The following is a 70,132-nucleotide window of genomic DNA, read 5'->3' as shown; positions in this document are numbered from 1 at the left end:
AAGTTAATCATCAATCTAAGCTATATTTAACTTGACCTAGTAATCTACTCAAAATTTACAGTTAATGAATTAAAAAAAGGAAGTTCCTTTTTTTCCCTCAATCAGAAAAAAGAAAGTTTCCTTTCATATCTTGTAAGCTAATCGATCATACCAAATCTCAAAGATCACGGGCCTACGAAATACTCGATAGAATTGGGTATGAACATTAGATTAATCAAATAAGTGAATAACTTTAAATATCACAAAAACAAGAACGAATTCAACACTAATTACCAATACATTCAAAGACAAATTCATTATCCCTAGGAATCAAAACATTACTTACCATAGAGAGAGAAAGAGGAGAAGCAGTAGTTTGCAAGTTTACCAGGTCTGGCTGCGAAAAGAAGAGAAGAAGTTTAAATTTGATGTTTCTTTCGCCTCGTTACTTGCTGAATCTTTTATACTACTGAAAATGGAGGGAAAGAATCTAACGGGGAGAATAACTTTGGCCAGCGCTTTGGGGAATGCTAAATAGTTTCCCGGTGTGAAATTTTTTTATTTTTTTAGAGAGAGAGGAGAGAGAAATAAATTTTTTTTTTTTTAACGTTTGAAGGTCGCCAGGAGGAAAATTGACCGGCCGGCGGCCTTCGCCGGTGAAGATGATGAGGTGAGGTGGAGATTTTTTATTTTTTCCCCTAACAATTTACAAAATAAAATTGTCAAACAAAATTGACCAATTTTTGACCAAGTCTTCACACACCGGAAACTATTTAGCTTTCCGCAAAGCGTTGCCCATAACTTTTTCCCTCCACTTATCCACTCAATTTTAAATGCTCAAAATTTGATGGTTCGGAATTTCCCCCAACCACACCTTTCGTTTGTGCTCTCTTTTCTTGCAGAATTTCCATGTCTCACCATTTCATCTTCACCCTCAATGTAGAAAGGTTCTCTTTTTTTCTTATTGCAAAGAAGGTTGTCTTTTTTACTTTTAGTTTTATCATTTTCGATTTCGTAATTTATTTTATGTAGTTAACCTTTGAGTCGAAAATGAAAAACAAAAGGTCTCGGTTTCTCATTTCTAAACCATAAATTGTGTTTGTTACCCAATGAGTTAGAGGGAAAAGCATGTCTACCGGCAGTGACTCGGCTTTGGAATCCTAAATCGAAACACTAACTTGTTCTTTAACATTTTTCTAGAAAAAAAAACATTTGCTACAAAATTAGTAGTGAGAGAAAAGCAGAAAAGTAGAAGAAGATATAGTCCTACAAAGCTATTCGAGAGAGGGCGAGGGAGGTTGGGGGAGAATTAGCATGAAGATGAAATGATGAGACGAGGAAGTCGGTAAGAGAGGCACAACCAGAAGTGTGTTTGAGAGAAATGAGAAGAGCAGAAAGGAGATAAGAGAAGATGGGGGCTTTGGGGAATAAAGAAAAATCTCTAGGGCATAAAGACTTAGTCAATCAAGATTGACTTAGGGGGCATATTTATTTTTCGGTCCAAAAATTTACTTAGTTGTCTCTTATCCCCTAATCTTCATCTTCCCCTACTTCAACCCTACAAATTCCGGCCATCGTCACCACAACCACTTTCATCTTCCTCCTCTCTCTTCCTTCTCCTTTTTGTTACTCTTTTCCCTCTCTTTCTTTCTCTAAAACTATTCCTTGAAGAAACCCCTTTATCATCTTCCATTGTGCAGAAGTTAATAGAAAAAAAGAATTTCAAGAGGAAATTCTTCCAGCACAGGAAGAAGAGAATCCAATTTATTCCTCTTGTTATTGGACAGTTTGTGGTGATCAAAACAATGAAATGGTTGGATCCATGCAACTGGTCTGTATTACTATGTGACGATTCTAATCACCATTACATGGAGCTTTTGAAACCATGTGATTGGGTTACTTAGCATCTGTCATTCAAATGATTTTGTTGATGTCTTGCCTCCTGAAACTAAGTCTCTTTGTTAACTCAGTAAGAGAAGCCCAACATTACCTATAATGTAACTTTAGTATCTTGGTTGTCCTGAACTTAGGGTTAGTGTTTGCCCTAATCTTTTCATTTTCTAGGTTGGGGTAATTAGGGTTTTGAAGGGTAGGGTACAAGTTTGTTATTCAGTATTAGGGCTTATAGTAGGTTGAAGAACTAGGGTACTGTTGAGGTCTCAAAACATGGGTTGAGGTGAGATGAAGACAAAGATTAAGATTAGGGGACAAGAGACGATAAATTTTTTTATTAGACATACCCAAAGTTTGAGAAGCGAAAAAAAAATTGAAGTTAAATTTGTGACAAAAGCGTAAAAATCAAAGACGTCAACTATTTTGTCTGCCAAGTAGTTGAAATGAAATATGGTAGACATACCACGATAATTTCGCTAAGTAGGGGAGAGGCTTATGGTGGACGTTGAAGTGATAATAGAAAAAAAATGCAAAAAGAAGAAAGAAAAAAGAAAAGGTAAAGAGAAAAGAGGAAGGACAAAAATAGCAGGGGCCGAAAAGAATGTCTAGACATAATTGAGTGCCGAAATGACAATTGGTTAAGTGTTAAGGGTAAAATAAGGACTTTGTTATAAGTTGGGGACCAAAGAAGGATTGTTTTTTTTTTATCAAGACCATCGTGAAAAAGGTACAAATAGTCATGTTGGGAGGTGGTTTCAAACCATTGCTTCACATGTGCTAGGAAGCAGTTCCATCCAGCCAGGCTACCTTCAATAAGTGTCAATAAATTGGTGCGGAGCTTACAAGACTTAACCAGGCTATAGCCTGGGTTAGTCTACACATAGCTCCGCCCCTGAACAAACCCAATAGACCTAGAGTGCTTACTTAAGCCCATGCTCCTAGCATGCTTATTCTAGTCTGTCACAATGTCAACCTGCTCAGACTCCTCCTAGCGACGTGCCCATCTGGTCAGATAGCTTGAGATTGGGTCAACCCAAAGCCCTAGTTTTTCGCCACACAATCGGCTCATGGAGGAAGATCAAGTCTCTAAGAGATAATAGACAACTTCCTACGGGACAGCATACTAAGGGCAATGTGCACTGTAGGGGTGAGATGCTCTCCCTCGGAGTCCTAAGAGATCAATGGCTACCAGCAACCCCTAGTAGAATCCTACTATTTAGGACCTGTGAAGCCCTACGCCCTAAGGAAGACTACTATCTTCCTACCTTATAAATAGGGAAGACGTCCAAAACCTTCACTCGAAAATCCTAGTACCTAATCTCCGACCATCATACCAAAACTCTTCTTCTCTTTTGTAGATGATACTAATGAGATCATTTATTCAAAAATGCTTGGCATTGGAACACTGTAAAACTACTTGCATGTTTTTCTACATGAGTATTTTTCTTTAATACTGAGTCGATAAATGAGGGTCTTTAAGTGAAACTTTTAAATAATTAATTTGTTAAGAAATCGAATTAGAATTTTCAAATTGAGTCATGGATAGTTAAATAAAAAAAATTGAGTCATGGATTAGAAATGTTAAGAAAAAACATTAAAATACAAAGTTCCCTAGAAGTCAATCAAAACATATGATTAGACGTTTGAGATTCTTTCTTTTCTACGGGGTCGTTCTATCCCATCTCATCGAATTCCAGCAGTATTCCATTCTGAGTTCTGACCCCGGCCAGCCGGCCCTCCTAAAAAAACAAGCTAAAACAGACATCCCTGAAACCCTAATGCATTGCCATCTCTCAATGTTGCAATTCTTTATGCATACATATTTCTGATATAGAGTCTAGACAGATACCTCAAGGTAGACTTGTTATAGTCCCACTCTGTCATTCGACAAATATATCCAGCCGCTTACTTTTCTTCAGAAAATGCAGTCCCACCCGCAAATCCAGGTACGGTAGTGTTCTGAGAGAGACCTAATCTAGGGTTTCTCTCTCTAGATTTTTCTCTTATCTCTCTAATCGTTTACTTTTGTTTAATAAAATAATAGTATAATATATGGTGTTAGGAACACAGAAGAAAGAAAAGGAAAGATCGTCTCTCTGTCTTTCTTTATGAATAGTACCAGACCTGAAATGACTGTTGAAGAGGGACCCTTGAAAATTTAAATCACCCAATAAAAGTAGGGTTTTAGAACATGAAAGAAAACATGATTTGACGTTTCAGATTCTGTCATTTTCTCATCTTATCCCATATCCAATTCATTAGTTCTTTTGTCTTCATTCAAACAGGCCACAAACCCTAAAAAGAAAAAGAAAAAGTAAAAACAAACAAACACCCTGAAAACCCTAAACACTTGTCATCTGGTCTTAATATCGTGGTACTGGTGCTTTAGGGTAGTATCGTTGTCGTGCCAGTCTAGCTATCACTGAACAAGAATACAATTACTTGTGGAATTCCTCACCCACCAATCTAGGTATGTTGGTGTTTAAGAGAGAGAGAAACCCTAGTATTTATCTCTCTAGGTTCTCTCTTTCAAATTTTGTTTTGTGGTTAAATCATGACAGCTAAATACAAAACCATGTTAGCTACTAAACTATGTGGCTACAAATAGGTACTTTATATGTATAGCTATTGTATAAAGTTACTCCCCTTTAATAGCATAAACAATATAATGAAAACAAAAGTTAGATCAATCAATTTATCTTTCTCAGTTTACATGAGTAATATTAAGGAACAAGAAAATTAAGCAAATTATATGCAGAAATCCTATATCGTTTGATGTGATTCTTGGTCTAGTAAATTAGAATCAACAGAAACACAAATCACATCAAGCGATATAAGATTTTTTCCAGAGTCTGACTAGTTTTTCTCATTCCCTAGCATTATGCGAGAAATTTTGATCTGGAACATAACAGGTCTTGAGTTAAATATTGGAAGTGTTTAGCTTGTGTTATCGACATAGAACCATCTTAATGAAAGGTACCAAGATCCATTCAGGGTTAACTGCATTCGAGATTCATTAGGTCTGAATAATGTTAACTTTATGTGATTTTCATAGGAAGTGTTATATATCTAGGTTTTTTTTTTCACTACTAGCTAGCTATTGCATGAGAATGGAAGTAAGGGAAAATGATATTTGTTTTTCCATTAACTTAACATAAGTTTGATCTCTACATCTCAACCCAAATTAATGGTTGAATGTTATGTCTTTCACTCAAAGCCTATATCATCAAGAAACCGACAGAACGTAATGGAAAAAAACTAGGGATACAACTCAATATAGATATAGTTGTTTCATGAACTTACATAATTAAGCCAAACAAATGTAAATAAGAAGGTAGATAATAAGATGAAAACAATGATGCAATATTGTTTACCCAAGTTCATTAGTACTTCTACCTCTTAAGGTCAGTAGGGGGCCTAATGATCCTTGATTTTCCTTGAGAAATTAAGACTGCCATATAAAAATATATACGGGCTTCATACTTCTAATAAAATTGTTGAGTTTTTTGTGTTCCTTCACCAGCAAAAACTTCGTCCACTTTTGCTTGCTTGTTGGAATCAAGATTACTTAGTCCAAAGTGAATGTGAGGGAAATGTGCCCACTGCAAAGTATTGAACTCTTGACTTTAGTAGGCATTGTTAGAATATGAATTCAAAAACATAAATTAGTAAATGTCAACCATATAGAGCGAGAAATATCCAATTATTGAACTCTTGACTCATAGTCGAGTTATGATCCAACCAACAATGTTTCACTACCTCCGATGCTAATTCAGCCAATCACCGACACAACTAACACTAGACTTCACCCTAATACTACGGTACTACCACAAAATGAAGGTTCATATATATATATATATATATTGAATTGCCTATGTTTTTAAGAAATTTGTTATCATTTTATGGTTTAGATTGACTTAAGTTATGTGTTCTTATACATTTTGTTTATCGTACAATCTTATAATTCGCCATTTCTTTTAAGCTTTTTTCAAAAAAGAGGATCATAGAAGGATAAATATGATTTGTTAAGCATTTGTGAGGTTCTTAGATTGTACTTCATCATGTTATAGTCTCTTTTGATATTCAAAAGACCAAATTCGCGTGGTGCTAAATATTGGCTAGCTACCTTAGCCTTGAGGTCCATTGTTATCTAATATAGCTACTGAAAACATAACGCCATTTTCTGATTGCACTGAGGCGCTCCACGAGATTGAATTTTACTAGTATCTTTAACTTTAATTCCTTGAAATGTTGAACTTACATTTTTTGCTGCAGAGCTAAAAGCTTCCCTATGACTAATATCTGGATTACTAGCCTTTATTCTTTGAATCTCTTCCCTGCCAAAAAAAGAAAAAAAAAACACTTAATTTTCTAACCAAGAACAGTTGTAAGTTGAACGAGTCGTTTAATGATCTCCTAGTATTACATTATTATTTTCTAGACAATGAAGAAATGGTAGATTTGATGAAACTCACTTGATAAATCGGTTATAAGCAGACGGAACGCGTTGCCTTTTCTCTGGGGCAGCTGAATTCATGAGAAAAACAATTCATTGATACCGTACTTCAAATTTGATGAACATAAACACTATTAGTTTTACACATAGATAGAGTTACAGGGCCTTACCGCGTACAGGAAGAAGCCTTGGAGGTTCATCGTGTTTGGGAAAGGCCATCATGGAGCTTTTGTTACATTTTGAAGAAGAAGACTCATAATTCTTGTTTATATCATCAAGGGTTCTTAGGTTGTCATTCTGCAACATAAATGAGTCCCTTATTTCTTCTTACTCAACTCTTTATCAAAACAAATTACAAATTATTGATGTATTAATAGTATTTTATGTTTAAGACAGATAAAGGAGAAGTCATCAAAACCCTAATTCCTCCTTAACATAAACCCTAGATTGTTCCATATAGACATAAATATTACTCCAACAGTTAGAGTTGTAATATAACCGTAGAATTAAAAAAAATACTCGTGCATTTCAATTTGTTCACAAAACACAAAGGAAACCCTATGGACTGATGATAACTAAGACATCTATCTCTCTCTTTCTCACTAAACCCTAAATACATGTATGTTTATGTACCTGATGATGGTAATGATGTGGATCTTGATGATGATGATGAGGATGGAGAGGGTTTAGGGTTTGCATCAAAGAACCCATGTTGACAGAGAGTAAATTAGCACAATGTCCACATCTAACTGTTACAACATTGAACAAACTGGTTCCTGGTACACTTACCTGATCAAAGCCCAAAAACCACACCAAACACAAAAAGATTAGGTTAAATTAATTAACAAGAAATATGCAAAAAATGATTTCAGATGAATAATTAAAATCTATTTGTAAATATCTCTCTCTCTAACTATTCTTTCTCTCTCTAAATTAAAACAGTCTGAGACTCTTTCGGTGCTCTATTGACTTCTCCACTGAAGCGTAAAAAACAGTGGAGAGAGAGAGAGAGAGAGGAGAAACGAAAACGACATGACTTCAACACGCAGCAGGCAGCACACCCTCTGAGTGCGCGCTACTTGAGAGATCAGATAGAGAGAGAGAGAGAGAGATTTATTGGGAGTCGTTATGATTGTTGATCACAAAAAAAAGAAAAAGAGACTCCGTCAAAGAAACTCCGTTGAATTTAGGTCACTGTTGCTCATCAGACTTTATAGGTTAGCTAGCTATCTAGGGTTATGAAATAGACTCTGGGCAATTTCATAACAATAAAAGTTGACTTCTTTATAGCTATAGCCTATACTGCCAGACACCTAATTAATTAGCTTCAAACCCTAAAGAATACACCAACTCAGTCTCCTCTATCCGTACAAGAAGATCTTGGATTACAATGAAATTAGAAAGACAAGTTTATGATGTTATTAGCATTTTTTTATGAGTTGGTAAATATGGGCATGCCCTAAAAAAATAAACATAATTTAAGATTTTATGAAGGATGTGATTATGGTACTTAATTGTTAGATCTGAAAAGTACTACAGTAGTTGACATCTAAAAGAGGTTTATAGGTTGGTGTTGCAGATGTTGAAAGTGAACCCTAATTTAGTAGTGATATTTCCATAGCTATATCTACACCAAAAATAAAAAAAAAATTGTAAACAAAAGTTGGAAATGACTAGACATAGAATTATAAGATCTGATATGACTGAGTTAGTTAACAGATAATTTGGGTAATGAATCCATAAAATGCAAAAGAGAGAGATATAGAAAGTGGGTATAATACAGCTAAAATAGTGTTGCAGAAGTTGCAGTGGACATAGCAAACGTGTTCTGAAGAAGCAACATCGATTGGAGATGATTGTGACATTTTTATTTTCTTTTTTGAAGAAGAATTTGCAGTCTCAAGATCCAAAAAGATTGTTCAAAATATGAAGAGATGGATCAATACATTTACAGAAAAGAAACAGAACTAAAACTGCACTGATTGATATGAAAGAGAGAGAGAGAGAGATGGAATTATATGGGGGGAAGGGGGACCGATTGAGAGAAAGAAAGAAGGTGAAAGAGAGATGATGATGAAGAGTGGTATTATTCAAGTGGGAAGTGGTTTCTAGATTGTGGGGATAGATAGATAGATATATATGAGATCAGATATCCTGGGAGGGGGTAAAATAGAAGATGGTAGGGCTGGGGAAAGAGGGAGAGAGTGGGTGCAGTTTATGATTAAATGAGTGGGTGGGAGGTGTCTATTCCTCTCAAGGTTTTTATGCAGCGGAACAAGGGGGCGATTTGTTTTTATGGCTTAGAATGTTTTCAAATTGTTTGAGAGAGTGAAAAATAATGAAGAAGAATGTGTTGGGAAATTATTTAATATATAAATAATTAATTGTGAAGAAACACAAATTAGGGGGAGTTGTCCTTTTGAATGGAGAGACATCTTGTGGATTTTGTAGAGTCTCGACTACCTCATAAATATCTAATTTGGATTTTTTATAAGTACTCACTGTCCCATTTTGTTTGTTTTATTTTTCTTGGAAGTTGACTACGATCTACATTAGTCGTTACATTTGGCATTGAAACATCATAGATTTGATAAGCTCGATTACTGCCCACTCAAACAAGACCGGACATATAGCCCAAGTAGACAATGACCTAAAGCTCAACTACATTATTTATACCCTAATAATCCCAATTCAAACAACCAAAGGTTCTACCTTCTCTAGTATTCGAACCTGGGACCTCCAAGACTTTTTGGAGTTTATGTCAACACCTTGGAATCACTTGGGCTACCAACTGTTGATCACTGTCACATGATCTCTTTCTCTCTCACTATTTCTCTCTCATGATCTCTTTCTCTCTCTTTCTCTTACTGCCTTGCTCCATTTGGATCATTGATCAAATGCTTCCATCGTCTTGGAACTTGTTTTCCTGTTACAGAAACCTTTATTCAATGGTTTTTAGACAACAAAAGATTCCAAATTTTTTTCGGAGGAACATAGGTTTATATATGTTTCAATTTACTCTGCTTAAATATATTAAGGTTTGATATGAATTTGTTATTACAGTCGTTCAGTTCGACTCTATGAGATTAATACAGGTTAACTGGATCTCCACCTCACACGCGGGATTTATTTATATGGGTTAATATTTTCTTAGCATTAGGTAGATTAGGGTTTTCATGATCTAGCCATGGAAAAAGAAGATTTGGGATATAGTGAGAGAGATCGAGAGCTATAGAGACAAAGAGATCTACAAAGAGAGAGAGAGAGAGAGGGAGAGAGAGAGAGAGAGAGAGAGAGAGAGAGAGACAACGTGATCTAGAAAGAGAGAGAGAAAGATAGTATGTGTGTGCGAGAGAAAGAGAGAGAGAGAGAGAAAGAGAGAGAGAGAGAGAGAGAGAGAGAGAGAGAGAGAGAGAGAAAGAGAGAGAGGGAGAGAGTAGGTGAGGTAGTAATTGGTCGAAATTGTTGGTGGCGGATTGATGGAGATGAAAATTAGGGAGCTAAAACAATCAAGTGAGTTTTTGGCTAAAAAATAAATATGCTCCCTAAATCAGTTTTGATAGACTAAGTCTTTATTCCCTTGTACGAATATAACTTTTTTGCTTAATTTTCGAATTTTGAATTACATTTCAAATTTAATTTTGTAAGAAAATACCACCCCCACCCCACTAGTCTTGTATATGGTTGTTGGAGGGTATTTTCGTCAATTACTGATTACCATCGGTAGTTTCACAAGGTGTGATGTGTAAGCACGCTTCGTATCCTTTCACATACGTGACGGGTCGATTCTTTTTTGAGATTGGACTCCAAGAGTCATTACATATCAATGACATTGATACATCATTTATATAATATGCAATACATCATGAATATAATATGCAACATCATGAATAAGCATTATAACCGCCAATTAAGACATCGTGGGGGGTTATTCGTTAAGAATTTTTGTGGGATCTTCAATGTTCTTAAGATCTTTAAAGTTTAGCGTTATTGGTTTAGACTTTTTTTTTTTTAAGGACTTTGAAATTTCGTGTTATTGGTTCAGTCTTTATTTGAGAATTTTAAACTTTGGCGTTGTTGGTTCAGATTTTTGTAAGAACTTCAAAATTTAGTGTTATTGATTCAGACCTATTTAAAAACTTTAAAAGAGTTAATTCATTTTTTTTTATGAAAAATCAAGAACTTTTAGTCCAATGTTCGATCCAAGATCTTTTGGAGACAAATTTACTCACAATTTGTCAAACTTAAAGTTTCACCTATTTAGGTGGACCTTTGGAGTTCTTACTGCCATGGATGGATATAAAAATATTGGGTTAAATAAATAAATAAATAAACCTTTTCTCTATTATATATAAAAAACGACCAAGACCAAGGAAAACCCTGTCTTTCGTTTTTCCTTCTCCATAACTCTCGGTTGGTAGCTGTTGTTCGTTTCTTCTCCTTCTCGTTTTGTAGTTGTTTGAAGTAATCATCTTTAACTTTTGTAGAAGATTGTAGACGATAATGATTACCCACTATTCCTTGATATACCATCTTTCTTGTTTGTTATTCCTTGCTTGTAATAATTATCTTCTCGTTTATTACCACGTGACTAGTTAAAACTCAGAAGTAGCATGTTGTTTATTACTGACAAAGACAAAAGATTTTTTATTCTCTCTCTCACTCCTTTGTAAAAAATTAGATGACATAGAAAAAATGACTTATTTTCGGAGTTTTTTGTCCGTAAAACATAATAATAACTACTAAAATTCGACGATAGAACAAAAAAAATCAAATGTTTGACATAACTATATGACTATGTCGTTGCACATCCTTTCAGCAATACAATCTCTCCAATCACCGACTTGTTATCTTTGTTGTTCTTGAGTTTGAATCTCTTCATCATAATCTTCATCCTGCGTACGCTCATCGGTTTCTTCTTCATCTGGAGCAAATTCGTCTGAACTGCATTCTCTTCAAATAAAGTTGTGCAATCCTGCACATGCTAAAATTAATTGCGCTTGTGATTTAAATGGAAAGGACAGAGCAGTTTTGAAAATTTTGAGTCTCGATTTAAATATACCGAATATTCTTTTATCGCGGTTCTAAAGAAGAATGACGTTGATCAAATAATTCTTCTTTAGTTTCTAGACGCCGAGTACTCCCAAACTCTCTTAAATGGTATCGAACTCCTCGATATGGTGTCAAAAGTTGAGGACGATTAGGATATCCAGCATCTGCCAAATAAAATTTACCTACAATAAAAAATATTTAGATGTAAAATATACCTTCATATATCATCAAAATATATTAAAATGAATTTTGATAAGACAATTACCTTACAACGCTGCACTTTAAATCCATTGTTTCTGTCTAAATTATCTTTTAGTACTCTTGCATCATTTATTGATCCTTCCCATCCACAACAAACATAAATAAATTTCAATCAAAGGTGCATGCCGACAAAACATTTTGTGATATAATTCCTTTTCTATTACGATATGGAATTGAATTTTTTATTGGTACCATAGCCGGAATATATGTGTCATCAATCGCTCCCGCACAGTCTTATGTTGCAAACATAACATGAGTTATAAAGTTGAATTAAGAGTAAAATATAAAATTTAATTAACATTAGTCAAAAATATTTTTTTCATTACCAGAAAGTAGGGATTGAAGCGGTTATCTGTTAGGATCTTCATTGAAGTGGTTGTGGGAATTTTTGCCATTAATTTCGGAGCTAATAACATCAACGCCTTCAATACTTTGTTGAAATTTATGCTTGTACAAAATTTAGAACTATCAAATCTTTCTCAAGTTACTGAATAACTATTATTTTGACCAATTGTTAAAAGAAACATCCCAATCATCTCCTCCACAGTAACATAACGAGTATCCATTAACAAAAACTTTCCTTATAAAATTCGACATAACTTGAGGAATGGATCTGGATACATCCTATAAGTCAAACGAAACTCAGAAGGAGAATCACTTAATTTTTGTTAGATATAAAGGAATGTTTTACTAATGACTGACTTTCTTTGAACATTAGGTATACGTACATGTAGATAGTAATTGCAAGAGAATGCAATTGTACAGAAAATAATGTCATCACTGTTATTATTTTTTTCCACGTGTTCCTCCTCTTCAACATCATCTTCGTAATCCATTTGATAAATCCTAATAAATAAGGATATAAATAAAATACGTTAAAAATATATGACATAACACTTTTAAGATTGATTAATATATAAAAACAAAACAAAAAAACATAAAGTAGGTAGTCTCAATAAATTGGTAGTGTTGTTGCAGTAACAGAAAATAAACAGAATATAAAGTTTTTGAAGCATAAAAAAACAAACGAAATTAATCCTAAATCCTAAACTCTAAAGTCTCATTTATCAAGTTCAGATAGTATCTAATTTTTATGCTCTTCTTGATCCATCATGACAGACATCATTTTCTACTCCGATGATTTTAAAAGTTTTGCTCCTTTCATTTTCATTGAGTAGTCCAAATCAGGAATCTCATAAAATGCTTTACACTAATCGTTTGCACTCTTTGTAGTTTGAACAAGTTCTTCAATGCTCGAAACCATACTTTCACCAATATCATCATATTGTGTCCTTGATCGTTTCCGTTGGACATGTAATTTGTTCCTACCAGGTTGGTTTGATCTACAAGTATCCTCCTCTGCAGTTGGAGGCTCGTAAGGTTGGTCATAGTTAGTCCTGTCGGGAGACAGGTCCAAGTCGACATCAATCTCATGTAACCCGTCGACTGATGTTTCACAAGCATTACCTCCAACAACTAAAGACTCTTGAAATATAGTGCACCAATCGTAATATTCTAGATATTTTTCATTCCGGTGATCTTTAGTATTAGGGTGTTTCTGCAATAAACTACGTGGATAAATATTTGATTAAGAAATTTATTACAACTAGCTAAACTAAATTTGATGTTTAATTACCTTGAAGTATTCTTCCCAAACTTCTTGTGGGGCGGTGATCTTACCAGTAATTGTATCCCAACCCAACCCAGAACAAAAAGCCATTAAGTCTCTAACTTATTTATACTTAGCTCTCCATTTCTTAATTTTATTACAGTTACATTGTTGATTTAGAGCCAGAATAACAACTTGGTCATAGTACGTCTATGAAAGTGCATCGTCTTTACCGTTATTCATGGCTTCAACAATAAGTTCAAGTAGCACCTCATTTTCAGTTTGAGACCATTTTATGTATTTTTTTTGTCGTCTGTGAACTCATCTAACAACAACACATTGAATATAAAAAAGTTTACCTCCAAATTTATCATAGAATTATACATATAAGCCTGTACAAAACATTAAATATGTATGTCAAAAATTTATTACAAATGGTAGCTATGATTCCATCGCATTATAAATTTCGGCTCTATCATAAAATTACAATTGAGCGACTATTAATATAGAACTGAAGGTAAAACTCTAGTAGTAATCCGATAGTGATTTGTTAAAGTTACGTGAAACACCCTTATAAATTATACAATGATTGCCAAGTAGTGTAGTAATAAAATAAATAGATGATTCCCTCTATTGATCTCTGTGTAACAAAAAGGATCCTTTTACATATAAGATAAAATAAGGCACAACAACGAACTTCATAATCATATAAAGACCCTTAAGGTCATTTTAAGGGCCTCGAAAGCCCACCTACTCCTACTTCTACTTTGTTTATTACCTAAATTACATGGGATAAATCTTGATAACAAACTGCTTCCATTGAGATTCGATCTCAAGACGTATATGGACTTAAGAGGCAGTGTCCAACCACCAGTAAAGGGTGGTGGACGCCTAATGGGTAGATTTTACGTGCATTGGAACTTAAAATCTCACACATGTAACGACATGACTGGCACAATGCCCCGTATCATGTGGGCTAGACACAATTTATTTAACATTGTCGTTATGAGTCGTATTTAGTACGACACGCCAGATGGTCACTTTATTTGTGACTATTTACTTGTCATGTTATGCTCTAGATAAACATAGGAAGGTGACATAACATGTTCTCATGGATTATGGTTTACTTAAAATCTCACACATGTCGTTACGATTCGTATTTAGTACGACACCGCCAAATGGCCACTTTATCTGTGTCTAATAAATTATTTTGTTATATAAACATACGAAGGTGACATAACATGTGCTCTTGAATTATGGTTTTTGTGCATTATTCATGTGAATTGATAGGTTAATATTTGTGGAATATAATTTATGAGGCAAGGATGTGCTTCGAATTTTACCAACTACTTTGGGTAGCCTCTCGAACTTCAAGAGGTTATTTGGAGTAGTGGTTGGACACCTACTCAGCAAGTTAGAGGTCTCAAGTTCAATTCTCATGGAAGCTGAAATCTGAAATTTGTTGAACTTGAATATAAATAAGTTAGATGTAGGAATAAAGAGACTCATGCCCCATAGGAAAATCTTAAGGGTCTTTATATGGCCTTTAAGACCCAAAATATCTTTAAGATGGTAGTCATTGAGCTTATTCAATTCATGATTCATGACGCATCCACACCATATAATGATGTAATGATTTTTAATTAGTTCCATATAGAAAATGTTATTTGGTAGAAATGGCTTTTTTCATTCCATAATAATTTATACTGTGTAAACGTTACCATTTACTATAGATTATTTTCTCTACATAGTTTACATGACTACTATAGAGTAGTTTACATGACTACTATAGACAATCATATATCATACATTAATTAATTTAGATACATCACAAGGATAGATGCTATCCTCAAAAACTATTATTTGTCCTGAAGACAATCGTACTCTAAAAGGTCATATAAACTACTCTAATGACCATTATTTATCCTTTTAACACAGAAACAATAAATGATAAAATTTCACCACAATTGAGTATCCATCATGAGTTTCAGAATGAATGCACTACTACTGAGACAAGATCCAAAGTGCATTTGATGTATCTATATATGCCATATGATGTTACTGGTGATTTTTTTTTCTCATTTTGCTATGCGTATGCAGATGTACTATCTAGAATGAAGAAAATACATGATTACATCCCTAACTTAATGCATGAATAATATATGCCTCTAGCTGAATGATTTTTTTTTTATCCCTTTAAAAGTTAGAAGATTTGGATTCGAGTATGGGTAATCGTAGTTTACATTCACGGTTGATTCCACATCATTTATATGAATCATGATTTGTTTAGGTTTTTAAGGTTTTTTTCTCTGAAAATCAACGATAGGATTATGCATAACATTTGGGGCCTTAGGCGAAATATTAACTATTTGAAATAAGAATTTGTTCAAGCTTGAATCATCTTCAATTAACAAATTTTCCTTCTAAATAAGGGGAAGGATATTTAGATTAGGGTTCACAAAATTCCTATTAATGTATATGGGCCAACATTACAACAAGAAGAAGCTTCTATCAGTTGAAATGCACTCTTTGAACCCCTCTACTGTTCTCCCTTGTTTACTAGAGGGGATTTGAATGAAATAATATTTTCCCCAGATAAATCACCCATTTCATCTTCTACTTCTAGAATGCAACGGTTCACTCGCTTCATTAATACATACTCTTTGTTGGTCTATGGCCTTGAAGGTAATTAACTCACTTGGATCTAATGGTCAAAATGCTCCAAGTCTCTCAAGACATGATAGTGTCAGGATCTCCTACTTGGGATGACTCTTTTATTCGAACTCTTTGCCCGTGCACGCTGTTCATCTGATTGAGTCAGACCATTTTCTCTTATATGGAAGTTTAATGATTTGCTCCAAAGCTCTTTAGGCTTGAAAACTTTTGGTTACAATATAAATCATCTGTATATTGAGTTGATTGACAACTGTTGGATATCATACAAATTCAGGCAGATCTTCCAGCTTCGTTTTTACCAATAAACTTTAGATGCTTAAACAAGTTTTATGCCAGTAAAACTGTTCCAATTTCAAGGAGATTCCCTGAAAGATATCAGTGACAGAGTAAAAGAGACAAAGACACTCGATTTAAGAGAAGAAAATAAACCATTAACTTTGGAAGAGATAATCCACGTAGTGGAGTATATTCAAGCTATTTATCAACTAAACAGGGACCTCGAAATCAAGCGGCAACAAGGGTCAAAAGCAGTAGCTATATACATTTCATACGTGATAGTCCCACCTCGCTTAGGAGAAGCCAAAGCCTAGGTGATAAGTGTCAGGTCAAGATTAGTAGTTTTGAGACCCTTTAGGTGGACTTAGGGATCCTTTGCAATGAAGAAAACCTTGCAATATTCAACCGGTTTGTTCATGTGTGGCAAAAACGAGGGACTATATTAGTAACTAATGGCTTTTATAATGGTATTAGAGTCGTTGATGGCTTGTCTCTGTGACGCAGTGGAAAACTCAGAAAAGCTTAAAACTTATGTCTAAAACTTCGAAAACTCACAAAGAGTAAAGAATTTACTGAAATTTTATTTAATAAAACCGAATCAGATAACTAATGGATCCCCTTTATATAGCTTTAGGGTTTGCTAAACCTAAAAAAAATCTAAGAATATATTTTCTAAAATTGGTAAAGAAGAACGACTAAAAGTCCATCTTGAAGGCCTAAAAGATAGAACTTGACCCCCAATCTAGGTCGAGGTGGCGTTAGTTACAACGAAGGTGTGGAACGTTATTTTGTACCACGCTCAAAGTTTCTTCTTATTCTGACACATATAGCTTCGATGTTGACCGTTTTAGTTGCTCGCGTTTATTTTTTTCTACATCATTAATGTCTTCCATATATTTTTGTTGGAAAAATAGGTTTAGACAAATGACAATATTATAGCTCAAAAAATCAAGAAGGGGATTTGCGTGTCGTGGTATGGAGGTCATATCCTCGAATGTGATTTCAGAACAACCTTGGACAGATTGTATAATTCCAGTCATTCCCAAAGGATTTACCACAACTACCATCTTCAATTGAACTGAAGAAGACAATATTGGAGACGAAGAAATTCGGCTCAAAACTTAGTAAAAGATGAATCCCTCTTAGTCTTTCGACTCTGGTTTTGATATTATTTATAGACCAAGCAAACCCTAGTAGGGTTTCTCGGAAAAGTTGAGGTTAATAAGAGAGTTGTCACGTTTGAGGGAATCTTTTACTTTTTCACCAAGAAAACAATTACCCGAGTTTTATAAAAATTAAATATCAAAATAAGTTCTTAATCTATTCTAAATTCCCCCAAACTCCAAAACCCAACGTGATCTGTTTTGGTCAGACCGACCTCTCTCTAAAGTAGGACCATGGGACTTGAAGGCTTCTTCGAAAGCCATTTACCCTACAATTTTTGGTTAATTCCTCCTCTACATCACTCTAAGGGTGAGAGGGTGTGCCAGATTCATATCATTCATAATAGCATAAAGAGCCTACACAAGATTTTTCACATTGTAATATTGGGGATAATAATGGTAGTAACCATCATGGCAGTTTTCTTTTCTCTGGGATTCATTGCATTATATATCATGATTTTTCACATTGTAAAGATTCATTACATCGTTACACAAGATATAGTGATTTTCAGTCAAATGATGGTATAGATACATCAAATCAAAGAACTAGGCATTTGAAACAAATCCAAAAATGCCACAACAAGTACTTACTGTATTCATGCCTATTGATCACACAATCTCTTAGTATTTCAAAGGCAAGGACTATTAAGTACGTCCCAACTACACTACAAACCCATGTGCTATTTCATGTAAGTTAAACATCTTTGTGTGGGTTGTGATTATTATGTTGTATAACTTATGTTTTTCGTTTCTTAATCCTTGAGGTATATGGAAAACTTGATGGTCTTCAGACTTTCGTTGGGGTTTTGTATTTAGTGATTGAATACATCCTCTACTTGCACAATAATGGACCCACACCTTATTATATAAAAGAAGACAAAAATTCCATTGATGAAGGAGAAAGCTCATGTCCCATTCAGCAAAAATAGTGGATCACTAGCTAATAACTTTAGAGATATGGTATTTGCCTTGTCCTTTCTCTATTTGTCCATCTATCTTGATTTCTTTTTCTAGGGAAAGGGCAATATTGGGTTGCTGCCCTTTGGGGAAAATAAGAAAAGTTTCGGGTATGTGTGTAAGACTTAGACTCTCCCTCTATCCTAACTATTCCGAAAAAAGAAGAGGTTTCTTTCGCCGGAACACCCTTCATCTTAGACGAAAGAGTAGGGTTTCAGACAAAACTCTTATGGAAGGATTCAAACCTTTGGTCCATGAACTAAAATTCTTGAGGAGGATTTAACTGTATTAGACTATTAGGATCGAGATCCGATGATATCAAATATCAACCGTCCAAGAGATATGAAGATTCAAAAGATATTATTTAGTTATCTTGTATTTATCTTAGATAGAGTTCTAGGAAACTGATACCTAACTCACTCTATAAATACAAGTGACCTCTATGTATTTTAGATCATTGAGTTACACTGAGTCATCGAGTCTATCGAGTTGTAACCAATCAGTCCCACGATTGTGGAGATAATATAATACAACCATTAATGACTTTCTCCGTGAATGTAGGTCGTGATCCTCTGACCGAACCACGTAAAGTATTGTGTTCTTTATTTTAGTTCATATCTTATAATTTATCAACACACATGAACTTTCAAAATCTGAGATTAATCCTCCTCGAGTGTTTTAAGGTTTAAGGTTTAGGGGGATGAGGATTTCACTTGAACCCTACTCCTTCGCTGGAATAGTCAAAGTATCGTAGGGATTAGGGAGATATTTAAAGAGAGAAAGATCTGGAAATGAAAACTGAAAAATGCCACTTGTACTTAAATTGCTAACTTAGACTTTGACGGGATGATGGCGCAGTTTTCCTCACCACTAAATCAACTATATTTACGTTCATGAGAAAAATAGATGTAGCACCTATGGTAAAAAAAAGTACCACATCGTCCAGTCAAAGTTTACAACAGTGGTGGTGGTGAAGTACGGTGGTGGTGGTTGTAGTGATAGTGATGGTGAAGTTACAATGACGGTGGTGGTGGAAGTGCGGTAGAACTTTTGTTGTGGTATGTGGTGGAAGTTTTGGTTGAGATTTTGTGGTAGTGGAGGGAAAGTAGACAAGAAAAAAATATCTTTTGGGGGTAAACTTCTTGTATATATTGAACAAAATGAACTTAACTTGAAATTGTAAATAATGGAGTAATATTGAAAGTGCCTATAGCATATGACCAAATGAAGATGGAAGGAAGAATATTTGGTTCCAAATTAATTACCTTTTATTTGTAAATAGTAACAGAGGGAATTGGACCCACAACCTAATTTGAAACTTTTTTTTTAGTTAAGAAGACATGTTATACATTTTTTCCGTTAAAACACACAAATTTTGATTTTTTTTGTGAAAAATCCAATTTCTGAAATTTTGTTTGCCAATATTTTTGCAAGGTGTTCTAAGGCGTAGCAAACCTGTCGCAAGGCGGTTGCAAAATTATTACAAAACGTTGCAAAGTTGTTACAAAGTGATGCAAAGTTGTTGCAAGACGTTGCAATTAAATATTTACAAATTAAAAGAAACACTCGAGGAGCTGAAGACTAAATAAAATTGGCTAATCTTTTTTCACTAAATCAAAAAATTTGTAGGGAGTTTTGAGCGAATTTCTCATAGTAATATTACATTATGTTAGGATTTCTATTTTTTTTTTTTGTTTCTTCCGTTATGTTAATTTCTTCATTTGTAAAGATTTATACTTAGTACATGTCCAATGATAAACAAAAATCACCTTTCAAATTCAATTATTTATTCATACTACTAATTTTATGAAAGAAAATTAGATTTTAGAAATGGGAGATGTTAGAGTTACAAAGGATTTTGACAAAAGAAAGTTCTCAGCTGATGTGGTGGTTGTTCTAATTTTTTTATTTATTTTTGTGTGTAAACAATCAAAAAAGTTCTTTATTTTTGTATTGTCAGTCGACACCTTTAATCTCTTTAACTCCAGCTACTATGTGGATAGATCATAGATGGTTTCCTTTTTTTTTCTTCCGTTCCTTCTAACTTTCTAATATTCCATGATATGATTTTGACGACCATTAATCACTTAATACAACCTCTAAACTAGAATTAGGTTTATTGTAAAAATACTACCTCTAAACTAGAATTAAGTTTGTTGTCGAAATAACTTGTGCCATGCTCTGTTGATGACCGTGGTGTGCAAATCTATCTTTAGGACTCCTTTAACTGCAAATGAAAAGAATTGATATCTTTTGTTCTGAGTTAGTATCACTTCTAGGGCTTTCCTTTGATGGTGTTATATTGTCATCCAACTTAAACTAATTGAGAATGAGCGGAGAGGACCTATGCATCATATATGGAGTTTTTTTGGCCTAACACGTTTCTTTTTTTCGAGTAACGTAGAGCACGGGTGATGTTTAAACCTATGACTGTGGGCCTAGCTCTGATACTATGTTAAGTTTGTGGTCATCCAACTCGAAATCAATTGACAATGAGTGAAGAGGACCTAGACATTATATTCTTGATCGCTAAAAGGATATTGTTAGATCATCCCTATCTTAATTTCTTCTCGAAAGCGGTTTGATATTTTCAAAACTTGAGGATAGGATTTAGGAGGGGATCTGGCTGGGCGTGAGGTTGAGTTGGGTCATGCCGGATATTAAAAATGAACGTACATTAGGTTTTCTGGTCTAGCATTTTTTATTTCAAATCCTTCTTCATCGTCTCCAAAGAAGTTCTGACACCATTCGAATCCAAGCATGCATAATCTCCATTTTTTTTTTTTTTTTTTATCTTGCAGGAACAAGGGTTTATGGTCCCAACAAGCCAACAAGAGCTGGGTCTACACGATCATGAACGACCAACTTCATATACGGGATTATAAGATTATTTCTCTGAAAAATCTTACTCGAGCATTGAACTCTGCTAGAAATAATGTAAGGTGTTGTACGCTTTTTCTTTAAATCCGAATATGAAGTCATTTGTGTAATTTACTCATGTAGTTTTAATACTTGCACACGCTTATTTCCTTAATAAATTCGGAGTTTAAAATAAGTCTTCTTCTAAAACACAGACTTATCTTTTAAGTTGAAAGTATATGCATTTTGATACAAAGATTAGTTTCAAGATCTCAAGATGAAAGCACAAAGCATGTAAAACAACTAAAATTACACTGAGAACGTGTTCAATTTTTTTTACACTTATAAGAGCTACCACTTACTAAGTGATAATCACTTATTCAACAAAAAAAAAGTGATAATCACTTAGACTTAGTAATTGTTATCACGCGTAAGTACAATAAAGTTTATTTTCATCAGTTCTAAGTGCACGATGTTTTTACATCACTTCTAAGTGTTGTAAATGAATAATTATCTATTTCCCCCTTAGGTAAAGTATTTAAATGTTGTCAAGGTACTTGTGCATTGAACTTATGATCCTAATTAAAGAATAGAATTTAATGAATATTTTGTGTCAAAATCATATGTTAGGGAAAAATTCGGATTCTATGGGTCAAGTGGCATCATGGAGTAATTTCAACAAAAAAAAAAGTGCCATCATGGAGTAGTGATAGTCCCACGTCGCTCAAGAAAGTATCCGGAGTCTGAGCTACGCTCAAGAAAGTATCCGGAGTCTGAGCTATAAGTGTATGCACACCTAACAAATACGAAGGCCTTTTGAGTGGGTCGTGGAATCTTCACCGCGAACAAAATCCCGTCCCTATGGGATTGGGTATGGGTCGGACAATATGGATGATTGCTATGGCTTGGGGTGCCTAGAGTGGAGTAATGTAATAATCCTTGATTTTACTAAAGTTTTAATTTTAATTCAAGCTTATATTGGTCATTATTAAATTAGAAATGACTATTAGGTCTTTTTTATCACTTGAGAAGTGCAAAAATCCAACAAGCTCTTAAAAGTGTTTCAAATTCAGATTGTTAGCTGAACATATAATTCTTACCCTTCAGGCGTTCTGATGTGCCTAACATTTGCATTGCTTACAGAATGTTTGAGGTTTTGAGCCTTCATGTGTGCACAGCTCTTAAAACATATTCCAATATTCATTACCTTTCTATGCCCAACTAGACTCGAAAAAATTAGCATCGGTAGATCGGCAAGAAAAACCCTGAAAGATATGGAGAACTAAACGTCTGAAACCTAAATTAAGAATAATCAGTACCCAATTTTATAGGTATTACATGTAAAGGAAATTTGGTAAAGCCAAAACTAACACACTTTACAAGTAAAGAACCTGCCTCTATAATTATGACTATGTTGTCAAAGTCATCCTCACCACTATCATAGACCTTGAATCCTTCTTTCATGGTTCTCAACCCTCTGTTTCTTTCTTCTTGAACTCAAACCAGATAATGTAGATGACAAAAGAATGCTAATTTTGGAGCTCAAGATGTTGTTTTCAAGTACCATGTCTAAAAATTAAGAAAAGGGGAATCACCCACAATTTAACTTTATCTTTGTTTTTAATTGTAAAATTAATCTAATCTTATGTTGTTGTTTTTTGATGAAAAAGGAGGAGATCTACTTCTATGGGATTATTCATCAAGGACTCTTCGGTAGAATAAGACATAAGCTGCTGATGTCTTTATTTTGTCCTCGTTAATCGGAGATACACGACTGTCATCAAAGTCAAACCATTGGTTGCCGCCATGCTGCAAAGGATAAAAAGATAAGGATCTTAGTTTGTTGTTTTCCAATAAATAAAATTAGAAATTTCAAATGAGCATTCACACATTGAAGCAATTCAATTCTGCGTGAAAGTAAAGGTTTAGTAGTTGTCTAATAGAATTAAACATAATCGAAGCACCTGCTACAACTAAATGTTTTGTTCCACTACACCAATATAATAGAGCAGGATATCTTGTTGCTACCAATATAAGATTAGTAGTTGTCTAATCTTATAGCCTTATATGAACCTTAGAAAAATCTAGTCTTGTCAAAATCCTAAACTGGATGGTGACTCTGCAAATTTTGCACAACCTCAAGACAAGTTTAACCTATAGGAAGCTAGAGAATCACGTCCTACTAAGTCACTAACAAGCTAAAATGTTTTGTTACTACTTATGTGAAAAAGGAGATTGTTGTAAGCTGTAACCTCCCCAGAATTCAGAGCTCTATAAATAAGAGAATGATGGTGGCATGGGAAAGAAGCACTAGTATGATCCTATTACACTTCACACTAGATAGGAAAATAAACATAGTGAACATTGTGATAATATAAGGTTATAAACAATGGCAGAAGATAAGAAATTAGCTAGTTTAATTGCATAAAAAGAGAAAGTAACAAACAAGAAAAGAAAATATATATAATCACTCACATAGACAAATGCTGTATAATGACCGCCTCCCATGCTTCCATAGTGATTGCTTACAGCATACAGTACATATCTGTACGAGGACTGATCACTATTGTAGGCAATGTAAGTCGACAAGTCAAGATCATGAATGGGGAAGTTCACAAATGTCTCCAGCTTGTTCTTGACGTATCTGCTGTATGAAAATCTCTTTAAGTGAATAATGAGAATCTCCGGCAGTCTCCAAAGATCTAATTTCTTGCTTGCTTGACGATGTTTCAAACAGCCAGGACAGTACCTAACATTCCAAAGACATCAGTGTCTGAGGTTAAAAGGAGTGAAATTCTGAGGCTTTCCTAGAACTGGAAGTAAAAGAAAATCTGTCAATAGAAATAGGACCAGTACGACTATAGGGTTAGTAACTGCAAATTGTACTAATTGTACTAAGGACCAATACGACTATAGGGTTAGAATTTGGGCTTAAGAATAATTCATCATGTGACTTCAGTGGATCATAGTTTCATAGTAACCTAGAAATATCAGGAAAAACTTGGAGTTGGGTGCCCTAATTGTACTAAGGACCAGTATGACTATAGGGTTAGTAACTGCAAATTTTTCTTGAGCCCAAATTTTATGTTTCCTTAACTGCATAGTAGCACGAGAAAATGATAAAAGAAAGATTTGGTTACTGACCACATGTCTTCTGGCCCTAGAGGCTCATCTCTTAGGAAGGCTTCGAGACATGAATAAAGAGAAACAGATTCATCAGCGTCTTGAGGTCTCTTTGCGAGAAAGCCAGATTTGGGAATCTCCGGTAATGAACAAAGAAGGCGAGTATCATAACGTTCGACCATTTTATCTCCCCAACAAACAAGCACATAAATCCTCCTTGTCGACCCAGTTACTAAAATTGGTTCATTCATTTCCATCTTAGAATCCTTGATCTTTGTCCCCTTCTCGTCTGTCAGAAAAAATTCTAATCCAGAATCGTTTTGTTGGTTATCACTCAATACCTCACCATCAAGAGCCGGAGGGCTAATGGCTTCCTCCATCTCGGAAACCTCATCATTGGCATTGCTTGTGCCACTATAGGCAGGTCTAATAAATTTTAAATACAGCTCACTCAACTCTAATCCATTAGTAATATTATGCAACTTTGCTACAAGAGGTACTCCAAATGTTTTCCAAGATGATGTCACCTTCCCAAAGATGTATTGCCTGAAAACAAATATCTGTTTAATCAGACCTTTCAACTGAAGTAAAGAAATATGATAAAAACAATTACAAATTATGTTGTAGATATGAGACTAAAACAAGTGAATTAAATCCCTAAACTGATCCTGGATAGGTTGGCAGAGAAGAACAAAAACTTATAAATGACTCAGTCATGTCGATAATCATATAAAACACGGACAGTCAATGCCTTGAGATTCGAATGTAATGTCAACAAAGTAAAAGAAAACCTCTTTCATTAGCATTTATCCTTTTTAAACAAAGAAATAGTCTATATGGAATGTAGACTCTTTGAAAGTTTGGATCCTCTGTTATCTTTTGGAACAGCAATGTGGATAAATTTCCAAGTGTAAATGTGTAATATCACCCAAACATAAGAATGTGCAACCTAATTACCTAAACACCTGTCCAACTTATGTGTTACCTTCAAGCTGATTATAAGATGAAATAATCCCTTTGAAACAACGATTCTCTTCACTTGAGGGAAATATAATTTACTTGGTACTTGGTAGAGATTAAACAATAAAAATATTCTTACTCTTCCATTCGTTCTTGTGTGAACACCACCATAGGGAGCTCCTCCTGGTCTTTCTGTAATCGGTAAGCAGCAAGCCTGTCCTCATCTCTAATTAAGGGTAAGGAATCAAATGGATCCTCTAGGAAACGAATAATACGATTGTTGTATATCTGCACAAATTTTCCAGGTAAACCACTCAAAATGAAATGAACCACATGACAAAATAAAATACAGTCACTACTTGCAGACACAAGCGTAGACATTACATAGACGAAAATATGACATATGCCTTACCTCCGCAACCAATAATGTCTCATCGGGCCTTAAAGAACATGAAATACTCAATGCCTGTGTGAGATCCTTGCATCTCCCGTTTTTGGGAACATTTATGGTAAAAGGAGATGGTTCACTACCGCCGTTAGTGCTCAATATTGTCACAGTCATTGTCCTCATCATTGTTGAAGGTAGCGGAAGCGAAAGATACATGAACGGATCGAATGTAATAGAGACCTTACTGCAAACAGGGCAAACTAGTGTTGATTTATACTGGCCCTGCAATTAAAAGAACAAATAAACTTTAGCTGAGAGTGACAAGAATTACAAATTGCAGCGCGTAGCTAATGACTGAAAAGTACGACTTGGCACATTAACTGATAAACTATATATCAGTAATTTAGTCAAAATATCAAGCTTTTAACATTCTTAAGGAATAGCACTAGAGTTAGATAAGGCATCTTGCAAACTCGATTTGACAGAAGCTATTTTTACTAAACTAATGTATTTGTTGGAGACGATATACTGAAATAGGTTAGTCGTATTGAAAACCCAAGTAAAATTAGAAGAACATGGCAGATGCGCCAGAAAACTCAACCCGACAAAGACAAGAGAATCTTGACATGAAAAGGTAAACTATTCTCGGTCAAATCATACTTTCAAGGTTTAGAAGGATCCGAATTCAGAAGTGAAATTTTTTTAGGACTGTGGATAGGTAAGGTATCTAAAAAGGTACTTCTTCGGATGGGAGGCCACATGAGGGGCTTCATATCAGTGAGGTTCCCAGTACCTAAATAAGCAAAGGCAATAATAGGTCATATGCTACATGAGGGTGGACATTCTTTACAGAATTGGGACCACAAACTTAAAAAATGAAAAACAGACAAAAATTTTTGCAAATGCTTTTATCAAAAGGAAACAGCTTCTGTGCAATTTACGATAGTAATTTTGAAAGCTAACAATTTACTTCCAGGGCCAAAGGAAATTGGAAGTTGTACTCACTTGGCATATATCAACTATGATAGAGTCATTGCGTGCCAAATGATTCTGCCAGTATTCATCAGCAACTTCTTCATCCTTACGGTCTGAGTCCTTCACTTCTACATACGGTTTGCACTTCACACGATTGAGATCTTCGTGGAGACCGTCCAACAAAAAAGCAAGAAGCTCCTGTCGGACAATCACTGACAAAAGTTTAGCAAATAATGTCCTCCAGGTTCCACAAAATTAGGAAAATATGTGACCAACAGTGTCTAAAGAAGTGAGATAACGTCTTTGACCTGGGAGTCATGCTGGTTAAAGCCACTGAACTGAGGAGCGAAATGAGCGAGTTTTGATTTGAAAATCCGCGGTGCCACCGGGCTTGCACCAGGAGCCCATAATTTCCTTAACAAGTCCCCAAATGCTAAAGCAACTTCACCCTGACCAAGAAGTGGGAGACTTAAGAGACTGAAAAAGTGATCCAACCAACAATATACTTCTCCGACGATGATGAGCAACTACCTAATTAAAGAAGGCAAGCTACTATCATCGTTAAACTATAAGCCCCTTCAAGCACAGGGATAAGGGGGGAAATCAAAATGACATAATAACATACATCCATGCCCAAAGGGTTGTCTGGGTTGATTTCGTGACTATAGTCATCAAGAAAATAGTCAACAAGCTTTGGTGTATGTGCCAGGCACTGAATAGCACTGTTCATAAAGCATGTATTCCCAAGATTTTGTAAGCCTGTCAAGCCCAAAGAACCAGCTACTCCACGAGTCCCACTCAATGAAGAATTTGTGAGAGGAAAGGCCGGATCCATGTTTCCAGTGCTGCCATTGCTCATAACTGAACCACGAAAAGAAGAAAATGACGTCTTAGACTGTTCATCTTTCTTTCCTTCTCTGGCCTTAATGGAATCTGACAATCCATACACTTGCAACTCCAGGAGAATCTGAGCAGATATACAATTAAAAGTGATACAGGAATCAAATCCACGAGAAACAATAACCAATAGACATAGTCATGCAGTTAGCTAGACATAAAGAAATGTAGTCAATGTGCAAGAGTGGAAATCAAACTGATCGAAACCTTGACATAGGAAGTAAACCATAGGGGAGAACGTTCATTAAAAGTTAATTCAGACTTTAATAATGGTGGCAGTGATGACAGTGGTGATAGATCTGATAATGAACTAAAATAGTGATAGTTTTGTTTGTGGCAACAATTGCGGTGGCTGTGACTGTTTCAAGGTGGTGGTGGAGCAGTGTCGGTGATTGTGGTGGCAATGGTGCTAATTGTGGTGGTGGTGCTCGGTGATAGTTGAAGTCATGACTCGATGAGAGTCTAACAATGTGGACCCCGAGATTGGGGTTGAAATGGAGGTAGTCATGATTGGATGGTATTAAGGTGAGTACTTAGGACTCACTATTCCAAGTTTCAAAATGATGTAGAGGCTTTGGCTGCATAAATTTCTTCCATATATTTATCAGCCAAGGCCTCTACATCATAAAATGCCCTTGAAGAGCACTAAAAAATTTTTATAGAAACATAAAAAATTTCATAAACTTTGCCTGTTCTTACCAAGTCAAAGCATAAGTGTATTAACATAACATATTTCTGCTCAAGTATTATATGTTTGATACACCAAAGCTGGAAGTTCAAATGCTTGAAGCAAAGAACACTTGTTTCCATTCTAACTATTTATATTAGAAGAACTAGATGTCAATTGTGCATTACTTATAAAAGATAGATACTAATCGTACTTTATGCAATAGAAAAATAAAATATGAATAATTACACCTTAGTTATTCTTATCATCACAGATTCTACCATTAAATGAGAACGACCAGCATTTAAGATTAGCATACACGTTATAACACTAATTATATCCGATATCAGTGGCGAAAGGAGACTTAGAACATTAAATTGCTTTCATTTTCTGTTTGGTAAGCATTAGATGGTTTTCTTATTCTAGATTTTCACATATAAATGGTAACTTACAAAAAAATCATCAATAAGTTACCTCCATATCTGACTGCCGCTGATTGGAGAACTTGTTTCCGTCCCTCATAAAAAATAGGGCTGTCTGCCCAGAAAAGTCCCACATGTGAAACTGTACAGTGGAGGCCAGAAAACCATCCCAATGTCAAGATCTTAATTCATTGTTAAGCAAAAAAAAAAGGGGGAGAACAAGCATAAGCCAAAAATCAAGGGTCTTACCAGCTCATACTCAACATTAAAAATCTTGCAAGCTCTTCTGTAAAGTTCAACTGCATTATCCTGAAAACAACTTTATGGTAAGTACAAGGGAATATGGTTCTCTGAAAGCATGAGACATTACAAACCGTAGGAGAATGGAAGCTAAAAGCAAGGTTTCCCAATCAAATACTCAGTAAGTCAGTAGTAGACAAAGTATCAATATAACAAGGATACATATGCTTCAAACAAGCAAAAAACTATCCAATTCTTGAATGAAATATTATACTTTAATCAGTTTTCTCAAAAAGGTATTAGTGGTTACCAGTTCATCAGTAAAACATGCCTACCCAAGTGTCTAAAAACACCATCAAGTGTTGAAGTATCTCAGCAGAAAAATCTATAACACAGAGTATGATGTTCTCTGGCAGTGTTAATGAATCTCATACTAACACAGTAATACATGCATAATATAAATATATAACATAAACTCCATTACAAGGCCTTACCCTCTTGCTTATTTTTACTGACAACGAGTTTGTTTCCCGCAAGACCGAGACCCTTAGTTGTAAAGGATAAACATCTGACATATCATCTTCTGAAACTGAAAAGCTCCCTGCATTCTTTGCGGCCAAATGACTGTCACTGTGCCTACACAATAGGAATAATAATAATAATATATAAACTTCCAAAACATCTCAGTACTGAACCCAAATGAAAACGAACACGGTAGGAATTGAGATATCCTTTAATGAGCGAAGTAACTTTCACATTATTATATAATGCAGCTCAAATATCTACCATATTTTCTTTAGGATTATATGGACATAGCATTTCTTAGATTGTTAATAAAAACAGGATGCTAAAACGACTGAGAGAGAACAGACAAAGGGTGTAGTATTATTAGAGCATACTGCAACAACAAAAGCACGCTGTTTAGTACAAAATTGCCGCATGGATATTGAACAAGCTACATATGCCTATGCAGTTCATCTTAACCAGTTTGTCAGTTGGACTTATACCACAGAGCTTCGCACGAGTCTATTTCCAGTGGATGTGACGTGTGACTATATTTATAACACGAAACTATACCAATGTGGTTTTGTACTATTTAACCCTCATTTTCAGAAATTTATAGAAACATCTAGTATTAACAGAATATTTTTACCGAAATCGGTATTTATCGTCTAAATATATAAATGCTAGGGTTCGCCAGGAAGAAGCCACTCCACTGAATTGGCTTGGAGTGGGGAAATCACCAATACCTTTATGTTTTAATTCCCGACAAGAAAGAAATTTCATTTATATGGTTCTTGGGCTCAGAGCTGATTATATATGCAACATCTATGTAGTCTTGGCTACCACCTTTTATAGTGAAGAGGCATTCCCTTTGGAGTGGTTCTGGCTTTTGTGCCACGTATATAGTACTTTCACTGTCGTTATTGAAGGGGGCAGATGAACTCTCCGACTCCTTAACAGAACACGATTAACAAAAGATCAATATCTTTTTCACGATAATAATATATGTATATATATCTTATACAAAGAATCTTTTTTTACCTAGAATGCTGAATGTTTGCATGCCATTTCTCAAGTAGCCTTTGTGTATTTTCAGCATAAAGCAAACCAAATATGGTTTAATTTCTTTATGGTCTCTTCTCAAATAACGAAACGTGTCTTCTATCTAACACCACTTTAAGCGAAAAAAACACGAGCACTCAGCACGTGCATGCCTTATACAAGTCTCTGCCCCCATAATTAGGCACAAATGAGATGGTGCCCTAATGTAACGACAACCTTGATCAATTAACGAAAATTAACGGTTGCAGTCTATACTTTCGTAAGGGACAAAGTAGCAAATGAGTGAAATTATTGGTCCATCAAATGTAGGAAAACACATAGTTTTGATTTCAACAATCAGATAGAGGCAATCACTCTACATCAGCTCTAATAGGAAAAATAGAACAAGCAAGATTCAAAACAAGGAAGTCATATACAAAGAAAATCATTCATGTAGTTAAATTATCTCACCATTTGAGAGCCTTCAACCACAATTCCCCAGGAACTAACGCATAGTCACGGCCTGAAATACCCTCTTCAGTATGCCCATTTTGCATAGATGGCTCCTCTCTCCTTAGGTTAAAAGCAAGATCCGAATTGAAAATATTGTTGATGATCTTCATTGGACCATAACCTGAAGTAGAAGATGCTGTATACAAGATCCCTTTGCTTTCACCCGCATTTTCAAATGAAGAAGATTCCTGAGCTTCCTTCCACCACCTGAAATCCATTTTATCAAACAACCGTAGAATTTAAAAAAAAAATCATTTTTTTCATCAAATTCATAACTTTAATCTTCACATGCAACCAATGTAAACTAAAAAATATGCTCCAAAACCCTAATTAACTCACAACAATTCAAAAACATTCTCTAATTTCAACATTTCAAGCTCAATCTATACTAATAATAAACCAAATGAGGATCTAATAACCAAATCAATCAGAATCCAAAATTAAGATATAATCAAGACAGTAAAAAGAAGAATAGATAAGATATATAGAGAGAGAAAATAGTTACTTCAATGGAACAACGTAAACCCTCTCTTCTCCGGCAACGGGAGTGACAGAGACACCATCAGCAAAGTCTTCTGAGGGCAAACCATCCATTAGAAAGAATTTGAAGTTCTTCAACGAGATCAAAATGCAGAGAAAGTAGTGAGAGAAAATTTGACGGACGGAGAAAGTAGAGAGAGAGAAAATGGCGGATTCGCAGAGGAAGAGAGATTTTAGTGAGAAAATGAAATCAAGGAGGGAAATTATAAGAGAGGAAATAAATGTACGGACAACAAAATAGATTGGGAGTGAAACAAAAACTCACTATAGAGGTAAATATACTATTATACTCCTCACTATAAAAGTAAAATTCTAACTCATCATCATCCACCGTTAAAATTAAGTCATCTCGATGATATTTTAATCTAACGGTTGTAAAATTTATTTGTATAAGAATAATATTTAGTTGAATCTGAAACTCGTTTGGATCAGGTTACTTCAGTTCTGCTATTGCATGTCTAAACTCTGCTTCTTACCTTGTTTTTAACGTAAACTTGTTGGTCGGAAAATCAAGGGTCATGATTTCTTAGTTGGAAATGATCAACGGTCTATAGTCTCATCAATATTTGTGCTTGGCCCCATTGGGCCCTATGTCTGGACCCAAGGGGATGACCCAATATGACAATATGTCTTATTTCAGACCAACATTTTAGATGTAAAAGTTCCTAAGAACAACATTTACTATTAAATATACTTTTTTTTTTTGATGAACATACTATTAAATATACTTGGTAATAGTGAATGTTATATCTAGCTAGTTAGGAAGAGTAATAGAATTTGCGACAAAAAAGGAAGAGTAATAGAATTCTTGGAATGGTTTTATTCGTCGTGGATATGTAAATGAACATAAGTTGTTAGATTTAGTCATAAATGGGTACAAAAATAATTTTCAACCAGATGTATAATTATTTAAATCATTTTAATTTCTTGTTGTAGATTATAAAGAGAGTTCGAATGACTAAATAGTTAACCAAATACAAATTGTACTAAAATCAATCGGTTCCACGACTCTGTGTACCATCATTTAAAGCCTTACGACTTAACGGATATCATATCTTAGTCAATAAGTAAAAAAAAACTAATCAATAAGTAAAAAAGCAATTGAATTGATACTCAGCATATACTTATGTGCTTATCCAAAAAAAAAACAAAATTCGGACTACATGTTTAAAGACAAATGTTAGAACATAAAATCTTTGGGATATAATAAAATCCATGCCACACAAAATTTTTATTACTTTAACATGTTTGGGTGGCAGAATGATCCGAATAGAAAAATCTCAATCCCTATAAAGGAGAGGGTGGTAACTTAAATGTGGGTGAAAAAGGAGAAGAGAAAATCCCTAATATTTAGTGGTGGGTGTAAAGCAATTGCCTAATTGAATGCCAATTGCTTAGTTCAACAAAAAAAAAAGAACCCCAATTGCTTGATCAAATTTTTACTTTTAAGATCTTCCACATTCATGCCCTAAATTGGAGTGTTTTTGAAAAATATGTCTTAATTTTGGTTCCCATCTTTGCTGGCAGAAATTGAAAGTGCACTAATTTTAGTTGGCATCTTTGTTGACATAAAGTATCTGTTCCAATAAGGGAAAACTGAATCCTATAATACCTTATATTTCCAAATTGAGTTTTAAGTTTTCCACTTAAGCAACATTTTTATCACATTTCTTTTTATTTTCGAACTACTCCACTTTCTTTTCCACATCAAACCCTTCGATAACGTTGAAAAGAAAATGTTCAAAAGTTCAGTAAACTAGGGTTAATCGATCTTGGCACAGCGTAAAAAAGACACTTCCCTCTAAAAATTCGACAAAGAAGTACCGTATATATTTCATACAAGTGGTATTAGAAACTTCAAGAACCTACAAATTGATCAGTTGGTTTTCAGTTTTAAACAAATCTATATCTCTCTAATAACGACGGGCATTGCTGTCATAACCCCGGCCACCTTGATAAGGACCCCTTGTTGTTTCAAAACCATGATTTCTTGCTTCATCTTGATACTGACTTCTCTCTCTATACGAGTCAAATTGATTACTTGCCATTTCTGCTGCTGCAGCTGCCGGCACACCATAGCCTTGAGGGTTGTTTTGTCCTGTGGCATTCGGGTAATGGCTCATTCCAGCTTGTTGATAAAGACTTCGTCGTTGCTGTGATTCTCGGTGAAGGAATTCAGCTCTACGACTAGCATGTTTGGCTCGAAAAGCTGTTAGTTTCTCCTGATATTTTGCATTGATGTCACCTAGTTTCTGAAATAATAAGCATCATAAACCACATTAGACTGTTAGCTCAAATGTCAATATAGAAGTAGATAACTCTTTGTGATAAACTTACCTCCCTGTGTCTAGCATTTTCAGCATCTTCTGCTTCATCTAGTTCCTTGGCTAATTTCATGATATCATCGTGGAATTTCTTCTCCAGACCTTCGAATGACTGCGGGAAAGGATTTTCTTCGTACCCGATTTCCATATCTTGTTCATGGGATTGGCCTCTCTGGTCATTGTTGCTTTGTTTCTCTGAAACTATTTTGGAATCCAACCTTCGACTCTGATAAAAAGATCTAGATGCATCAGTCCTTTGACCTACATCACAACCATAAGTCATAACGTCTTAGTTTTAAGATTACTACAATTTCAGATCATTAAGAAATAAACTGAAATTGAAAAGATATAGATGTCACTATCTTCTCTAAACTGGAAAAACTATGGCGGAACTATGATGACACCAATAGAACACTAAACAGAGTAATTGAATAGTAAACAAATATGACAGCAAGACACTTAAGATTTCCTTTTAGTGAACCATCCGTCCTGGTGCTTCAATATGCCTACATATATATATATTCACACAATAAGAGAATAATAGTAGTGATGGGATAAGAAAAAAACTAATTCGAGCACTGATGGGTTTTAAAAAGAAAAATCAAATTCTTAAGAACACTCGTGATGATATCCACCAGCGATGATAATCTATTTTGCTCATGATGCCAATAAGAATTTGGGTCACTTTGGGGCCAATCAAGTTAACACGTGCGGCCACGAGGTGATTAAAAGACTGGAAGGTTTACTTAGGCCCATCTTGAGCTCAATTTGTGCCATTTATTGTCCGCAAGCACAACTTCATTTAGGGTACAGTCTTCAGGTTTGTTTTACCAGAAGCACGCTCTATCTTATATATTGCCTTATGATTAAAGTACACTGAGTTAGGAACTTCTTATGATCTAAAATGAAAACAAACTTGTCTAAAACACTGAGGCCAAGTGCCCAACCCAATAGTTTTCGTAGCTTTGGTGTGAAGGAGAATGTAATATGGTTTGACGAAACGGATAAATCAGATGCACATGATAGCTTGTAAGAGTTCGTACGGGGAAACCAACTTAACAGTTTCTCTATTGTTGCCATGTAATACTAGAATTACAGAATACCCGGAAAAAGTAAGGAAGAAGTTCTCAAAAGAGATTAATAACATTACTTGCCTTCAAAAATGTGAGATGGCATTGGATTTGATCCTTTCGATCCATCTCTATCCCACTGCCATTGTGTTTCTGCTTCTGATGAGCTATATGGATGCTCTTTCTCACCCGGCAAAGCATCTGCTCTTCCAGGAACAAGGTTTGTTCCAGAGCCATGTTGCATTCTCTGAGCAGACATATGCTGCATCTGAGAAGAAAAATACGTATTGTTACCAGCATCAGTAAATTGTCCTGGTCTTCTCATATTTCCCACTTCACCAAGATAAATATCAGTTGACCTAAAAACACAAAAACAGCAAAGATGAATGACATAATACTATTTTTTCATAATACCGAAAGGGAAAATGAAGAAAGGGAGAGAGCTCTTTAACATTATTCAACACTCATATCAGATCTAGCTAATATATTTCATCATTTCCTGTACAATTTAACAATGTTTGGTACCAAAAAATCGAATGCCAAACTGACGGATCTAACATCTACCACTCTACCAGAATCCACAAAGACTTATATATATATATATATATATGTAAAATCGTATTCCCGGCTGACCTCTTCCAGTAGCCGTAACTAGACAAAGTTGACATGGTTGGATATTGATACTCGTACAAGTGTTCGTTACATATGGAGTGAGTAAGAGATCTATCTTTACGGGAAGAGAAATTTCCGTAGAATGGTAAGACTTCTTTGAAGCTTAAAAGTAGAAAGTATTTAGCATGCAAGAAACCCCAAGATTAGAATTATCAATAAAATCTTCCCATTTTCTTGCTCAATTCATAAGGCTGTTCAAATTCTACCTCTTAATCAATCAAATATTATAGCAGTAACCTCAGTTGGTTAACTATTCCAAAACGAATAAAAACCAAACACAAATACAACAAATTAAACAATATTCTTTCTGTAATGAAGTTCTGTCATAATTCATAAGAACCCTAAATGTGATTATAGCTGCTAATATAAAAGAAATCAAACGGTTCATAGTAAAACCCTAAAAACAACCAAAATCATAACTTGCTCTACACTAACATATATTTTATCGAGCATGGATAAAACTTAAATTCTCCATTGTCAATGTTCAAATCAACACTGTAGTCGAAAACCTATTTCATTACAGTTATGTCATAAAAGAAGTGGTATTCTCAGAGAACCTGAAGATTTGTCGTATCAGATTTTACGGCAGAAAAACCCTAAGTACTTCACAAATCATCCATGAGAGAGAGAGAGGAAAAATAAAATTTACTTAAAATGTAAGAAGGTGAAGAAGAAAGAATCAAGAACAGAGTTAAATTCTACCCTTTCAAATTTTGTGTGTTTGCTTTGACAATGGATTCTATTTGCTTTCTTTTTTTTTTTTTTTTTTTTTTTTGGAACAGTAGATACTTCATTAAATGCACAAAGGCAATAGGAACATAATACAAAGTACTACATACAGATCAATCCTCATGAAGACGAGGGGTATACTCTAATAACTCATTAAAAGAGGGACTAAAAACCGAAATAGCCAAATTGTGTGCAAGGGAATTTTGTACTCTGGGGCAGAATTGGAAGTTCACATCTTGGGCATGGGTGCAATTGAAAATTTGAAGCCTGCCCGTGTTACTGTCTAGTGTCTGGCCCGGCTCCTGGATGCCCGGTCCGATGACGGGTGCCCACAACTACCACGCACTCAGGTCAGGTGTCTCGAACCGGGTCCCTGGGCGCCCCTAAACGCCACTCACTTATACCTCTGTCTATTGGGACTTACATGTAGGGTGGGAAAAAGGCCCGCGAGCATGGACTCACCCACAAACCGTCTGAGGCCGATGTGACCGTGGACGCTCGACGTCTGACACAGACACTACTCGTCCAGGCCGCCAAGTTTAGTTGGACGGGCACGGACAAAAGACTCTAAGCAATCTTCCGTCCGAGTCCGACCAATTGATATTTTCGATTTACATACACATTTTATCGTATATAGATAGTATAATCAATCAATATAGTTAACATTTAGACGACACACTTAAACTTATGTGCATAGAAAAATTACGTTTATTATTTATAAAGTTTTGTATCTCTTCCATCTCTCGGGGTTTACAATGTGGGGCTATGTTATCGTTACAAAATAAGTTTTGGTCTCTACATTCCCACGTCACTAATGATAAAGAACAAAATGATTGGGGTTTCTTCTAAAAGAGTTAAAGGATAGAAAACTTTGTTCGGACTACATTTAACGGTTTTGCTTGGATGAAATCTTAACGAAGATCTTTTATAGATACTCAAAACAAAAAAATACATTCTGCCTGAGTCCGACTGGTCCGGTACGCGGATTGCCCACCATTTAGGCGGGTTCAGACGAGCAACAAACAACCAAACTTTGTCAAGTGCCCACCTGATTTGTCCGTTTCGTCCGGACTCGGAAGAGCAAGTGACTGTGGACTAACCGTCTGATCTGTTTCCTACACCTACTTAGACGTACGGGCGGGAAAAGACCAGCGGCCCGAGACTCGCCCGCGAGCACCTAGGCCCACAGGGGACCATGGGCGGACATTACCCCGCACTGGTAGAACTCACTCGACTTGATAGATTTAATGGGTCAGGCATGGGTAAAGGAGCCCACCCAAGGTACCGCCCATTTTCGCATCTCAAACGATACCTCATGGTTTACCCACGCTTCTTCTTCTTAACATATACTCATTATTATCACTTATGAGGTGAACACAATTTGTTGCCACACACAATATCATGGATAAAAACAAATAGTGACAATTAATTTTTTGAGTGTGGGACTAAACCTCCCAGCCCTGTGTAAAACGGGTGAAAAATTATAGTCTAACATTGTATATTGTAAAATGTGGAAGGGCTTTAAAGTTTTATAAACATGAGAATGTTAAAATTGTTAAGTTTGTGCCTCGCTTTTTGGGTTGTGAATATTTATGTTTATGCGGGCGCCAAATTTCTAGTTACATCTAAGTTCAAAAGTTCATTGAGCCCAATGTCCGATCCACCCGAGTCCGAATTACACCCGTCAGTAAGTGGGCTTGGGCGGATAATGGTGCAAAAAGAGTTTGAAAAGCCTGCCCAATAAACCCGGTAGCCCTAATGGGCAAAAGCCAAGCTTGTCCGACCCCGACGACCGGTACGTGGGGTGGCCATACCCGCCCATTCCCACTCTACTTACATTGGAATGGAACGGAAAGGGTGGCCGAACTAAACTCAGTCGTATTTGGTGTCGACGGGAAACTGAAAAACACGGTCGAAGAGAGAGAAAGAAACAGAGGATGTTGAAGAAGGTATTTACAGCCGCCGGAGGTGGTGCTTTACTTCACCCATACTGGCGCACGATAACAAAACGTCATTCTACCAGTGTCTCCTCCGCCGTCGATTCTATCTTGCTCCGATCGCTCAAAGAACACTATCTCGAAGTCTCTAAAATGGCTCCACCACCGGTACGTAATTCAAAGGGAACCCTCACCAAAATCCCCCTAAAACCCAAACTTTCAAACAATGAAACAAACTCAAAAACCCCAACTTTCTCTCTCTCTCTCTCTAGGGTTTCTCTAGGGTTTTACTGAAACTATATTACATCATCTATTTTTTTATGTTTTGCAGAAAGTAAATCCCCCATCTTCATTTTCAATTATAAAAGGTGCACTTGAATCAAATGGTCCTGTTTTAAGAAAAAATCATGGGGATGAAGAGATTACTATATCTGTAATGAGAATGGCTAATATAATTCCTGGTGGTGGTGGTGGAGATGATGATGAAGATGGTATTAATCAGTTATTTCTTCATGTTGATGTTTCAAAACCTGGAAGAGAAGATTCTGTTCATTTTCTATGTGGGCTTTATCCAGATGCTTTGGGAATTCATTCTGTTTCTTTAAGACCTAAGATTCAAATTTCTCAGTCTTTTGCTGTTCCTACTAAATACAGTGGCCCTGCTTTTCAGTATGTAACTTTCTCTCACTTCATCTTATTGTCATTCTTACATTTTCTCTCAAATTATATCCATGATTAATATGTTTTATTTGATAGAATAAAATGAAGTATGAGCCTTTTCAGTGATGCATTTATGAATACCCTGAATAGGAATGAATGTTGACAATATGAATATGTTATATTATCGATAGCCGATAGGAAATGGAAAAAATAACGAGTCGAAGGGGAAAAGGTTTCCTCTTGTTTCCTGTCTCCATCTTTTCACAAAGAGAAAGGTTTAAATTGAGTGTTTTCTACAAGCCCTAGTGAATTTGGACAAGAGTGTAACTTGGATTAGGTGATAACTTGTACAAATTGTTTACTTTAATTTGAATTGAGATAAGGTAACTTAAGAAGATGTTTGAAATCTCTTACCTTGGTTATGAAGTGTTAGATTTTTCTGAATAAATATCATAAGAACTCTAGAAGATTTTTTTTTTTTTCCGAAAAGGTGAGTAAATCGTCTTTTGTAACGAACTTGTTTTCAGGCATTTTTAGGCCCCTTTTTGAACTTTTCATGGGGGTGCCAGGGATTTAGTTCCTTCTTTTAGTTAGATCCTGTTGTGCCAATTGACTGTTTATGGATTTTCGTTATACAACACACTATCATTGAGTTAACCGAAGCTCATTGATAATTCCTGCTAGAACAAGGAGATTATTCGTGATGTTTGATTTGATATTCTTGAGTGCACTACCATGTCTTATCGGCATTGTGACTAGACTTTTATGGATGATTTTTCTTTACAGAGATCTCGATGATAGGATGAGGGATGCACTACATGGATACATAGAAGAACGAGGTATTAACGAGAGTCTTTTTGCATTTCTTCAAGCGTGGCTTTACGTAAAGGATCATAAGAATCTTATGCGCTGGTTTAAAACAGTTGGAACATTCATTACTGGGCCGAAGTCAACTTAAGTTGTTCCGTTGATTGTAGTTTCTTCCTCAATAGAAATTCTCAATTATCTCCATGAGTAAGTTTTATATTTTCATGTAGAAAGTACATTTCTTCAGTACTCCTGCTAGATAGTGTAATATCTAAGTTTTGACATTATAGAATTGAAGTTTCGGGTATCATGCTCTAAAGGATCCATCTATCTGGTTCACATTCCTATTTTCTTCTTTGTTTTCAACCTCTTTTTAGGATGGAAATCAACTATGCTTCTGCATTTCACTTCTTTCTCGTTGGCAGAGGTAGAAATGTATTAATGCATTTAGCTAGCCTTATCTCACTTATTAGGAATACTAAAAAAACTCCCTTGGGTTTATCATATGCTGCAGTTCTTTGGTATTTCTGAAACATAACTCGTAATCTGCATTGATGTTGGTGTTTGTGTTATGCATCATTCATGGTTTTGAGGCAGATAAGATTTCTCGCTGCCATAGTTTCCTTGACATGGGTTCTGTTTATCTCTTGATATCTCTTAGATATGTTAGACGTGCACGAAACATATGCTATTACTAGGGTAAATGTGATTCATAGGGATTGCAATACCTTTACTCCGATGCTTGATTTGGTCAAGAATAGGATTGATGGATATTAGTATTGTTCAAAGATTATTTGATTTATACTCGAGAGAAAGGGAATCATAAACTCTGAATTAGGGGTTCTCTCTCGGAGGAGGAATCTTATTCCGTCAGGAGTGATTCCTAATGCATTCTTGTATGCCATAACCATTTTGGAATGCTGACTCTTTGTTAATTGCGATTCATTCCCACGAGTCAAGCATGACGTGTGTTTATGCAGGCGATGAAATGGTGTTAGTTACGAAATGTTTTACAACCCATTAAAGGAAATAGCTAAAACCTCTAAAATAATGACAGAGATATTACTTATAATAATCGACAATGAATATTGTCGATTATTCATTGAAATTGAGGTGTTTTGGTAGTGACGATTGATCTCGTTATCTGATATAAATGAATTAGGCATTAGATTGCTCATTAAAATTCAAAATTGTATCATGGTTTAAACCCATCCTCTATTTCTCTAATACATGGTGCAATGTTTTTCTTTGTGTTATAATATTTTGGACGGTCTTATTGAAATTATTTATACTTTTCTATCACCTCATTTCTCTTTGAACTAATATAGACAAGTCCTATGACTGAATTTTCAGAAAAAAATATAAAAAATGGTTGACTTTTTAATGCGACAAAAGCACCGAAAGGGATCCTATAATTCTTAAGTACTGAAAATGACTGGGGCACGTTTAATAATTATCATGGCTTGGGCTATTAATCAACTTCATGCCAACAAATAGGCGGGTTATCATTGTCGACTAATATTTAATAATATTTTTGTTCTTCTGCCTTTTATCAAAGTACATGGAAAAAATGACGTACTGAAAAATAACGTATTATGAACATTTTTTGTTTAACCGCTCACTAATTTTCTTTCTTTAAAATCTTTTTTTGTTAGTCTAATTAGTCTTTCATATGTCTGCTTATAATATTTTCCTTTTCTAGTATGTGAAGAATTTTTTTTTCGATGAGATATGTGTGAAGAACTTAATACCTGGTCCTGAATATTACAATTCATCCCAGGGTGTTTAGCTAGTTATTTGAATCCCTTTTCTGGGGTACTTCTTTCTTTTAGTTTTAGTCAAATACAAATAATAGAATCTTCATGACCACCTAAATATGCTTCGGAGAAGGATTCAAGAATTCTGATGGACTCCCAAATATGATTTTGTTCCTTTCAACAAAAAATAAATAAAGTGTCAACAGTTGGTAGCCCAAGTGGTTCCAAGGTGTTGACATAAACTCCAGAAATCCCTGGAGGTCTCAGGTTCGAATCCCAGAGAAGGTGAAATCTTTGGTTATTTGATTTGGGATTATTAGGGTGTAAATAATGTAGTTGGGCTTTAGGCCATTGTCATGTTGGGCTATAGGCCCGGTTCTTGTGTTCAGTTTGAGTGGGCAGTTATTGAGCGTATCACATCTTTGATGTATCAATGCCAAATGTAACGACATACGTAGATCGTAGTCGACTTCCAAAAAAAAAAAAAAAAATAAAGTATGATTTTGTTCGTGCTTTGGATTAGAGAATTATGCCAAATATTCGTATCAAATTAGGAGTGTGACTAAATATGACAATACCTGATTGGGTTAATTTCGTTTTAAAGTCTCCAAATTTATGACCAACTCACCGTTTTTGTCCATATAAGTGTCTGACAATTCGATTTGGGCTTCAAGGGCCAACTCCAAATTTCTGAAAAAAAAGGTTAAAGGCATAAAAGCCACACCACCTCTTTCCTTCTCCTCCACTTCACCTTATCTCTCCTCCATCACACCACCTCCTCTCCACCTCTCCTTTCTTCTCCGGCGAATGGTCGTCGACCGGAATAAAACATTCCGGTCTGTCACCTTTAACCTAAAAAAAATATTTTCTTCTTCTCTCTTCCTGTCTCTCTCTTTTTTTCTCCTCTCTTTCTCTAAGTTCCCCTTTGTCGGGACCTCCGCCGGCGAAGGGGAACAACACCGGCCGAAAGGTTTCAGATTTAGAAACCCTTCGGCCGGCGTTGCTCCCCTTCGCCGGCAGAGGTCCCGGCTAAGGGAAACTTAAAGAGAGAGATTGAGAGAAAAAAGGAAAAAAGAGGAGAAAAAATGAGAGAAAGGAAGAGGAAGAAGAGAGAGAAAGGAAGAAGAGTTTTTATGTTTATTTTTTTTAGGTTAATGGTGGCCGGTCGGAATATTTTATTCCGGCCAACGACCATTCGCCAGAGAAGAAATGTGAGGAGGAGAGGAGGTGGTGTGATGGAGGAGAGATAAGGTGAAGTGGAGGAGAAAGAAAGAGGTGATGTGGCTTTTATGCCTTTAATCTTTTTTTCAGAAATAATCTCATTTTGGCCTCTGAGGATAATTTCGTAAAAAATTTGACCCTTGGCGACTAAATCGAACTACGGACACTTATGGGGCCAAAACAGTGAGTTGGTCACAAATTGGGGGCCAAACGAAATTAACCCTATTTGATTTAATGAATTCATATACTTATAACATTCGAATATAGAGTTTAACATAGTCTTTGAGCAAAAAGAATCAACCATAATGAGCTTTTACAACGACAATTATAATCGGAGATCGATAAGCTTGTTTGGAATTACGTTAAAGGAGTGTATCGGGGATGACTTGTAAGATTTAGATAAATCATAAATATATAATGGTATTAGATTGGAAAGTGATGATGCATAAAATGTTTAGTCGTTGACTAACGTCAATAAGTCAAGAATAGGCCAGAAGTCCAACGGGTGAACCCAGCTTAAGGCAACAGGATTGCTGGACCCGCAATGCTCCGCCACCTACTCCCCGAACCGGGAGGTCGACCAGGATCATCTAAGGAGTTCCAGTCCTGCTTTGCCTAAAACACAATCAGGTTAGCCCTGAGATTCTCCAAAAGAGTATGGTGGGTCCATGTAAGCAAGGCCAATGCCTTACACTCTAAACTGGGAAGGTAGAAGCGCGTTGCACGCTTACTGACTTAATCCCGAATCTTCAAAAGTCTCAAATGAGGAAACATCTCTTGAAAGATCTATCACCTCGGCAAGATATCTACGAAGTATTGAACATAGGAACTTCTATTTATCCTAGATACGAGATAAACCAAAAGGGGAATCCTAACTACGAACAGTATGAAACTTCCCTAACGGTGGAGCACGACGGCCTTATCTACACCGTCTAATCACAGTAGGTCCAACTCAACCTATAAAAGGGCATCACATTGCCTTCTACAATGCACGTTGAGTAAACTCAATACATTCCCAAAAAGGTTCAATCGATATTCAATATTTTTACTGCAAAGAGCAATCTGGCTGTCTTGATCGTCGAGAAGTTTTCAAACTCTTTGCAGGTTCCCCCCAGGTTTCTAAGGAGCTACGAGCAAAGAACGAGAGCTAGAAGAATGAGAATCAACCAATCTGACGAAATATTCATTCATAACAGACGCTGTCATGCATTAAGTCTCGATTTCTTGCTGATTAACGGAGAACCATTTTTTGACATCAACAGATAGCATATCGTTTTCACTTCTACTTTTGGAGTTCTGGTCATAATCGATCATCCTTAAACTTATTTTCGCATTGCACTTCATGATAAGTCAGTTTTGTTTCATGTAAAATTGCAACATCTTTTTTCCAAGTTACAATTTGCCATTGCAGTTTACATAAGAAACTCAATATTCTAGATCTTATTTAGACAAAGTCTCCAGTAAGAACCCCAAGTAAACACTCTAATCACGGCTACAATAGAAGAAGATACGCAGGAAACTCAAGTATACTATAAACTCAGTATTCTAGATCTTTTTTTTAAAACTATGTGGTCACCTGACATTCTAGACAAATGTGTAACCTAAAATCAATTTTGATAAAGTGAAATAAAAACAGAAACTACATATTGTTACAATCAATTTTTAAACTCAAATTTGGGATTTTTTGTTGCGAAAAAATGCATGAAAAACCCAAAATCTAGGCCTTAATAGAAAAAAAAGTAACTAAAAAATAATACTCCCTCCGTTCCATTTTGTTTGGGTCTTATTCCTTTAAAGGAAATCCCAAAATATTTGTCCTCTAACTTTAAATAAGACTCATTTATTACTAATTTTATTGACATTCTCCAATCTACCCTTACTTTCAATTGGTTCCACACTACTTCCAATATAGTATTTATTGTAATACTCTAAAATAACTATGGCAATTTAGACAAATACATTTGAAGCCCAAGTTTTTAGCTAGTTAAAAGAGGTGTACGGGACGATACAACCAACCAGCAGGGCTGGGCCGGCCGGTGCCACACTTAAATGGATAACTCAAACCCTTACCTTGACCAGTTTGTAGTAGAAAACCTCGATGACATTATCGTTTATAGTCACTCACTGGAGGAGCATTGAGGCATGAGTACAGTGATCCGGGTGTAGTAGGAAAAGAAGTTGTACGTGAAACGGTACTCAGATGACAATGCTATTTCTTGGCCATTGGACCAGCAAGGGTGATTCGGTGGAGCCCATCAAGCCAGCTGACATAGGAAATGGGGGCGAACCTTTGATCACTTTTTGAATGGAGTGTAGTCAGGGCAGGAAAGGTAGAATACTATCTGAAAGAAGAATATCAGGCAAGAGAGGTTGACCATCTTCTTCCTTACTTGGTATCAGAATCAGGGAAGAAGGCTTTCAAGAAGGGATTCAATCCTAAGGCAGGAAAGAGAGGGCTAGAGCTAATTCTTATAAGCTAATGTGCGATATGCGTCTAACGCGTATATATGACACATGTGTAGCATCAGGGTTGTCAACGAGAGAAGGCTTCTTGGTTGGAGAAGGCTTCTTGGTTAGAGAAGGGTAGCTAGGATCCAGCTGAGGGGCTAAAGAAGGCACTAAACCAATAGAAGAATCAGAGTTGAGCAGCTCCTCGTATCAATATAGGTACGACTAGAAAACCTTTCCATTCTTATGTATAGAGGTAGGATTCTGGCTTTTTAATAGAAGAAGCCCAAGGTTTTAGTTAGTTAAAAAAAGTGTACGGGACCATACAACCAACCAGCAGGGCTGGGCCGATTGCCTCTTAGATTGATTAAGGGTTCTTTATTTTAGGTTAGTTAGCAAGCAATAAATGAAAATACTTAATAAGTTGGATTTCCCAAAAGGTCAAACAAATTAGGACGGAGAAAGTATTGCAAAAAATTTTTAATTTTCTGACACTTTTCAGAAGGTTGACAACATATATAATTATGTTGTTAACAAGACAACTATATTTTTTCCATAATTCTATTTTTACCCTCATATGTTGACAACATATATAAATAATGTCCTGACTTGTTATAAAATGTTGACAACATATATAATTATATTGTTAACAACATATATAATGCATTAGCCTAAATATTATTTGTCCGTTAATTGGTGTGTCAAATACAAAGGATAATATGTATAAAATTTTAATTTTTGCAAAAGACAAGTGACAAAATGCTTTAGTCTAAATATTTTTGTCGAAAACAAAACAAAAGATGCGGAAATCATTTATTTCTTTATAAGACAAATTGGAAAATGCTTTAACCAAAATGTTAGTGTCAATTTGTGTATGTCAAATGCAAAGACAAAATGCGAAACAATTTTGCAAAACAATTTTGAACAAGAACGAATTTATTCAGAAATTTACAAAATTTTTGAGAGCAAACTAAGATTTGTTCATAAATTTTCAAAAGTATTTTTGACGTTGATTTGGGGGTAAAATTATATTTGTACAAAAGGAATTTTTTTTACAATATTATTCAACTTTGGGCCTGATTTCATATTATCCCTCAAATTTTGGGTTTTATAATTAGGGTTATTTCTCTAATGGCCCCCAACTTTGTGACCAGCTTCCCGCCTGGCCCCCTAAATTAGCAAAAATATCCATATGTGAAGGAGTTGAAGGAGATGTCCTTCGACCAAGATGGCAATGCGAGCAATATGTCGGATAGGATAATTGATGTGGAAGATCATCAAGTCCGATTGATTTAGGGATCGTAGAGTTGTAGCTAGAGACCAACTACGATCGTCGAATTACGAAGTAATTCGCGGCTAACTTCGATCGGATCCTACAACGGGTTACACATAAGAGTGACAAATTGATCTAGGATATGACTAGTGGGAGTGAGATATAATCATGGGAGTGTCCCATAAACATATCTCATAGGCCTAAAAAGGAATTAGGCAAAGATAGTACAAAAAGGCCAAAAACAGGGTTTTTGGGCCTTAGCCGATTTGGGCACTTCTAGGGCTCGGATTGGGCTGATTTTTGGAGGGACGTTTCCTTATGTTATGAACATTAAATCTGACAATTTTGGCTGGGTTTGGACGTCATCTCCTTAGGGAATTGAGAAAATACCAATAGTTGCTATTTTCGACTATTTCCCTAAATCTTATTCTAAAGGGTGTTTTGGGAAACCTAAAAGGAGGTGGATTCTTATTAGGGTTCTATATAAACACTCTTAGGGCAGAGAATAAGGTGTGGAATTTCTCTCTAAGCTTTCTTACTCTACCACATCAAGTAGAGAGGAGAAAGTGAGCTGATTCCCATTACTATCTATCTAGTCAAAGAGGAAGGTGTTCTTCTATCCAACCACCATTGGTGTGCTAGCTATACAACAAGGTGGGAGATCAAATTGATTGCTCGTGTCCCAAGTAGAGGAGCTACACTTGAAGCTCTTGGTCTTCTTCAATCAATTCAACTAGTTCGAGGGAAAAGCGATTAAGGTAATCTACTATCTCCATTAGATTAATTACTAGTTTTGCATGTGATCCTGGGGATACTAGTGTAGACATTAGATGTCTTATTTCCGCTATAAACACTAGTATAAGGGTGTAAATCCCTTCAGTGGCGTCAGAGCCTCTTGCAATTAACTAGTTTTTGCTAAGAATCGAACTAGTTCACATTGGATATGATTGATAGTTCAATAAATTGAGTTTATAAAAGTATTTTAAAAGTATTTTAAAAATTATTTAAACTCACAATTTGATAATATTGAATGGGATTCAATGAATTTCAAATTGAGTCAAATTGATGATTAAAAGTGTTTTAAAAACCTCAATTAGATTGAATTTCGGACTAATCCATGCTTGATTAAGTTGATAATTATGTTTAAAAGAGTTTTAAACATAAGAATTTGATTGATTTTGAATGGGATTCAAGAATTTTTCAAATAGATTTCAAAATTGTTCTTTGAAAAATTTCAAAACACCTAGACTTTGATCCAAAATTGGTTTGATTAAGAGTTGTTTTTAAGTTTTGGAAACTTTTGAAAAACAAAATTTTGGAATTTTAGAAGTGTTCTAAAAGAAGTGTTTTGAGTTTTAGGAAACTCTCAAAACAAAATTTGGAAATTTTAAAAGTTTCTACAAGTTTTGTAAAAATTTTAGAAGTGTTCTAAAAGATTTCAAAATTTAGAAAAGTTTTAAAATTGGAAGTTAGCAAATAAGATTTGCACAACAAAAAAAAAATTTTGGAAACTAGGGTTTTGAAAAACCCTAGTGTCCGGCCAGGAAGCTTCCTGGCCGGACCAGAAGCTCCTGGATGCGTCCTCTGGACCCGTCCAGAGCAGCTGCTGAGACGCGTCTAGGACGCGACCAGCAGCTGCGACAGAAGCTTCTGGACGCGTCTTGAAGACACGTCCAGAGCAGCTGTTGGGACGCGTCTTGGAGACGCGACCAGCAGCTGCGGAGGGAGCTTCCTGGACGCGTCTAGGACGCGTCCAGAGCACTCGACCAGACGCGTCTTGGAGACGCGTCTGGGAGGTTCTGGGTGTCTCGGACTAGTCCGAGACACCTAGTGCTGGTCCGGTCCAGCACCAGACACGTCTAGGACGCGTCTGGTACATGGACTAGCGTCCTGGCTCCGGCCAGGACGAGACCAGGCCTTGATAGGCCTCGGCCAGGACATGGCGGCCCTATGGGCCGTGCTATGTCCGGACCTTGTCCGAGCCCTTTTTTTGGGCTTGGGCCGGGACTTGTCTAGGACTTGACCCGGGCTTTTTCGAGGCTTTTCGGACCACGAATAGGGACCATCATTCGAGTGGGAGTTTTTGCCAAATTTTCTTCCGATTCCAACCAAATAATTCCAAAATCAATCCGGGCCATCCAGAAAGCCAAGACGGATTTCTCTTTAAATTGATTTATGAAATCATTAAGAATCGAACCAATATTTTTTCCGAAATTGACCCGGGCTTTCTCGAAGCCCAAAACGGAGTTTTTCTTAAAGTTGATTTTAGAAATCATAAAAGATAAAACCGGAACGCACCATTAGTTGAATTCTTCGAATTTAAACTTAAGGTCCGTAATGTGATATGTGATGTCAACAAAAGTATCTCCCAAGATAATCATGCATATATAATTCTTAGCCTTGATATATTATATGATTGCATGTGATGTGAATGCGGGAAACTAGTATGGCCATAGATTTATTTCTTTATTCTTGTTTTAAGCACGGATGGGTGCATGCTTTGTAATTAATTTTAATTTCAAGTTTATACGATCTGCGAATCGTTAGAGTCTTGTAATTAGAGTTTAGGGTCTATGAGTCCATTGAAGAAAACTCAAGGATGGAATCCAAAGGCGAGTGGGAGAAATCAATGGAGGTTCAAAGATGGCGATCTAAGACGAACCGAAAGGCGAAACAAGAAGAAAACCAAAGGAGATTAGATCTTCTTGGTTAGGGGCCATACTAGGATCCATGTCTGCTTGATTTACTTTCTCGCGCGCATTTACTTACTTATTTACGCTTTATGTCGTGGATGTTAGTTAGGCTAAATAGTTCACTATAACAAACGCCAGACTAGCGTAAAAGTCCCCAAAAGTAATCTTGAGTAATCGCCTATCCAGATTAAGACACTTGTTGCGCCCTTGTTCGAGGAAGGTGGGTCAGCCTTCGCAGAGTACCTCCTCTACCTTGGGACAATGCGGGTAGGTCTATAGAAGAGGCCTGCACGTCTAAATGGTTCTACTCAACGAGATCAGCAAGAGAGTCTTGGATACTCGAGGCAAAAGGATAGATTAGTCATTCATTAATGAAATCTATCAACCAAGAGTCATAAGGTATGATCAGTGAAGTAGTTCACTCACCCGGAACGACGGAGTCAAAGGGTAGGGCCTTCGTCCGCTTTACTCCGAAGAACTGGGGTCTTGGAATCACTTATTCAATCGGGGACGATTTTTATTGAATAATGTGGGAAAACTAAGTTTTTCAAAAACGATAACGAGTTTTAAAACTTTGCCATTTCTTTTATGTAGTTCAAAGATGACAAAAGATATTTTCAACTTCCGCTCACTTCTCGACAAGGAGAAGCTAAATGAGCACAACTTCCTTGACTGGGAGAGGAACCTGGGAATAGTTCTCAGGATGGAAGGAAAGCAACATGTACTAGAAACTCCAATTCCTGTATTGGATGATGATTCGACTAAAGAAGAGATAGATGAAGAAAGGAGTGTGCGGAAGAAGGCAGAGCCTGTAACTTGCTTAATGCTAGCAACCATGGAACCGACTCTGCAAGAGCAGTTCATAGACATGGATGCTTACTCCATGATGCGACAACTTCGGGAAATGTTCCAGAAACAGTCGAGATTGGAGAGGTTTGAAACCTCCAAAGCAATTATGGACATGCGCCTTGAAAAGGGAAAACCAGTTGGGCCTCATGTTCGTCAAATGATCAGGCTCATGGGCAAGCTGGCTAAACTAGGTTTCCCTTATAGCCAACAGACGGCTACCGACACTATCCTTCACTCCCTCCATAGTGGTTTTAATCAGTTTAAGATGAACTACAACATGAATGGATGGGATAAAACGTTGGAGGAACTTCATTCTATGCTTCTAACAGCCGAAAAGGACGTCGCTATAGTGGAGACTAAGAAGGACGTTCTTATGGTACAAAAGGACAAAGGGTTCAAGAAAGGTGGAAAACAGAAGAAGAAAACCGCGTCAAAAGGTAAAGGCAAACGAGTTGGCAAATCTAAAGACAAAGGTCCTCCTCCTGACACCATATGTTTCTACTGTGATGGCAAAGGCCACTGAAAAAGAAACTGCCCTAAGTTCTTGGAGGACAAGAAGAATGGAACAGTGGCTTCCAATTCAGGTATAAACAGTTAACTTATCAAATACTGTAAAATTCCCAAACCTTGGTATATGATACCTAAAATTGCCCTATCATTGTGAATGGACAGGTGCAACTGGGAACTGAGTATTTGGCTAAGGAAGACAAGATCCAAGAGGGAGCAGAAGCCTCGACTGCTAAGGATGCTGAAAGGGATCGAAGTCTACTTTAGGCACTACTCTAGATTAATAGTTTTTCTAGTTTTTAACATCATCTCTGTACTAAGTATTACGGAGAATCAATAAAGAACTTTATTTCTAAATTGAGATGTTAATAAGTGCTAAATTTAACAAATTATACCAAAAGATTCTAAACTTGGTCAAAAACCTATAAGATAGGTTCATCCCAATCCAAAAGGGATGAGGACAACAAGTCCACTATAACCAAAACATGAATCATACTGACAAGAAAGAAAGTCTTGAGTCAGAAACAGAGATTGATCTTCAAACATACTTCTAACCTATCCATATTTGGAATGTCCAAAAGGATTAATATGAAGAACACGAATCAAACTCTATCCTCCAAAATCCATTAGTCTAGACATAGCTTCTCACAAAACTACCAAAATTCCGTCTAAAGCTAAATTTGTAAAAGCGTTACAAAACTAGCTAATATCTGACGCAATTTCTTTTGAAAGAAATTTGGGCTTCTTCCATAACCAATCAAGAGAACAAAGTGTTTGTTGCTCATGATAGTATTCTTCTAATAATTAGCACTAATTATTACAAGAATAAGTGGGAGAAAAAGGTACAAGTCGATTTAATTCGATCATGAGAAAAATCATGAAGAGTCATGAAGAACAATCATGAAACTTGTACAAGACGATTAAATTCGACCAAGAGCAACAAACTGCGGCTCCTCGGAAAAAGAAAGGTTAAAGATATGATCTTATAAACCCACCGCACAAAAGCGAATGTCATTCGCCGGAGAACTCTCAAAACAAATGAAAGTGTCTCTAAAGGAATATCTCAAAGTAGTTGAGAAAATTCCAAATTGTTGTTCAAAAGCCCTAAAAGGTCAAATCTCAAAGACTCAGAAAATAAAGGTTATTTCTGAAAAGATAAAAGACCTGCGCAGAAACGGAAACTGACTCTAGATTTTGGCTAGAAGCCAAAATCATCGTGGAATCCATATCTCGTCAAGACATGAAGCTTGATAATTTAAGTCAACAGAAGACCTAAATTGGTTTTCCAAAATAGTAAAACTGAGAAGGATGGAAACATTCATGTTTCCCGAAACGAGACAAGAAGAATAAAGATTCTTCCAATCAAGTTATGTCCACACGCATGCTTCAAAAATCTATCAACGGATTAAAAGCACGCAAGAGTTAGAATCTTCGATTCAAAAGGCAATCAAAGAAGTTTGATTCCTGAGGAATGAAGAAAATCTTGAATCACGAGTTTCAAGAAGGTAAGTGGGAGAAACAAACCTTCCGGGTCCGTATGCAGAGTACATACAAAAGATTGAGTACGACATAAGGTGTTGTATAACAGTAACGAACTGACTCAATAAAGGACCACACACAAAAGGATAAAATGCCATTTTGGGCATCTGAAGATCTATAAGCATAGATCAAAAGGATGATAGGATTAGAGAGACTCAGTACGCTGAGATGCTTGAGATCCGAAACAGAAAATCTAAGACTCGGAAAGTCTAAAAGATTTCGACCCAAAAACTCATGACAGAGGGCGTTGCAAAACTCGGAGTCTGAAAAGACACCGATGAGCTAGCACGCATGAGAGAGACATTTATGTTCGAAAACATAAAGTCAATCATGTTGGACATGATTAGCATTTAAACATCTGAATTCGGATTGGAAAACCGAAACACTATTTAGTACATCCTAGAAGGCTAAAGGATGAAGTAGTACAAAAGTTGAACATGTCATCGTAGCAAACTTCCAGACATGGAAGGAAAGTAGGCTAAAAGTGTTTTAAGCCGGGAACTGTTGCAAATACTACATAAAGAATTAAAAGCCTTAACTCTAGTAAAAGTTACTAGATATTATCAAGGTTGAAGTTAGCAATCTTCAAATTAATTGATAATAAGCAAAGTTTAAAACCGACTACCACGGTAGTCAAACTAAACTGTCACCTAAGACATAGTATGAGATTCATACACAGTCTAAGGCATGAGGTATAATTTTAAACCTCGACAAGTAAAATTGAGTGGGTAAAAGGAGTTTTACGGAAGAGGCTCAGATTTACAACTCTCGTTATCAGAAATAATAGAGTTATTTCACAAGTCGTCTAAATTTGGTTTAGTATTTAAACGACAGTCCATTGATGATAAAACATTCCGAATAGGTTTGTCAGATACGTGATCTGATGAATGAAACCCTATTAAGTGAACTTGGAATATTTATTATCGAATTCCCTAGTCCAGGTCATTGCATGGACAACAATGACTCACGAAGACTAGTACGGGAGTCGATGGGATAGCGCAGTTTCATGGGCTATAGGAATGGTATATTCTATTCGACTACGTGGGTGTGTAAAAGGTTTATACACTGGATAACCCTCAAATGAGAAGTACATCACTCGTGATGAACGTCAATACTTCTCATAAAGACAATTGGAGAGATTCCTCAAAACATGAGTGCTCCACTCATCTTATGTAAGGAATGCCCGACTTTGGTTCCGTTAAACGCCGCGCCGTAAAAGGAGGTTATAAAGACGGATACTGGGAAGGACAGGATAGACATGAAGTTAAGTGGGAGCGCAAGAATGGATTGTGTCACCCTAATCACATTAGGTACAAAGTGTCTCAAGGCCACTTGATGAGTAGCAACTGAAAATGCGTGGCCGCGCTCAAACGGATTAAAAGTTAATCGTTTGTCTTTTACAGTTGTACTCGGATATCAAGAAAGTCTGAATGACGTGACGTATCAGATGGGATACTAAATTGACACGGGAATCGAGACATTGCACTTGTTCTAAGTCCAAGTGGGAGTCTGAAGGAGTTGAAGGAGATGTCCTTCGACCAAGATGGCAATGCGAGCAATATGTCGGATAGGATAATTGATGTGGAAGATCATCAAGTCCGATTGATTTAGGGATCGTAGAGTTGTAGCTAGAGACCAACTACGATCGTCGAATTACGAAGTAATTCGCGGCTAACTTCGATCGGATCCTACAACGGGTTACACATAAGAGTGACAAATTGATCTACGATATGACTAGTGGGAGTGAGATATAATCATGGGAGTGTCCCATAAACATATCTCATAGGCCTAAAAAGGAATTAGGCAAAGATAGTACAAAAAGGCCAAAAACAGGGTTTTTGGGCCTTAGCCGATTTGGGCACTTCTAGGGCTCGGATTGGGCTGATTTTTGGAGGGATGTTTCCTTATGTTATGAACATTAAATCTGCCAATTTTGGCTGGGTTTGGACGTCATCTCCTTAGGGAATTGAGAAAATACCAATAGTTGCTATTTTCGACTATTTCCCTAAATCTTATTCTAAAGGGTGTTTTGGGAAACCTAAAAGGAGGTGGATTCTTATTAGGGTTCTATATAAACACTCTTAGGGCAGAGAATAAGGTGTGAAATTTCTCTCTAAGCTTTCTTACTCTACCACATCAAGTAGAGAGGAGAAAGTGAGCTTATTCCCATTACTATCTATCTAGTCAAAGAAGAAGGTGTTCTTCTATCCAACCACCATTGGTGTGCTAGCTATACAACAAGGTGGGAGATCAAATTGATTGCTCGTGTCCCAAGTAGAGGAGCTACACTTGAAGCTCTTGGTCTTCTTCAATCAATTCAACTAGTTCGAGGGAAAAGCGATTAAGGTAATCTACTATCTCCATTAGATTAATTACTAGTTTTGCATGTGATCCTGGGGATACTAGTGTAGACATTAGATGTCTTATTTCCGCTATAAACACTAGTATAAGGGTGTAAATCCCTACAATATGGCCCCCTTTTTCCGTTATCTTTAACTTTCCGTTACTCTCTCTCCTCCATCTCATTTTCTCTCTCTGTCACATCATTTGACCATGCCACATCATCATCTTCACCGGCAGGTCGCCGGCCTGCAACCTTCAAACTTTTTTTTTCTCTCTCTTCTCTCTCTAAACTCCGACGAAGGGGGTTTCCCTTTGCCGGAGTAGGTCGTTCGACCTTGAACAAAGAGAAAAAAAAAGTTTAGAGAGAGAGAAAAAAAAATTTGAAGGTTGCCAGCCGGAAATTTGGCCGGCCGGCGACCTGCCGGTGAAGATGATGATGTGGCCTTGAACAGATCTGTTCAAGGTCATTTCGTGACCTTGAACAGATCTGTTCAAGGTCGAACGACCTACTCCGGCGAAGGGAAACCCCCTTCGCCGGAGTTTAGAGAGAGAGAGAGGAGAGAATCTAAATTTTTTTTTTGTTTTAGAAAGAGAGAGAGAAAAAAAAAGTTTGAAGGTTGTCTGCCGAAAATTTGCCAGCCGGCGACTTCCCGGTGAAGATGATGATGTGGCGTGGTCAAATGATGTGACAGAGAAAGAAAATGAGATGGAAGAGAGAGAGTAACGAAAAGTTAAAGATAACTGAAAAAGGGGGCCATATGGGTATTTTTGCTAATTTAAGGGGCCAGGCGGGAAGCTGGTCACAAAGTTAGGGGCCATTAGGGAAATAACCCTTATAATAATCCTCCCTTTTTTGTTATGCCAGTTTTCCGGCATGAAGAAGAAGTGGTGGTAGAGAGGTTTGGGAGAAACAAAATATGTTTCCATCCAAACGTTTATATCCTAATCTTTTTTCTTGTTTTCCCACAACAACATATCTATAAGGAATGACTATTACTTTTGGGAAACAAGAAAAAATTTCGAGGTACAAATTTTTTAAAAGAAATTAGGCATTTTGTCAAGTTTTTAGGGCAATCTTCTTCTTCCCCATCTCCTGCCATTTCCGACCACCATCTCTTTTTACCACCACCATTTCTTTCATCTCTCCCCCTCCTATATTTCTTCTTCTTCATGTTCTCCGCCCACCACCACCACCATGTATCTTACCCCTCTCTCTCTCTCTCCCTCTCCACCTCCCTCTCTCGTTCTCTCATACTCCATCTGTTCTCTTCTTCTTCGTCGGAACGCCGTTCTGGCTTGAGAGAAATCTCCCGCACAATATTGGTGTTCAAATAAAGGGAGAGTCCGCTTCACCGAGTAAATAGAGAGGAGGATGAGAGGGTGAGAAGTACAAGAAGAGAAACAATTGGTGGGAGAAGGTGGTGGTCGGAGGAGGAGAAGATGAAAAGATTTGAACAAAATTGAGGTCTTATACAACAATGGAGGAAGCAAAAATGGAACAAATTTTTTTTTGGCTTTTGGTATAGGAAGAGCACTATTTAGTAAAGGCAGTGCATTAGAAAGGTCAATTTATGTATTTGCTCTTCCTTTACTAAATCAGTTTAGGGAGGGCGTTATAAGGATCATTTAATAAATAGTGCCAAAATAGAAGGACTTAGATAAAAATTAATAATAAATCTAATATTTTATTCACTTGTAGTTTCTCTCACATAAACAATCAAAACCCTAATATCGTCACTACTATCAACATCACCATTAGTATTAAAAACTTGCAAAGTTTACCATCACTGTAGTCTTAGTTTCGAGCTTTTAATGGTTCCTCAAGATCTCATGGATGAGGAACCACCATTAATGAAGGAGGCAACCTACATCAAGAAAGAAGATTCTTTTCACTTAAACGTAGACATCGACTTAAACAAGGACATCGACTTATACGAAGTTACCGACTTAAACAAAGACATTTATAATGAAGATAATATGTCTCGGGTAAAGAAATATCATTTTCTTGTCTTCCTCTATGGTTGAACAAACGTTTTAGGGTTTTAGGTCGTTTTTTTCGTAAAGAATTTTCGGTTGGATCGTCTGAAAAAAGACAACAAATTTCGGTAGGGTCGGCTGAAAAAGACAACAAATTTCGGTCTTAACGGTTGAAAAAGATGACAAATTTCGGTTGGGTCGATTGAAAAAGATGACAAATTTCGGTCGGTCCCGCTGAAAATAGTAATAAATTTCGGCTGAGATGGCTGAAATTAGTATTTTTTTCAACCGCTTTGACCGAATTTTTTTTAAATTTTCAGTTGGTATCCATGAATTTTTATTTATGCTAAGCGAAATTTCTTTTATGTGAATGTCGCTTATATATTTTTTGAGTTACATCCTTGTTTGTATTCTTCATTGCGATATTGATACTTGAAATCTTCAAAAGTTACTTTAATCAGTGTTAAGACTTAAGACCCTAAAAATCTATGGAGAAATCAAGCAATAACAAGAATTACAAACTCTCTATGGAGATGAGTGTTGTGTTAGTCATCTAGGGTTTAGGTCGAACATGATTCTCTCTTCTCTCTCGAAGGCTTTTAGTCGAACAGGAGGATACTTTCTTCTCTCTCTTTTGGTCCAAAATAGTTTGATGGGAGGGACCAAAGTATAAATTTAGAATATTAAAAAAAAATGTTTATCCCTCCCTATTCTAAAAAGAGTGTTCTCCCTATCTAATGCACTGCCTTTTCTAAAAAATGCTCTCCCTATACCAAAACCCTTTTTTTTTTACTCAAAATTTTGTATTACAAAATATTTTCTTGTGATTTCCAAATGGAGTCTCTTTATATTCCTTGTAAATTGTTTTCCCAAAACCATTTAAATGTCCCCCCCCCCCCCCAAAAAAAAAAAAAAGATTGAGTTAATTCTTATTTAGCCCCTACTTTGTCACCCGCTTCCTTCTTGACCCCTTATTTCTTGTAAATTCAAATTTGACCATTTTTTTCAGATAAATTCCTTAATTACCCCTCATACAAATTATATGTTTCAAAATAAAAATAAAAAACCCTCCACCTCACCTCATTCTCTCTCTCTCTCCACCTTACCTCTCTCTCCCCACCTCACCTCTCTCTCTCCCCACCCCTCTCTCTATCTTCTCCGACTAGGTCGGAGAAGACAGAGAGAGGGGTGGGGAGAGAGAGAGGTGAGGTGGGAGAGAGAGGTAAGGTGGAGAGAGAGTGAGGCGAGGTGGAGAGAGAATGAGGTGAGGTGGAGGGTTTTTTATTTTGAAACATATAATTTGTAGGAGGGGTAATTAAGGAATTTATCTTACAAAAGGGGGTCAAATTTGAATTTACAAGAAATAGGGGGTCAAAAAAGAAGCTGGTCACAAAGTAGGGGACCAAACAGGAATTAACTCAAAAAAATTTAATGTCCCCAAAGCACCCACCTTAATCTAGGATTCTAGGGTTATAATACGATAGAGAAATGCTAAACCTACAACTAAAAATCTGTAAAAGACGTCCAGATCTACGTGGCCGGTCATGAAGAGTTAATGGCATTAAACACGGGATCCTCTATTCCGAAAGTACCCTCCTCTCTTTCTCTCACTAACATTTCTTTCTCTCTCCGACGTTTGTCTCTCTCTAAACGTTTCTCTCTAAACTTTTCTCTCTAAACTTTTCTCTCTTAACTTCTCCTTCCATCTTGTTTTTCTCTGTAAAAGTTTCTTATTCTTTCTTTTATTTTAGAGAACATGAAAAATGAGGCCAACTAAGTTATGATTTGTTATTATCATCATCTATGCATCTTACCTGTTGTATTTGTTGATTTAGGTATAAATGTTATGAATAGAAATCTAGGGTGGGATAAAAGAGATTTCATTGATCAGTTGAGAGATTTTCGTGATTGGTTGTGAAATTTTCTTGGTTGATTGTGAGATTTCATTGAATGGGGATTTTAGGGTAAGAGAGAAGTTAAGAGTATGACAAATTGGTTAAGTTTTATTTGAATAAACTGAGTATTATAAACTAAAACTTGATAATCAAAAGAAAATTTTGATCTTTCACGAACTCAATGTTCTTGGCTAACAAATGGTTCCTTCTCTCAGCTCGATTGAAAGCTCAAAATAAAAGAGTTACAGAAATAAATTAAAAGAAAAAGAGAGAAAGGTTTAGAGAGAGAGAGAGAGAAACATCATCTCATCAAGAAACCAATAAGGGTTTAGTGAATTTTGTCATCACCATCCAACAACCGAGCATCAAAGTGAGGTGGATGTGTTTTAGATAGAAATAAAGAGATTTTTTAGAGTGAACATTCTTGGAGAAGGACCCTTTTTGGAAAGAGATTACTAAGCAATATGAAGATTTAGAGAGACAAAGAATATAGATGGTAGTTTCTAAAAATAAGAAAAAGAATAGAGGGCAGTTTTGAAACATTACAAGAATAGATATAAATGCATTTAAATTTCCAAAATATCATATAGGATCCGCCTCAATCTGGATGTTTTTTCCAGATTTTTAGTTGTAACCATAGCATTTCTAAATACGATAATACCTGATTTCATTAAAAAAAAAAAAAATGATGATGTAGGGACCCTGGGACAATCGGATCAAGTCCTTGTCCTTTTATCAGTTGGGGTTGTTGGTTAAAAAAGGTATATTTATTTATATACATAATAAATTAATTATATTCTAACCCATTTATATTTTATAATAATTTAATAAATATATTTGCATATTTGGCATAATCCTAGTAAGAACAGAACAAGGATTTCGTAGAATTTTAAGAAATATTTATGATTGAGGAATTCTCGGGACAATCCCTAGGGATCTTATAGTTTCATATTCTAATCAAAACTCTCTCTTTCTTTCTTCACACAAAGACATCTTAACTAACAACAACTACTCTTTATCCATTAATTCCTTTAAGGGTTTCTTCTTGATTTTTGATTCATACTTCTTTCACAAAGATCAAAATTCAATTTTGAACAGTTTTCTTTAAGATTAGTGAAGATCTGATTCTGGGTTTTTAATCATAGAAGTAATAAATAATGGAGGAGATGAAGAAATGGCGGCCATGGCCGCCTATGATTTCCAAAAAATTCCAGGTGAAACTTATTTTAGGAAGGCTGGAAGGTTTTGATTTTGTTTCAGGGGGGGATTTGATTTCGAAATTTAGGGTTCGTGTTAAATGGAAAGGACCAAAATTTGGGTTAAGTTCTTTGAGACGATCTGGTAAGATTAGTATTAGTAAGGATGTAGAAGTAAGGAGTGATGGAGTTGTTGAATGGAATGAGGAATTTCAGAGTATTTCTGTTCTTTCTGCTTATAAGGAGAATTTGTTTCTTCCATGGGAAATCACATTCACTGTCTTCAATGTGAGTATCAGTTTTTTATTAGGGTTTATCTTGTTTGGGTTGATTCAAATTTCTAGTTCAATTTTATATTGTGTTTTTAGGTGAATTATTGCAATTTGAGATTTGGGTCTGTTTTATTATTAATGGAGGTTTACTTGTTTGATTTCTTATTAACAGCATACAACTTGTAGTAGTATTTTACGGTTTTTGACCTAATTCAACTTTTGATTGGTATATGAATTGTTTGAAACTTTGTTATTCAATATTAAATTATGGTTTTCTGATTTAGGTCATGAATCAAGGACCAAAGGTCAAGGAATCTGTTCTTGGAACTGCATTATTGAACTTAGCAAAATATGCATGTGTTGGAGAAGGAAGAGAACATGAGATCAATGTTCCTCTCTCTCTACCTAGTGGTGATTCCGAGTCTCATTCTTTGCTTCGTGTATGCATCTTCTCTTGCAACTGATCCCTAGTTCTCCCTCAGTAACAATCCAAGCCCTAGCAATTATCGTTGTACGGGGTTTTGTTCTTGGGTCTGCTAGCCCTCCTAAAAGGCCTCAACACCTACTAAGCTTGAGCTTCCACCTATAGCTCAGGCTATGAACGCACTCCCAGGCGTGTGAGACAATTGCATCCCTCATCTTCGCCTCCTCGGAGACAAGTCATCCTCGACTCTGATACATGATATAATAGAGTCCCAAATCGCTTGGGGCTGCGACTAGGGCATGGACTGTAGGTGCAAGCTCAAGCTTAGTAAGTGTCGAGGCATATGTGGTGGGCTAGCGGAGCGTTCCTCGGATTGGGTGTCTAAAGCGGGGACAATATCGATAGCTGCTAAGGCTTGGGTCGTTACACACATGCACTCTCTCTTTGCTATTTTGTTTTTCTTAGTAGGTAGAGTGAAATTAAGTTACTATGCTTCCTTGCAGTTATCTCTGAATCTGTCAGAGTTGAGAACATCCCAAGAACTATCAAGGACAGCACAGAAACCAATTTTTTGTGTTCCATTGTCTCCTCGGTCAGGAGAAGCTTCATCAATAGAGAAAGATGAACAATCTCCTCCTCAAACAGGTCTAAAAGTAAAGATCTTTAAATACATATCCAATCGGAAAGCAACAAAGGCATGTCGGGACGAAGAATATAGTAGTGATAGTAGGTATTCAGCTAGGACTAATGACGGCGAGTATATATACCCTTTTGACTCAGAGTCACCTGAGGATCTTGAGGAAGAAGATTTAGAAGACAACAAGGATGATTCGATTGTTCAAAAATCATTTAACTATGGGACATTGGCTAATGCAAACTGTACTGGTGTACGAAATTATGCTGAGATGAGAATGAACGGCGAATACGAGAATTGGGTTTACTATAGTAATCGAAAATCAGAGTTCAAACCAGAGCAAACTTTCGTGGATACAACACCCTTGGATAAGTCTTTTCTGCAAAGTTCAAAGCGGAGCATTCTTTCTTGGAGAAAACGGAAGCTGAGTGTCGGATCATCACCTAAGGCGAAAGGAGAACCGCTCTTAAAGAAAGCCTATGGAGAAGATGGTGGGGATGACATCGATTTTGATCGCCGTCAATTGACCTCGTCCGATGAGTTTTCTTCTCATTGGGTAAGCATCTTTTATGTTTTAATCTCTTATAGCTTATGCCACGGATATTATAATGCCATTTTTCGTCTTGTGATGTTTCAAAGTTTTTAATTGAGGCATTTGTTTTCCCAAAACCGTGAAACAAAGTTAGACCATATTGTGTTATGTGTATGCTAAAAGGGATACAAACTATCTTATTGGCAGTGGTATATGGGGGGTGAACACTCAACTACAAATCGTTCTGAATTCGGGGATGACAACTTTGCCATCGGTAGATGGGAGCACAAAGAAGTGGTGAGTCGTGAAGGACGAATGAAGCTTCTAACACCAGTATTCTTTGCTTCAATTGATCAACGAAACGAACGGGCTGCTGGTGAGAGTGCATGCACCGCCTTGGTAGCCGTAATTGCAGATTGGTTCCAGACCAACCAAGATACCATGCCCATTAAATCCCAATTTGACAGTCTAATCAGGGATGGCTCACTCGAATGGAGAAACCTTTGTGAAAATGAGACCTACATGGAACGGTTCCCTGACAAACACTTCGATCTTGAGACAGTCCTCGAGGCCAAGATCCGTCCTCTTACTGTGATTCAACAAAAATCTTTCATTGGGTTCTTCCATCCTGACGGAATGGATGAAAATTCAGATTTTGATTTCCTCCATGGTGCCATGTCCTTCGACAATATCTGGGACGAGATCAACCGGGCAAACACAGATTGCCTCGGTAATAGTGGGCCTCACATTTACATTATCAGCTGGAACGACCACTTTTTTGTTCTCAAGGTCGAACGAGAGGCCTATTACATCATTGACACTTTGGGTGAGAGGCTCTACGAAGGCTGCAACCAGGCTTATATCTTGAAATTCGATAGAGACACGGTTATACAGAGATTGCCTAATGAGCCAAAGACATCGGAAGATAAGCCAATTCCTGCGAAAGGGTCAGTTTTCATACCAAATAAGGAATCTCAAACTGCCGAAGCAAAAGACGAGGAAGAAGTCTGTAGAGGTAAGGAATCTTGCAAGGAGTACATCAAGAACTTTTTAGCAGCAATCCCTATCAGAGAACTGCAACTTGATATTAAAAGGGGATTAAAAGATTCAAGTCATTGTCATCGAAGACTGCAGATTGAGTTACACTATACTGAGTTTCGGCAACCTGAACCTCTGCCATCCGAACCAACCACAGAAGCTACAACAACAGAAGTAACGGTAGTAGAGGAAGTGGGGTTACCAGAAAATTGTGAATAATTACATTTTAACGCGACTAACTTGTTTTTCTTTTCATATTCTAACTATACATGTAGGTTTGCAACAAAAAGAAAAACTATACATGTAGGTAGTTGGCATTGATCTCTACAAAAAATAAACTGCGGAGAAACCTTTGAGTTTAGTTACTTTCGTCGAGAGAGGGGTTATTTTCATCTATGATTTAGAGTAATTGAGCCCTGTAACTTCTGATGATATCTGTTAATTCAAGTGCAAAAATTAATAAATTTTCAATGATTAAAATTGATTCTTGATTCATGGGAACTTTTCTGTTCCACCTTAGCAAACTATCCTGGGGTTTTCAGGAGACTTGGGTTTATTTTTGTTTCATCTTTGTAGTCATGGAGTGTTTTAAGTCTTGGGCATCAATTGAGGCTATACATTTGCATCAATTGGAAACAGCTGAGTATCGGAATAGGTTCATATCACTCATCTTCGGAGGTTCACCCTTGTGCTATCTCAAAGGTTGCAAGTTGTCGACGATTCTGTTCTCTGTGTTCTTTAACTCTGTAATCAAACTACTAGTTCTGTAAATTGATTTTTGAATTTTGATCAAGTTGGGCTCTTTAGATGTTGATTTTTCTTTTTCAACAAAAAAAATGTTGACTTATCATATGTGGAAAAGGGGAAGCCATGATAAGATTCTTGAAGATAGATTCTTATATCAATTCTTTTTCTCTTTAGATGTTGGAAATGGTCCATCAAGGAAAACCACCATTTCCAACCCCCAAAACACTTAACTTGCCCCATTGATTTGGACCAAGTTTTTGTTAGGAACAATTTCCATGTTAATTTCAGGATTAGCGATAAATCAGAGAGATTAGTTCACAATCATCGATGAACTGTTAATACATGCCCATCTCCCCCCCCCCCCCCCCCCCCCCCCCCCCCCCCCCCCAATTTCAATTACCGTGTCTACGAATAAAAATTAGAATGAGGAAGAACAAGAATAGAGACATAATCCCCTGGATCTCATAATTCAGGCATTGAAGGTGAAGAGAAACCAAAAATACAATTTGATTGAAACTGTACAAGTTAGTCATAAGGGGACATCCGATAAAATTGGAACAATACAGAGAAGATAGTCATAAGATTTCCACTAATCTTGTTGCGTTTTTACAATAATTAGCTACGAGAAAGTAAATAATCTGATAAAAAATAATTAGCTAGGGTAAAGTAAATGAAGTGCAAAAATGCAACGTAACGTCAATGTTAAAGAAGCATCGCTAACTCATCTGACTTTGCTCGCCAGACGAAAAAAATCATCTAGTGGACGTATTTGCAGCGCAAGATGTGGATGCTTCAGTCCGTTGCAGACGAACAAAGGTGAGAGACTAGCTCAACCACCCCCAACATAGAAGCATCATTCTGCAGTGAACAAACCATAAGTTGATTTAGAAATAGAACTAAAGGGGTTGCATAAGATTTGTTCTCGGTCAGCAAAATCATGGATATGTGGGTTTCACTCCACTAGTTACTCGAAAACGAAAAAGAATAATCTTGGCCTAAAATTGGAAATGTTGTACTTTTATCATTGAATTAAGGAATGAAAAACGTAGGTCCTGTTCAGGTTTGTAATCAACCATGTGTATCGGACTTGTGGTTTCTGTGGCACACAACTGGACCATATAGCCAGATCATAACCGTTACCAGTATGTAAATATAACATATTATATTACAACAAATAAATGTTGGTGCTCAACTCTGTGACAACAAACACTTCATCTGAACAGTGCTTCAGGGAGTTGTCACTGGCTCTCTTCTAGGAAACTCTTTCACAAGTCTAATGCATCCATTCGATCTTAACTAATTAGGATCATAAAATCGAACATGGTAATCTTTATTCTTCTTTCTTTGATTTTCAGGTTCTTCTTATCTCTTCTTGATTTTCCATCAAATGAGCAAATTCTTTCCCTATGAGATCTACTAGGCGGAAAGCGGCATCTATGCTTATCCCACCAGAAGTGGATCATGCCTATTGCATTATTTGTAGTTGCAGAAAATGAAGATGGAATTTACCAATTCCCCAAAAAAAAACGTAATTCCTTCACATGAAAGTAGAAAAAATGACGATTATGCGATTTTTCTACAGCCAACTTACCAGGTAAACAACATCAAATGCTTTTCGGTAGCTGTCAAGAGAATTTTCAATATTGTCGTTTCTGCAAAATGAATTCTGTGGTCAATGAACATATAATGGATATTATGCTTAAAATAAAAAAATAGAAAAAAATAATAAGAGACAACCAATGCAAGTCATTGCATATGTACAGAGTGCAGACACAATTGTGTTCTTCATCGAACAGTTAAAACGCTGATTAAATAATTTTAACTTACAGGAATCCGACAGATATTCGGTTCTCGTAGTTCAATCCGTCAGACATTCCTAGATCTACAATATGGTCTCCAAGAAGTAGCACATTGGTTCTTTTCTTGACCGAGTCATTGTCTTCATTTGGTCCATCAGTGTTGCCCAGTTGGTCATGAACTGGTTCAGCCATATTGAGTGCATGCTCATTCTTATTTAGAACATGGATTGTCTTTCCTGTCATGAAGATCAGATAAAACTTATTATGTAGGAACGAAAACAGTAGAACATAACCGTAGCAATATGGTAATTTCTGAAAACAGAATAAAATTATAAAAGTACTAAAAGGAAATGGTTACATCTGCATGAAAAGCCTTTTCTCTCTTTACATGTTACATACAAAGGAATTTGCGTCAAAATTTCTATGAATAGTGGAATTTCTTAAGCCAAATGATTCTTGTCGAGATGATCATCATCTCCTCTTACCTGCACTAATCTAGCCCATCATATTCTTCCGGGCGGTTAAGAGGAGAGCAGAAAAGATTGATGATATTTGTAGTCTTCCTAATCTGAATAGTGTACTAGGGCAAGAGAGAAAAGGCAGCTTTTCCTCACTCACCCTTCCATCTTTAGGAACTGAGTATTTCTTGTAAAGAAAAAGACTTGATAAACATACCTTTGAAAGCCACAAGGTGACCATCGTCATCAAATACCATTCTGTTCGATACAATCTTGACATTTTTGAACGGTCTATGAAGTTTTTGCCTCAAGACCTGCAACAATAACAAGAAGAGGGAGTCTATCAGAAAAATATCTTGGCCTACCAAGAATTTTTTTTATCTATTTCAGTTTCAAAAACATTGTCAAGCCAACCTCTTCTATAATGTCCGCAAGCCCTGCCGAAAATATAAGAACAGGCACGCCTTTCTCCTGCCGATTCATGTATAATTTTCAGACATTTAGCACAAGACATTAAATGCAGATAAGGTGCAATTGGTAATTTAGATGACACCATTCAATAGGGCAGCAATAATAACATGCTATCAGCTAGAGTTAAGTTATTTAGCAAATATGACAATTGACAAAGGAGAATGTAAGGTAGTCAAAATGCATTAAATCATCAGAAATGAGCAAAATATGAAAGCTTCCCTCGGCAAAACCACTGATTCAAAAGCCATTTGTATTTTGAAAGAAAAAAAAAAAGAATTTTGGTTGGTGAAGTCACAAGTCAGCCTACTGAAGTGTACAAACCAAATCTGAAATCAGAGTCAGCCTACTTCATTCTAAAAAGCTAGTTATTCTTGAGTGATTACAAAATTAAAACAGCAAAAATAAAAGCTAGTTACTCATCTAACTTGATGAAACCACACTCATAAGGCAAAAGGCGGAATGTATCATGTATGTGTAACTTCTTGGATAACCCACTTTTGTGTGTGTATGGGAGGGGGGCTCAGGGAGTCGCTTTTCAAGTTAAGTTTGTACATTGTGGTAATTTCAGACTAAATATAAACCAGGAGAACTTGCAGCTTTTCTTTTAGTCTGCTTGATTTAAGGCTCCCAACACTTATGCCGGACAACGTCCCAGTTAAACACCAAAGATTGCCTTCGTCTATCAGTTCTCTCTCAACATATTATTATATCACGGATGGAGTTGGCGGAAGCGGGAACCAAACCCCAAACTTCACCAGTTATCGTGGTCAAGTGGCTTTTCGACGACTTGTTTTCTTACGTCGTTAATTTATGTAAAGATGTATATAAGATGAGATGTTTACCTCCAAAAGCTCAAACAGTTCAACTACTCCCTCCCTGAATGCGATGTTAGCATTGGCAACAGATGTCCTAATGGCGTCGTAAGTAAGGCCTCCTTCGATAAGAAGAGAATGTGTTTTCCCCCACCTGCAGTAATAAGTCTAAGAACAATTAAAACAAGAATCGAGGCTCATTCAAGACGATCTTTTACATTTTATAGATCTTTTGATTTCTTCTATTGTTCTCCCTCATATTAGATGGTTCAATAAAGAGACGTATGGATAAGTTACACGACTTCCATTTTGTCAATATCACTGTCATTTGAATGAGACAAAGAAAAGTTCTAAAACGAAAATTTAGCTAGATATCAATTGGGAAAGGATATGGCTAAAAAGTGACAAAAATTAATAGAACATACCATTCTTCCATGAGCTTTGTTTTCTCTTCAATTGGAATCGTAGGAGAAAACTCGAGTGGGTGATAATATTCATATAATTCTTGCCTCTTCATATCAAACTCAGGATTCCCTTGCTGCAATAGGCCATGACTACCTAACCATGTTATTAGAGAATATTGCAAGCCATCAACTTAACACAAAAACCAAAGATTCACTTATCAATAAAGAGATAGAACTTCTTACTATTCCCTCTGCTCCCATTGACCCAGTATCTTGTCAATGTTGCGTCAAAATCAGCAATCACCTGACAAGAAAAGTATGAAGATATGTTTACCTAATTTACCTATTCTATCACGGAAAACAAACGGCGACCTAAAGACATACAAGACTAGAAATTTTTGCTTCCGGTGCGGGAAACACTTTTTTTTAATCAAAAGACAGAGTCAATACTCTTAAAGCCAGCTTCTATGTAAGTAAGTTCTTATACAAAGCTAGTTACTAAAACAGTGGCAAATTAGCTATAAAAACTGACTCACATGTTCATCGCCCCGACGGGTAGGCTAGGCTCATATTTGTCAATGGAAACCAAGCAACATCAAAAACTTGTCATATATATATATATATATATTGTTGCTAAACTAGATTACTGGGTAAGTAAAAAATGATATAGTAGTCACATTCCATACAGAGACTAAAGGATAAGATATAAACTTCCCTCAAGACATGAAAAAAAGTTCTTTTTGGGGCACAAACCTGAAGCTTTGCTGGACCAGAATTCAAAATTGCAAATTTCTTCTTGTCCAATGATTTGGGATCATCAATTACTACCTCAGAAGCTAATAACGAACTTGGGTTTTCCATTTTGATTCTAGCTCTCTGGTTACAGCAACAACACCAAACCCTAGATAGATTAAAAAGAAAAGGGTATCTGGTAAATAAAATTGACACAGTGAGAAAATGCAGGTTGTGTATATCAAAGGTATAAATACGTAGATGGAAGATTTAATCTTTGTGAAAAATTTCTTCATTTATTATTGTTAGAGTTAAAAATGGAGAATAGAGAAAAGAACCTGGGTCTGTTGATTGGAGAGGTAATAAAGTTTAGTTGGGAAGATGAAATGAAGGAAGTGGTCCGAGTAAAGATGATGACGCTTTGGAGTCGATTACTCATTACAGGCAGGGGAATACGTGAGGAACCAAAGTTTATTTGTTCCCGGATAAAACCTTTAACCACTCTCTTACTATTAAACCCCTAAGCCGAGGAAATCCCAAATTAGGTCTTTACCCTTAAAGTCGATGTCGCTCCTGGTCCAGATGGATACCCTCCGTATTTCTATCAATCTAACTGGGACCCGTTCAACAAGACATCTCCCACATGGTTGCCACTTTCTTCCATACCACCCACCTCCCTGTTCTTGCAAATCACGCTCACATCTGTCTCATTCCTAAAACCAAAATCACCAAACTCCGACCGACTTCAGAACCATCAGTCTGCTCAACACCTCCTACAAAATCATCACCAAAATCCTTGAAAATCGCCTCAAACTCCAATTATCGGAGCTTATTTCCCCGTTTCAATCAACTTATGTCTCAGGCAGGCAGATCACAAATAACATTATTATCAGCCAAGAACTGATTCACTCTCTCAAAAAGAATCAGGGGGTCAAAAATTATTTCGGGCTTAAATTGGACATGTCCAAAGCTTTCGATCGTATTGAATGGGACTTCTTGGAAAAGATCGTGGGCAGACTGGGGTTCTCGAACCACTGGATCCAACTCATTAAAACTTGCCTTGCTACCTCCTCGATAGTTGTTCTTATAAATGGCAGGTCGGGTCCCACTTTTGAGGTTAGTCGGGGTATCCGTCAAGGGGACCCCTTGTCCCCTTTACTTTTCACTCTTGCAATGGAAGGCCTTAGCCGGCTGTTAGAAAACAATTCTGGACAGAACCCCTTCATAGGCTTCCCTATCCCAAACTCCAACATGGTCATTAAATATCTCTTATTTGTAGACGATTGCATTATTTTTGGCCAAAACACTCTGGATAACATCTACAACCCTAAATAGATACTCACAATTTCTGTTCTGCCTCTGACCAAATGATAAACTACGTGAAATCCACCATTTTCTTATCTAAAAACTCTCACTCCAAATTCAAACGTATGATCATCCGCAACCTCAAAATTCGGCAATCGTCCACGTTAGGTAAGTACTCGGGCAAAAATCTTTTCATTGGCGCCAAGAAAATGGAAGCCTTTTCACTCACTGTTCTCAACCAACTCCAAACAAAACATTAAAAGTGGAAGTCCACCTTCTTATCCCAAGCAGACCGCTCTGTTGTTATCTCCACAATAGCAGTGGTCGTTCCCCGATACCAGATGCAATGTTTTGCCCTCTCAAAAGCCATAAGTAAGAGCATTGAGACCCTTCAGCGGTCTTTTTGGTGAGAAAATCTAAAACCATCCACACCATCAAATGGTCCTCCATCTGCCTCCCTTGTAAACTCGGAGGTCTTGGTTTCCGTCTGCCCCACCTTGATAACCAAGCCTTCCTTAGCAAACTAGTCTGGTGTATGAGTAAGAACCCACAGGCTCCTTGGGCCCAATTGCTTAAAGCTAAATACTTCCCAAATACCGCCAAACCGAGTCCGCCTAAGCAAGCCCACTCATGGCTGTGAAAATCTATATACAAACACTTCGACAAAATTCACAGCTCGATCTTCTGGGAAGCCCACAAAGGGACCCAAATCAATATCTAGCAGGACTATTGGATTCCTGAGCATCCTCCTCCCATTCTTAACCCTATGAACGTCAACTTGGTTTGGGTCACCCAACTCATACATAATAACGATTGGAGCACGACCCTTATTAATGCCTCATTCCCCACCCATATATGTAATGTGACTTTAAGTATCAACCTGCAGGTTAACAGAGAGGACACGATCAGATGGTCGCTTACACATTCAGGTAACTGATGAGACATGAAAATGTCCCATCTGAATGTCTTAACTCGGGCTAGTTAGTCCAATTCGAGCCGTTACTTTGATGAATTGTTTGTTTTTCTTTCTCAGGTGTCTTTTTCAGAATTGAGCGGGAAAAATTGATAAAAGCGGGATAAAGACACGTTCGTGGGATTTTGGTCATTTGTATATTCTTGTAATTTTGGCTAATATTGATGGTTCAATGGAAGGCAG

The 70,132-nt window shown here is 36.5% G+C and overlaps 6 protein-coding genes across 10 annotated transcripts; 2 read left to right on the top strand and 4 right to left on the bottom strand.

The window, feature by feature from the left end:
• Positions 1-4,989: 4,989 nt before the first annotated feature.
• Positions 4,990-8,431, bottom strand: LOC147558634 (axial regulator YABBY 5-like). Its single transcript, XM_086660383.1, has 6 exons — positions 8,110-8,431; positions 6,962-7,117; positions 6,499-6,625; positions 6,348-6,399; positions 6,134-6,209; positions 4,990-5,474 (listed from the first exon to the last, which is right to left on the bottom strand). Exons 1-6 carry the CDS (start codon positions 8,191-8,193, stop codon positions 5,358-5,360), a joined length of 612 nt encoding a protein of 203 aa, XP_086516509.1. The 5' UTR covers positions 8,194-8,431; the 3' UTR covers positions 4,990-5,357.
• A 14,025-nt stretch (positions 8,432-22,456) lies between these two features.
• On the bottom strand, positions 22,457-31,907 carry UBP8 (ubiquitin-specific protease 8). Of its 2 annotated transcripts, none has more exons than XM_086660382.1 (13): positions 31,417-31,907; positions 30,870-31,118; positions 29,348-29,489; positions 28,863-28,922; positions 28,666-28,755; positions 27,253-27,594; positions 26,936-27,076; positions 26,658-26,825; positions 25,677-25,934; positions 25,404-25,552; positions 24,326-24,850; positions 23,657-23,930; positions 22,457-22,990 (listed from the first exon to the last, which is right to left on the bottom strand). In XM_086660382.1, exons 1-13 carry the CDS (start codon positions 31,503-31,505, stop codon positions 22,874-22,876), a joined length of 2,604 nt encoding a protein of 867 aa, XP_086516508.1. In that variant the 5' UTR covers positions 31,506-31,907; the 3' UTR covers positions 22,457-22,873. The 2 variants fall into 2 exon arrangements, with proteins under 2 accessions (XP_086516508.1, XP_086516507.1); XM_086660381.1 differs by having other exon boundaries at positions 26,936-27,154; positions 31,417-31,700.
• A 1,238-nt stretch (positions 31,908-33,145) lies between these two features.
• On the bottom strand, positions 33,146-36,264 carry LOC147558632 (ubiquitin carboxyl-terminal hydrolase). Of its 3 annotated transcripts, none has more exons than XM_086660374.1 (4): positions 36,167-36,264; positions 34,930-35,204; positions 33,789-34,036; positions 33,146-33,703 (listed from the first exon to the last, which is right to left on the bottom strand). In XM_086660374.1, exons 2-4 carry the CDS (start codon positions 35,168-35,170, stop codon positions 33,365-33,367), a joined length of 828 nt encoding a protein of 275 aa, XP_086516500.1. In that variant the 5' UTR covers positions 35,171-35,204; positions 36,167-36,264; the 3' UTR covers positions 33,146-33,364. The 3 variants fall into 3 exon arrangements, with proteins under 3 accessions (XP_086516500.1, XP_086516502.1, XP_086516501.1); XM_086660376.1 differs by having other exon boundaries at positions 36,220-36,264; XM_086660375.1 differs by having other exon boundaries at positions 36,075-36,242.
• A 1,708-nt stretch (positions 36,265-37,972) lies between these two features.
• On the top strand, positions 37,973-39,955 carry LOC147558631 (Mitochondrial glycoprotein family protein). The gene is made up of 3 exons (XM_086660373.1): positions 37,973-38,351; positions 38,515-38,852; positions 39,630-39,955. The coding sequence occupies exons 1-3, from the start codon at positions 38,184-38,186 to the stop codon at positions 39,799-39,801; spliced, it is 678 nt and encodes a 225-aa protein (XP_086516499.1). The 5' UTR covers positions 37,973-38,183; the 3' UTR covers positions 39,802-39,955.
• A 19,002-nt stretch (positions 39,956-58,957) lies between these two features.
• On the top strand, positions 58,958-62,728 carry LOC147558630 (uncharacterized). Its single transcript, XM_086660372.1, has 4 exons — positions 58,958-59,636; positions 59,905-60,060; positions 60,548-61,234; positions 61,418-62,728. Exons 1-4 carry the CDS (start codon positions 59,310-59,312, stop codon positions 62,465-62,467), a joined length of 2,220 nt encoding a protein of 739 aa, XP_086516498.1. The 5' UTR covers positions 58,958-59,309; the 3' UTR covers positions 62,468-62,728.
• Positions 62,729-63,520: 792 nt separating this feature from the next.
• Positions 63,521-68,285, bottom strand: LOC147558629 (5'-nucleotidase / magnesium ion binding protein). 2 transcript variants are annotated; one of them, XM_086660371.1, is made up of 11 exons: positions 68,243-68,285; positions 68,010-68,163; positions 67,693-67,840; positions 67,183-67,243; positions 66,961-67,093; positions 66,566-66,689; positions 65,667-65,723; positions 65,470-65,566; positions 64,823-65,030; positions 64,587-64,647; positions 63,521-63,853 (listed from the first exon to the last, which is right to left on the bottom strand). In XM_086660371.1, exons 2-11 carry the CDS (start codon positions 68,108-68,110, stop codon positions 63,788-63,790), a joined length of 1,056 nt encoding a protein of 351 aa, XP_086516497.1. In that variant the 5' UTR covers positions 68,111-68,163; positions 68,243-68,285; the 3' UTR covers positions 63,521-63,787. The 2 variants fall into 2 exon arrangements, with proteins under 2 accessions (XP_086516497.1, XP_086516496.1); XM_086660370.1 differs by lacking the exon at positions 68,243-68,285 and having other exon boundaries at positions 68,010-68,198.
• Between the last annotated feature and the right edge of the window lie 1,847 nt (positions 68,286-70,132).

The sequence above is a fragment of the Eschscholzia californica genome, unplaced genomic scaffold, assembly GCF_041429995.1.
Source record: "Eschscholzia californica isolate CP2 unplaced genomic scaffold, dmEscCali1.0.p SCAF_2, whole genome shotgun sequence".
Lineage (NCBI taxonomy): Eukaryota > Viridiplantae > Streptophyta > Magnoliopsida > Ranunculales > Papaveraceae > Eschscholzia > Eschscholzia californica.
The sequence above is the reverse complement of the archived record's forward strand: the minus strand, read 5'-3'. Positions and strand labels throughout refer to the sequence as shown.

Coding starts and splice junctions, on each gene's coding strand:
- LOC147558634 (XM_086660383.1), bottom strand. CDS start 8,193: ATGTCACAATCATCTCCAATCGATGTTGCTTCTTCAGAACACGTTTGC. Junction 6,626..6,961: donor CACATCATTACCATCATCAG/GTACATAAACAT, acceptor TTTATGTTGCAG/AATGACAACCTAAGAACCCT. Junction 5,475..6,133: donor TTAGCTCTGCAGCAAAAAAT/GTAAGTTCAACA, acceptor AATACTTTGCAG/TGGGCACATTTCCCTCACAT.
- UBP8 (XM_086660381.1), bottom strand. CDS start 31,505: ATGGATGGTTTGCCCTCAGAAGACTTTGCTGATGGTGTCTCTGTCACT. Junction 28,923..29,347: donor CAGTAAAAATAAGCAAGAGG/GTAAGGCCTTGT, acceptor AGTTGTTTTCAG/GATAATGCAGTTGAACTTTA. Junction 26,826..26,935: donor TTAACCAGCATGACTCCCAG/GTCAAAGACGTT, acceptor ATTGTCCGACAG/GAGCTTCTTGCTTTTTTGTT.
- LOC147558632 (XM_086660374.1), bottom strand. CDS start 35,170: ATGAGAAGACCAGGACAATTTACTGATGCTGGTAACAATACGTATTTT. Junction 34,037..34,929: donor GCCATCTCACATTTTTGAAG/GCAAGTAATGTT, acceptor GTTGTGATGTAG/GTCAAAGGACTGATGCATCT. Junction 33,704..33,788: donor AAAATGCTAGACACAGGGAG/GTAAGTTTATCA, acceptor TTATTATTTCAG/AAACTAGGTGACATCAATGC.
- LOC147558631 (XM_086660373.1), top strand. CDS start 38,184: ATGTTGAAGAAGGTATTTACAGCCGCCGGAGGTGGTGCTTTACTTCAC. Junction 38,352..38,514: donor CTAAAATGGCTCCACCACCG/GTACGTAATTCA, acceptor TATGTTTTGCAG/AAAGTAAATCCCCCATCTTC. Junction 38,853..39,629: donor TACAGTGGCCCTGCTTTTCA/GTATGTAACTTT, acceptor TTTTCTTTACAG/AGATCTCGATGATAGGATGA.
- LOC147558630 (XM_086660372.1), top strand. CDS start 59,310: ATGGAGGAGATGAAGAAATGGCGGCCATGGCCGCCTATGATTTCCAAA. Junction 60,061..60,547: donor AGTCTCATTCTTTGCTTCGT/GTATGCATCTTC, acceptor GCTTCCTTGCAG/TTATCTCTGAATCTGTCAGA. Junction 61,235..61,417: donor ATGAGTTTTCTTCTCATTGG/GTAAGCATCTTT, acceptor TCTTATTGGCAG/TGGTATATGGGGGGTGAACA.
- LOC147558629 (XM_086660371.1), bottom strand. CDS start 68,110: ATGAGTAATCGACTCCAAAGCGTCATCATCTTTACTCGGACCACTTCC. Junction 65,724..66,565: donor AACTGTTTGAGCTTTTGGAG/GTAAACATCTCA, acceptor ATGAATCGGCAG/GAGAAAGGCGTGCCTGTTCT. Junction 65,031..65,469: donor TCACCTTGTGGCTTTCAAAG/GTATGTTTATCA, acceptor TCTTCATGACAG/GAAAGACAATCCATGTTCTA.